This window comes from Ixodes scapularis, unplaced genomic scaffold, assembly GCF_016920785.2.
Source record: "Ixodes scapularis isolate PalLabHiFi unplaced genomic scaffold, ASM1692078v2 PGA_scaffold0__279_contigs__length_252992795, whole genome shotgun sequence".
In the NCBI taxonomy this organism is placed as follows: domain Eukaryota; kingdom Metazoa; phylum Arthropoda; class Arachnida; order Ixodida; family Ixodidae; genus Ixodes; species Ixodes scapularis.
Genome location: NW_024609835.1, coordinates 23,367,815 through 23,435,254, shown reverse-complemented (window position 1 = coordinate 23,435,254; position 67,440 = coordinate 23,367,815). Strand labels below are relative to the sequence as shown.

General features: G+C 46.8%; 1 protein-coding gene across 1 annotated transcript; it reads right to left on the bottom strand.

Moving 5' to 3' along the window:
* Positions 1-26,670: 26,670 nt before the first annotated feature.
* LOC8042295 (monocarboxylate transporter 13) lies at positions 26,671-47,945 on the bottom strand. Its single transcript, XM_029976736.3, has 6 exons — positions 47,793-47,945; positions 43,015-43,319; positions 40,894-41,037; positions 38,624-39,754; positions 38,436-38,561; positions 26,671-29,977 (listed from the first exon to the last, which is right to left on the bottom strand). The coding sequence occupies exons 2-6, from the start codon at positions 43,298-43,300 to the stop codon at positions 29,769-29,771; spliced, it is 1,896 nt and encodes a 631-aa protein (XP_029832596.2). The 5' UTR covers positions 43,301-43,319; positions 47,793-47,945; the 3' UTR covers positions 26,671-29,768.
* Between the last annotated feature and the right edge of the window lie 19,495 nt (positions 47,946-67,440).

Sequence of the window (67,440 nt, the reverse complement as noted above, 5' to 3'; positions counted from 1 at the left end):
GCCGTCGTCTTGCGTAGAGCTGTGGACAGCGGTGTCAGGATTTGTTCGTTGCATTTCCGACCAGAAGACTTTGAGCAGCACCTTCACGTCAGCCGGAGTCTAGGTAAAAGTGGGGCGGGGAGTCGCTCTGAGGCGGCGACCGAGGAGTTGGTGGTAGGTCTGGGGCGCCCTCGTAAAGCGCCAATCCAGAGTTCTGCGTCCTTAGCAGCATCTCCCGTTCAGTCGGCGTGAGGTCGGTGAACGGGAGCTCAAACTCTTTTGCGAGTGCGGCGTTGTCGTCCATTTCTTCCAGGTTTTCTTCACAGACCGCCGTGCACTAGAGCGAACCATGGGAACCACACTGAGCGTGCACTAAATCCTACCGATGCCGACAGTGCTCCCTGACGTCACTTCTCTTTCCAGAGGCGAAAAAAGGAAGAAATCTGAATGTTTGTTTCGGTTTCGCAAATTTATTTGCAGGTACAGAAATAAGAGTCACAACGTTCTAGAAAAAATTGTGTGGCATGCCAGGACTCCAATGCTTCCGAAAACACCTTCTTTAAAAAAAAAAAAATTGCCTTCATTGTCCCTTTAATGACAAAACGTCAAAGCTCCTTTTGTTTCTTTTCTTTATTTTGTCGTCAGTCCGGCATTTATTGCTCTCGCGCGGCACTGTCTGTAAGCGAACATCGATAAGTAGAGAACAGGTCAGGAAATGAACTATGAGCAGGATGACCTCTCAAAACGCTAACAAAACGTCCCCCAACGTTGAGTGCCTTGCTGAACGCAACCTACTTGAAGAAGTTGCGGCGAGCGCCGTGGCTATTATGGGGGCTCCCTTTGTTAACCATTCACTCATTTCCGTATCCCAAGTTCGTTTATAGTGAACTCCCCACTTAGGGAATATGTACTGTAGTTAAATGATGCGTCTAAGGTGCGCCGCAGTACGTGATATTCAACGATGTTACTATACGCTCCGTGCGGGAACTATAGGGGGCGCTTCGAAAAACGCGCGTAGCACCGCTAGCGGAGGAGCTGGCGTTCGACGGTGAGGCGCGCTCAGCTTGGCTCAGCAGCCTGCGACGCCTTTTCGCGTGCAAAGCTGTGGTGGCGGAAGCGCGCACTGACGAACTTTTGCTTTTTGAGCCAATAAGTTGAGGGTGACGTTGCATGAGTGCTGGGGCAAATTTAAGAAGGGCATTTAGCTGTTCTCCGCTTCTTATCTATGGAGTTTGAGTCGTTATTAAAGGTAATTTCTTTAATTGCGGTCGAAAAAGGGGTTTGAGCAATTTTCCGAAAAGCAAGACGGCCGCCACCATAATTGGTATCACGGGGAAATTTGTTTCGCTCGTCGCTGTAAACGTAGGACTGCTGGGACGATGATATTCGGAGGTGAGTGAGATGTTCACTAAGTTTGTGCACCAAGTGGGCCAAGTTTTATTAAGACAGCAGGTGTGAAAGTTATGGTTCGAACGAATAAAGCTGTCAGGAATATCTAATTATATTGGACTCAAAATGTTCTGATATAACAGGGCTGTGCAAAGTGCTGCTTTGGACACACAGGTACTTGGACATGACCGTAACTTGACAGAACAATTATAATACTAAAAATAGGTGGCATAGGGAAACCAGGTGGAAATTTCGTTAGGGCGGCGTAACTGAATGGGAAACGGTTTTGACCGTGAAAGGGCTGTCAAGAGAATACCACTCGTAGTGGGAGATGGACACTTTACAGGTAGGAAGGGACTAGTGCACTGTACTTCCAATTGAAACAACTTTACGAAAGGTGGCTTCAAAGCCGAAAAAACCAAGTTGCCGGCCAACGCACGGTTTGGCCGTCAAAGGCTTTTGCGGTCAGCTGTTGTACAGTAATCTAGTTGTGTGAGGTGCTGATTTTCGGCACACAGGTACTTTGACAACCGTGACTTGACAAAACACTTATTATACCTAAAAGAGGTGGCATAGTTTAACCAGGTGGAAATATTTTTGGGCGGCGTAACTAAATGGGAACCGGTTTTGTCCGTCAAAGGCTGTCAAGAGGTGCACCTCCCAGCCACTCATCATGGCTGGGAGGTGCAAACTTTACAGGTAGGAACAGTGCTTAAAGTCCCCGTAAATTGAGGGGGGTCCCTACAAGAAGGTAGAGGAAAGGGGGGGGGGGGGGGCGGGAATTTTGATGAGGTGTAATAGATGCACATAAAATAAACCCCACTGCTGACTCTGTCCACGCTGTACCTGCAACCCTCAACCCCAAATGTCACATTCCTGAAACCAAGCTATCTTATTGCAAGATAAGATTTTGATTTCACTAATTCTGGGGCTGTGGAGGAGGGTCTCAGACCATCCGTAAAAATCAGTGGGGGGGGGGGGGGGGGGGGTCGAGACCCCCTGAGGCCCCCCAAACTTTAAGCCCTGGGTAGGAAGGGACCAGTGGACGGTAGTTCCAGTTCGAACAACGTTGCGATAGGTGGCTCTAAAGCCGAGAAGAAAAACAATTGTTGTCTACAAGACTCGGGTACGTCAGCGTTTCCACATCCAAAAGGGGGCTGATAAAAAAAAAAGCACACCACATAAACTTTCATACTCAAACATTGATTGTCCATTGATTCCAAGTTTCATTCTTGTTTTCTTTAGATTTATATTTGTCACTTTTTTTACCGTTAGAATCTTTCTTCATGAAGTACAGATTGCGTGCTATACTTGTCCGGAAATATCATCGACACGTACAATGGGGACGAAACTTCTTTGGAGGGCATTCCTTCAACGAAATTCGCACTGCATACCCACGAGTGTTGGATGGCCTTTCGGTTCGAGCTGAGATATGTAGGCGTTACGTTACTGGTACGAAAACAAACGCAGAGCGCAAAGCGGCAGTGGAGAATATGTCAGCCGTGCCGACACAGTGGCAGACATGATCGGGAGACCAAATTTATCGCGTCGTACGGCACGGGTCCATCGTTGTCGCTGTCCCACAAAACATCGGCGAGGTGAAAAACTGTGAAACTTCGTCCTCACGAGATACGTTACATAACTATTGAAGCACTTGACGACGCAGCAGTTCATGCTGTCAACCCAGCGCAACCGCACCGCTCCGACTTCAATGTACCCGGCGTGGTTTCCTTTCACAGGGGCTCTCACTGCCTACCTTCGGTAACGGCCGCGGGGCGGCGCGCCGGTCGCGTCGCACGGAGCGTATGCGGAGGGCAAGTTCGTCTGCTTCTTGCGCAGGGGGTAGCGGTGACGTCAGAACGCCGAGCCCTGATTGGCTGATCGCGCCCCCCTATCTGAGCGTCGTCTGCTCCTTTGCAACGTCGTCTGCTCGCAACGTCGTCTGCGTCTGTCCTGCCTTCCCTGCGACTTTCGGAAGTCGCAGGAAACGATCTAACGCCAAAAATATGCGTAAGCCATAACTTAAGAACAAATTTGTATACACGAAACGAAATTTTCGCAAGTTTTGCGCAGGTTACGACGAAATCCTAGGACAGCTTTGAAGCTGTCGTACGCACTTCTTACGATCAAATCAGCATGGCCGACAGCGTCGCGGTCGCGACGACCCACGGACGTTTATTTTTCATTGTGCGCTTCTCACGCGTTTCGACTTCAAGCAGCAAGAAAAAAGTAAAAAGTACTTGAAACAGACCACGACGAAAAAGAACGCTGGATCCACAAACACCCGGGAAAAGCTCCAACGGCCATGATTCCACCGAACGCGACCAAGCGAGCACGGCAGTTAGGCCTAGCAGGCACTCCCGGACTTGGCGACCGTCTGCCCACGACCGGCTGGCGTGCTGAATGGAATATGCCCGCGCGACCCTTGTGAACCCTTCCCGTATTATACTTTGATCGCTGACCTCACTTTTGGATTAAGAGGTCAATTTCTTCCTCTTGTTATCTCCTTGTTTCCCGAGGTAACGGTGACTCTCGCCGGTGAAAAAGCGGTGAATCTCCGACAGACGCAGGAAAGGTAAAGCAGCCATCGCTTTGACTAGCAGACGTAGAGCAGACGACGTCAACTGCGCCAACCCGCCGACGCTGTTAAAGAATGGAGGGTATCGCCGCACACGAAAGGAGGGACAAAGTATTTGGGAGGGAACTTGCACGCCCACCTCCCGGTTCTTAGTAAACAAACCTCGGCGCCTCGGGACACCTCGCCAGTGAGTCCTCTGAATTCCCTCCTTGATGTGCATCTGCTAGTTGTTAGACAAAAACAACGTACCGCTCGAGTTATTTCGTCTGCCCTCTGTGAAAGGCGAAGTCGAGCTCGCATGTAAAGACCTGCACTTCTGAAAGTCGCAGGAAAGGTGAGACAGACGCAGACGATGTTGCGAGCGGACGACGTTGCAAAGGAGCAGACGACGCTCAGATAGGGGGTCGCGATCAGCCAATCAGGGCTCGGCGTTCTGACGTCACCGCTACTTCCTTTCTCATGCGCAGAAGACGAAAATGAGCCCACTTGCGAGGCGTATAACATAACTAAAACCACCGCTTCTTTTTTTAATCTCAGAAATGTTTTGTAACATGTATCAGTGATATACTGCTCCTTATAGCTGGGCTGCGTAAAATAAACCTACGATGTTTTTTTGTTGTCTTTTTTGTGCCGTTTTATGCTGTTGCGTGCTAATAAACCGTTATGGTAAACCAGATTTGTGCAAATGTATAATTGTGTTTGTCACTGACGTCGATACAAATTACGCAATGCGGAAGTATCTTAAAAAGTAATTGAATTACATTTCTAAGTATTTGTACCCTACTCAAGATACTTTACAATGAGAGTAACTTGAGTCGTATGTTAAGTACTTTATAAAGCAGATACTTAGTAACTGAACTTAAATACTTTTATCGAGTATTTTGTTCAACACAGGTTCAGATCAACGGTTCAGGTGAAATACTGTATCTGTGTGCTCAATACGGCCAGGACACAGAAACTATTGAAACATTTCTACGAGGTGTCATCATTATTATCATCATTTTTTTCTTGAAGGCCCAGGGGGCATTATGCAAGGGAGTGAACACTTCAAGAAACAAACAAACAACACAAATTTGTAACAACAAAAGCACGCTGTAATCTATAAGAAGAAGTACTACGTAGACTCTAACCAATTTGGGTTGCTACCTTTGGGCCCATATACAGTCACCCGTGAACAAGGAGCCGAGCTGGCTTCGAAACGTCGGGCACATTGAAGAAATTGGTTAGAGTCTACGTAGTACTTTTTCTTATTACTTACCTAACCAGGCGGAGTTCCGCCGAAATGTTTACATTTAAGGGAAACCTGTAGTTATAGGTTAGAAAAATAAAGGTAATGGCTGCAGCAAATTTCTTAGTGTAAGATATGGAAACAATTACGTCAGGCAGTGCGTTCCAGTCGTCAATGGCCAATGGTAAAGTAGTCATGATGAGTGACGGTTGACAATGAAATCGGACGGAGTTTACAAGAATGGTCGAGACGAGGGAAAATGCGGTAAGGAGGCGATAGCAAACTTTGTCAGAGATGATTGTTGCATAAAAGATCCGATGAAGAAGAGAAAGACGAGACACCCTGTGGCGCTGATTGGCGAAATCCTGATATGCTTGCATAAGGGGAATAGTGGGAATAAATAAAACGGAGTCCTCTGCTTTGAACTGATTCCAGGTTGTTAGCCTGCCACGGCGACCATATGGAAGAAGCGAATTCTATAGTTGGTTGCAAGCTAAGAAAAAAACGGAAATGCCTCTCAGAGGAAAATGTAATCCTACGCCGAGAAACGCCAGCCAATCGTTTTCATGACGTCACGATTCCGTGGACCAATCGCGATCCTTTTGAAAAAAAAAAAAAAAAGTTCAACATGGCTGCTGGCTTTAGCAACGCGACGCTAGTTTCTCGTGACAATTATTCTGATTTTTTGCACCGTGTTTTACGTGCCCGAGGTTACGCCACGAAATCTTAATGGTATCGGCTTGCGTTTGCAGCAGTTTTTGCGCAAAAACGTGAGAATCCAGCGACGCTATCGCCAACGAAAATTTCGAAGCGGGCGCGAGGCTTAGCACTGCTGAGAGGTATGTTAGACGGTATGTTAGACAGTATCTTGGACAGAAAATGAATTGGGAAGACGGTACATTGGACATGACTTTCTTTCTTTACTAAACAGCTATTTCGCTGACAAAAACGTATTCTAACTTATTTAAATGTCCTGAATGAATTAAATAAATATTGTAGTAGTTTAAGACACGTTTCCTGGAGGAAGAAAAAGCAACGTTGCTAGCGAACTACTTTCTCGACGGCGGAGGCACTTCACATGGGCGCAATGCGCTTGTGGGTGGAGCTAAAAGATTGTTCTTAGGTTGCATCCGACTATAGTTTAGTTCTGACCGCTTCTGAACATGAGTGCTAATATTCATCCCATATTTGTGTTACTATAAAGAGAAGTGAAAATAACTTATTGTACGTGTGTAATAAATTTGTTGCGAAAAGCATTTCTAAATTATTAAGTTTATATAAAAATTGCTGCTTTAAGTTTTCAATTCCTATCCTACTGCAATCAAACCCAAACGATGGAATCAAATTATTTTTTTCCATAGAAACATGAAGCACATTGAGAATAAATCTCGAGTCCGCTCTTTTTACGGGGAAATTTTTTCCTACCTTGCAACTGGGGCCTTTTTTTTTTCTTTCTGGGACCAGTTGTTCCGGGATCATTTGTTCCGGGACCATTTTTTTCGGGACCATTTTTCCGTGACCGTTTTTTCACATACCTGTTCTGTGGGGTGCAGGCCAAAAAATCTTGGACAAAAAAGTCCCGAACAAAATACTAGTTCCGGATAATATGGTTCCGAACGAAATGGTTCTAAGTGCATCTTCGGAAACTTAGGGTGATCTTTAATTCTTTTAGTGCATTTTTAACCTCAACAATAATCCAATTCACGTTCAATGTATCTTTCATTCTACCTAATGTGTACCCAGCCGCTTTTTTTTCTTTATGGTTGTTGATTTGTTTTAAGGTTGACTCAAAAGGCCAACAAATGTATAAGTTTATATATCTATAAACGTTGAGTAGATTTAGCTGAGCTAGTCAAAACTTTCTGGGTATCCCCTTCAGCCAACGCCCGATCAGGCATCGCCTCGACCGCCCCGAAGGGTGTCACAAAACGCAAGGTACGTAGGGCTTTACTGGGGATTTTTAGTAAACCGTGACTGTGTTCCGCGTACCGCACTAGATTTATTTTAAAATATGCGCGCAAAGTTCTTGACGTCACGGAATGGTCATACCCTCTTTCCATTTCAACGAGGTGGTCATCACTCTCCACCTCAACTTGATGGCCCAGCTACAGTGAACTAGAATATAGGGCAGTGGAGCGAGCGAGCCCCTCCGCCTGACGCGTGCCGTGTCGACAGCAGCGGCGGCGCTGCGATCGACAACACTTGAATGCAATGGTCCGAAACCGAAACAGACGCGGCGCGCGACAACCTTTGTCTTCTTTGCTGAAATGTGAACCACTGAAATTCAGGGTGCGTACGCTCGTAATTTATGCGGTCAGTGTTTCCTGTTCGCCTAGCTGCAAGAAAACATCGAATCTTCCCGTACTTCGACTTTCACATAATGCCTGGGGCACGAACTACGGTGCAATTTTCTTATTCACCTAATAACAGCGCTCTAATAAGCTGACTCCAGCGTTGTGGTATTGAACAAAAACAAGATTTGCATTATTTTAAAATCGTACACAACTCGGCATCTGAGTTTCTATGCACCACAAATGAAAAACAAAGCTATACGGAATGCTTGGCAAACTTTATTGCTTGCCTTTGCATATTGTTGAAAGTAAGTTAGCAGAAACTAACACATAATGAAAGTAGTGAATTCCACAAGACTAACACATTTTGCTCATCCTGGCGTGCATAGCTGCCCTTCTCTTAGATAGAAGATTGGACCTGTTAAGACCTTTCACAAAAAAATAAAGTCTCGATGTTACATAAAAGCTGATAACGCAAGGCGTCAGGCTCTTTGCGTGATCTGCGCATCCAATCTTCAACAGACCAGCACAGTTAATCATCTCCAAAATGTCCATCACACTCTCCCGGTGAACTTTCCGTACACTGAAGCAGCCTGTGAAGATATCCTCCAACACTGTTATGAAGCGAAAAAGTTCGACTGAAGGATACAGCAGGCCACCTTTGTCATTATAGCGCACAGTCTCTGCAGCATGCAAAAGGCGTCCCTCCTCTTCCGGCAGCAGGAGGTTGCCAACACAAGCAGAGCATCTGCTCGGAAGAACACATTTTCTTGCAACGTACCCAGCCAGGTAGTATATAAGCCTAGAGTCGCTCCTCTGCACATGGTATTTATGTTCTATACTCTCATCCGAGGTATGTGAACTTGACAACGTTGCCTTCTCATCTGTGTGGGATTTCACTGTGTTGATCAGCATTTGCTTGGCAGTTTCTTGTCCCTTGTCTCCAGCGTCAAGGAGAGAGCTGATCACATCCTCATCTGCATTGCTGCCTGCAACGCTGCGTGCTAAGTTGTAGAACGACAAACAGTGAACTGTGAGCAAAAATTGTTGCGGCGTGGGGTGCGTGTTGCAACCTGAAGAGAGTCTAACTATTCCAAAAAAGTTCTCGATCTTGTCTTGGCTCAGCCGCGAGGTGAGCACGTACGTGCATCCTACCTTCTCACGCAAATAGCGGAGCAGCTCAAGAGTACTGGTGAGAGTGATCCTTAGTTCCTCTGCAGTCGACTTGCTTAGGAAGTGCAACTTATCAGCCTGATACTCCCATGTGTTCAGAAAATTGAGCATTTCTTTGATCTGCTCTACACCTGCAGAGCCGGGTCTCAGGGCTTCTGTCGGGTGTCTGGCAGTCATGACACTAATCAGAGATTTCATTCTCATGAAGAACCGTTGTGTTCCTTCGATGTCACCGCAGTTCCTCTGCAGCCGCGTGCGATAAAAGAAGAATGCTCGCAAAGGGCCCTGTCCGAACAGCTGAAAGGCGTAACTCACTCTCATTTTTTCAAAATTGTTGGGTGCGACATGGACACTTGTTATCCCTGGCATCACTTTCAAAGTGGCTGCACTGCCTTCCAGCTTGAGGGCTTCTCTCACAAACTGCATGGACACGTGTCCTTCAGGCGTTTTGAAAGTCGTGGTGAGGAGTCTGTTCCGGACGTTCTTTACAAGGTGGGGAAAATCAGAAAAAAAATGAAGGAACCGGCTGCTGTCGACTGGATGTTGTAGTTTGCAAATCACTTCTTTCAAAGATGCCCGCACGTTGAACATTCGCCACATTTTTCTGTTCCATGACGCCGCATCGCATGTCACATAGTCCACGAAGAGACCAGCCTTTTCTGCCAGAACTGTGGCCTCCAGCACAATTTTGGCTAGAAGGTCACCCTTTACGTTCTCATTGCTTCCAAAAGCCCCAAGAACTTGCGTCCAAGCGCCTACCAGAGGGACAAACATTGCAACAAGGCCATGATTGCATGGCAACGTTTTTTGTTCATCAGGTGTGTAGGGTCCTAGGTTAACAAAGCCTTGGATTTCGGCTCCTGTAGTGACCGACAGGCGTTCAGAGAGCTTCATTTCATCAATAATTAATCCCCCGTGCCGATGAAACTGGTCAAGTTTGGCAGTCTTTTGCTTCAGTACTCTCAGCATTTTTTCATTAAAGCCATAACTACCTTTGTACTGAGCTGTGTATTTCCTAATTGTTGTCTCACTTGGAAGGGTCAGAATGCCCTGCCTACGCATGTACCGATAGAGCTTTGGGCTTCTCATTTTAAGCAGGACGCACTCCAGAATCCATTGCTTGTCATACCTCATGCCGCGTGTGTCTTTTCTCTTCGATGCTTCGAAGCATTGTCTGATAGCCAGTTGCTGTTTCGGTGGCAGTGACTTTATCTTTTCGGTAAGCACATCATCAGGAGTCGCGGCACATTCATTTTTCATTCTGTTGACATCTCCTGCAAGCTTGTCTAGCCTCAGTAAAAGGCGCTTGTTTTTGCGGGTGCATGCTCGCAGCTTTTGCATAGCGTACCCTCTGGTGCTTCTGGGCATTGTTTTACGTCTTTTGAGACATGACTGCCGAGTAAAGAGGGCCTTCCTTAAATATCTGCAAGCGGTGCAAGGTGTGCCCTTTTTTGTAGCCCTTCCTTGGCAGTTAACGCTGAAAATAGTTCCAGACTTGCGTTCTGTTTGGTCTCGCAAGCTCGTTGTGAGGTTGCACACCAGGAAAGCTTCGTTTAGTGCTGCGGCGCCGTTGCAGGGATGCATTTCACACACGCGCTGCAATACGTTTGCTGCGTCCTGCATGTTTGACATTGCCGAGCCGGCCACCAGCTTACCAAGCACAAACGCCTTTGAATAGAAAACACCGGCACTGTCTGCGGTGAAGAACACTGCCTTTTCTACCTTCACTTCACCGGTGAGCGAGTTGAGAGAGCACGATGTTAAACACACTCCCTCGGTGTCGTCAAGCTGGTGAAGAACCCAGTGCCTGTTCGGCGGTATGATTCCCTTCAACGTGGCGAGAGGTGTGACCACAGGGGGTCTGCTAGTACCATCTGGATGGTCGACAAATTCGGGTCCGTCTGCAGTCGATGGGCGTGACTTTTTTGCTGGCGTGACACCTTCGTCGCTTGTCACGTCCCTCTGATCTGTCTTGGGAGCCGCATGCATGCTTGTGCAAGGTGGGAGGCTCCGTGAATCCATGGGGACAGCGTCAGGAGCGAGTGTAGGTTTCCCTCGTGGGATGCGAACTTCCTCACCGTTGATCTGGTGCACATAGTCTCTAATAATGAAATGTGGTTGGAAATGAAGTTCGCAAATTACGCAGTCTGCGGTGAGCGGCTTGCCAGCTCTGTGCAAGCTCTGATCCCACAGCCTTCTTCGTTCAGGATCGGCGGGCGCCTTGAACATCGAGAACTTTCTTGCGTCGTGGCTTCGGGCGTACCCTGTGTTGCATCCTGGAGCGTAGCAGTGGTTCAGACGTCTTTTAAGGCTCATTGACCCGTAGTGTCAACACGCAGATCGACTGGAGGATAGGCCACTGTTCCGAGCAAAGTAGCAATAGAACACGCCGTGAGAAGAAAGAAGACGAAACGCGCTGTCCGAACGTGCCCCAGTCTGCCCCATTCAATAGTCGGCGATCATAGCGCCGCCGCGCCGCCGCATCTTTCGCCACCGGCGGTGACAGCCAACACAAGGCGCTCCGCTCTCCGCTCGCTCCACTGCCCAATATTCTAGTTCACTGTAGCCCAGCCGATCCACCTCTCCTCCACGCGCCCGGAATGCCGAGAGAAAACAAATGGAAAGGTGGTGAATAGCAACTAAATCGCGTTTCGCGCCGTCCATATTGCTTTAAAAAAATTCGAGTAAAAGTTTTATTTTGACAGGCGTGTCCCTACCCAACCGAACTGTTTAAAATTTTTTTTCTTTTTTTTAGTGGCATTTTAATAGGCTTCAAAGGCTAAAGGCCCGTTCACACTCTTCCGACTGAGTAAGACCGAGAGAGACCACACCGGTTTTTAAGCCTTTTGCGATCTTTTAGGACCAGCTCCGCTGCATCGCATCCGGTCCTAAGAAGTCGCAAAAAGCTTAAAAAACGGTCTCGTCTCTCTCGGTCGTACTCGGTTACAAGAGAGTGAACAGGCCTTAGGGCAGTGCGGTACACGGAACACGGTAACGGTTTGCTAAAAGCTGGATGTTGCTAAAAGACGGACAGTTTTACAAGCTGCACTCTAAGAAAAAAGGGAGGAGAAAGGTAGCAAAAGCGACTGTTCCTCCTTGTTGCGGACAAGTTGCCCGGAGAAGGGAGGAACGGCAGTTCAGATGAAAGGAGGAGGGAGAGTTTCTCCTTGTTCAGTTGGCGCAGGGGTAGAACATCGCGCTACTGACCAAGTGGTCAACGGTTGGATCCCCAGAAAAGTTTTTTTTTTTTTTTTTTATAAAGTTTTTTTTTTTTTTTTTACCAAAACACACATAAACAAACCCAGTCCTATGAAAGGAAAATTAAAGTCCTTATTATTCTCCGAGACGTTTTCCTCCTCCAGGCAGACCGGAGAAAGCTTTCGCCCTCCCGACCCATCTTCTTTCGGTTTCGTTTTTCGAGCACATCGCGCACGTTGTTTAATAAATTAATGTTGAGTTGATTGAGCTTCAGCGGCAGTGAAGGCCGCCTGTAATTCCGTCTTCTAGTCCAAACGTGCAGAACATTTCGGTTGCATTGACGTTTTTACCACTAATTTTATCAAACGAGCTAACGAAGCCGCTAGAAACAGCGAAGTTCCGGAGCAGTGCCAGCAGCGCTACATACACCATAGAGTAATATAGTAAACGTAAAGAGAGGACACTGAAGCCGATTCGCGGCCCAGATAGTAGGATTCATACCCTCCGCTACGTGGCGCTTTTCCGTAATTTGGTTAATATTAATTACAGCTTTCTCTCTGAAAAGTATTTATTTTCTAAATTTTTATGCTTTAGAGTTTTTTAAAGTACTTAAAACGACTAAATAGTGTTAATCAAATACGTCACAAAAACCACGTGATGAATGGCGCCTGCCATGGCCTGTCTGCTTGCACGCCGTCACCTCTGCTCGTCCGTGCGGTCCGTGCTTCGTTCGTCCGTGCCGTCCGTGCCGTTCTTCTCCGTTTTATGCTACAGCGTGTTCGGTCGACTTTGCTTGAAACAAAGTGACGAATGACCGCCGCGTGCTCTCATGCTCGGCGTGAGTTTGTAGAGCTGAGCGGCTTGATATGGCTTGAGCTTCTCGTGTTTCCGTTGGGCTGCCTGGACCTAGATTTTTAAACAAAAGGTAAGTCGTTTTGCTCATTTGTCTCTCGACTGTGCTGTAAAGCTGGCTTTTGAATTTGCTGAGTCTGGGTTGCCGTCCGACGCCCCTCGGGCAGAGCTTTGTTCATGCGTGTTCAAGTGCCATCAGACATCTGTGGATTGCTGTTGAGAGGACTTATGCCGTCATAGATTGAAGTTAATTCACTGACTAAAGCTGGGTCGACAGTCGTTCGCAGTGCGACGAATTCGGGGCAAGGTGTCCATTGAGTCATATTGATATTTTGACATGCATTCTTTCAATGGCGCGTCGCTGCTTTGATTTATCACATAAAGTACGTGCAAAAGAAGCGAACCAGCGAACGTCGCTCAAGCGAGCTACATGACTTGTGTGTACCGCCATACGAGCTGCAGTATGCTGCAGTTACGACGACAAACACATGCATAGAATTTCGGGGGAAAAAACTGCGAGACGCAGTATCAAATTTAGATGTTTAATAAAGTTCCCAAGCAGCATATATATCCTATGGACGTCCACGGGACATCCAGGATAGGACATCCATGGAACTTTCGGACACTCTGAGAATGTACGGAGGACTATTCAAACATGGTTCCCACTACATCGCTACATCACCAAATGGAGCTCGAAATTTAGGTCTATGGTTCGCTGACATTATTTTCTATGTAAGAAAGCAAAATTCAAAATATTGACGGCCAATTTACCAGAAACAGTAGAGGTAGATTAGTCTTACTTATTTTGGCCGTACCGCTGTACTATGCTTAAATTCCTGTTTTACTCTTAAGGATGACATTCGAACGTTGGGTAAAACCAGTCAGACGTCACTTGAACACTTGGTTGGAGTGCTGTGGCATGGCACTCTAGACACTGCGTTCGATTATGATGCATGAAGATTGCGTAAACTTCACAAACTTCACAATATTTCTTTCACCCGTCTGTGTTAATACGTGTCATGGGTTTATTGTAACATTGCGTCATGGAAATATCTTGTGACATTGTTTAAATCTCCATCAGTTTATTTTTTCACCAGCCGCTATTGTGCTACCTTCCGTTGAACTAAAGGAACGCGCCATTGGCTAGGCTTCAGTAGATGTTAAACTCTCCCTCCCCCGCTGTCCCAGATTATGTCCTACGGAAGTTACTGCTGCGTGGTCTGGTGTGCCAACAATGGGAAAACAAAGAAGCCACATGTCAAGTTTTTTCGAATTCCACGTGACCCAAGGTACGTATAGATTCTAAGGCAGTCCTTACAACATTTGATCGAAGCATAACATTTTGAAATGAGAACTATGGTCCGTTGCAACCTAAGAACGAAGGGCGAGGGTAAGACGGGCCGGGGGAGGAGGAAGCAGACGGAACACGAAACGCTAAGGAGAGAAGGAGGTTTCCCCTTTCTTCTCCAGCGTTCCGTCTGCTCCCTCCTCCCCGGCCCGTCTTACCCTCGCCCTTCGGTCTTAGGTTGCAACAAACTATAGCAAAAACGATTTCTTTTCACTTTGGTTTATGGACACCAATATCTTTCAGCATTTTAAGGTTATCTTGCCTCGGGCCTAAATTGATTGCATACCCTGGTGGGTATGCAATCTGTTTGTTTAGCTGTATTGCACTGTACAGTAGCATGAAGAAGAAAAACAAACTCTTCAGAACGTGAACACTTTGCTGAGAGGTGCCATACCAAACGGCAGTGAAACATTAAAAACAATTGAGGCTCATATATTTGGAGTTTATTTGACCCTTACAGTATGTGTAACCTTGGTGGTATATACAATGTTCTGCAGGTCAAAAGCATTCCCTTCTGGGATTGGCTGGGGGCATGTCGGAGGGGGGAGAGGAGGCATCCACTATAAAAACAAACGCCTTCCTCTCTCTGCCAGTTGGTTGACTCGGAGCGAGACACCTCCCGTGTTGCTCTCGGATCCAGGTTTCAGTGGGGCTCGAGACCTCAAGACTACGTGCGGCAGTTTTCCGATGCCCCCAAGAAAGAACGAGAGATCCCTCCGGTCTCAGTCAGCCCGTCCACCTACATCCCGTACAGGAGCACCCGAGGATGGAAGCCCTATGCCAGCAGTTACGCCGCCTGGCCCTACGAGTAGGGTCCCCTTTAGCTCGGTACCCGCTCCGCCATCCAACCCGGTGGCCTCCAGACCCTCCGGCACCCCGGCGCCGGCGACCCAGGAGCTCGTCCCCGCACTCACGCTCGCCCTTAGGGCTGCCTTCCCGGAGGCGCCTCCTACCCGACGTACTCGTATCACCGAGGTGGCTCAGCCCATCCCTGGAGAGACGACCGATGACGATGAGGAGGACCTCATCTTCCGAGGATACCCTTCCAGCCAGGACCCGGCCGGCCGGTACCGAGCCCGCATCCCGGACGACTCAGATCACAGCTCCAGCAGCAGCGGCGACACCCCGCCCCGGCGGGACCGCCACTACCCACGACACATCAACCCTTCCCGTGCCCCGACAGGCAGCCGTGCCCCGACAGGCAGCCGCAGCGAGTTTCAGGCTATGCCATTTCGTGTGTTTTATATTAGCCGGTAATTTGGAATTTGTACTATCCGGTGTGTGCTTCGCCTGGTAATGATAGCGATGTCTTGTTTATTTCTGCACTTACTTACCGTGCCCGAGTCGGCGTGAAGGTGAATGGATCATTCAGCATGTTCCCTGTGGAAAGCTTTTGTAAACTTGACTCCGCTAAAAATCTATTACGAAGTGTACGATATGCCGAACTCCTTCATACTCATTTATTTTTGTGATTATCTATTTCTTATAAAACATACAGAGCTTCTGAAGTAAATAATGTACATATGAATGTGGTCCAATAAAATGTTTTCAAACCACTTACTGTTGTTGACCCCAAAACCTCCCAAAATGCTCCACCAGCCAGGAGTCAATGTGGCGATTATGTACTTCAATGTGTTCAATAAGTTGAACTTTTATTCGACACATTACACATTTTGCAAAACTTATATCGTATATTGCAAAACTTATAACATAAAAACAACAACAAAAAAAAGAATCATCGGCTCCGGAGCCAAGGAGCTCCCGAGAGCCTAGCGAGGAGGGAGGCGAGAAGGAAAGAAAGAGAGAAAAAGAGAAGGAGAAGGGTACCAAAAAACCGAAACAAAAATGCCCAAACCGAAACCGAAACTAACTTGACCGGAACCGGAACCAGATTGTGTTTCATACCGTCCGCTAAGAGCGCTAGTTGTCACTGCTCTATCTGGGCCGCTGGGGCCTATGGCAGTGTCCGCTCTTTACCTTGTGTATATTACTCTATGCATACACTGGGTAAGACGGCCGTCTCCAATTTGCGGGACACACGCGGAACTACAGCTGCTACAGCAGCGAAACCACGAGGAACTGTGTCGACGTTTTCGACGTTATGGAAATCGCGAGAACTGCGTCCAAGGAAGGCAGGTTTTCCTGCCGGCTGCCTGGGTGCCTTCCGTGCTGAGTTCGGTTCCGTTGTCCCGTGCCGAGTGCCAACCGGCGTTCAACGTGGTTCTGTATTTCTGCGTGTCAGCGACATCGTGATGGCAGTGTTGTGGCTTGTGATCAGAAGACTGGAATTATCGCCGATGTGACCGTGTGTTCGCGTATCAGTGGTGTAACAACAAGATGGGATGACGTAAACTGTCGGGCATTGATGCCGCTGGTCGGGCCGTAATCGGAGGGGCTGGGGTGTCGCAGGATGACATTCCGCTTTACATTAAAGAGTTTAAAACCACTTAAGGGATTAGGTGCAGTCGATCGACGTGTGGATAGTCATGTTGGAACGCTGGTCTGAACGGTAAGCTCCTATCGTACAGTGGCCAATGTGACTGTCGGTCCCCGAGAGCGATTGCGCATTGCGCTCTGGGGAAAAGACAACACTACGAAAGTATGACGGAAAGTACGCATATTTATAATGGAAGTTTAGCATAAAAAAAAAGACAGGCAAAATCGAAAAACAAAAAACAAAAAAAAAAACGCTATCCTTTATTTTACTGTTTAAATATATTACGGTTCCTGTAGAAACTGCCCTCTAGGGGTATTCACACGAGGGAGAAATCCCGGGGATTTCTCCCCGGCACGCGCATCCCACGACGAAAACGTCAGGCTTTGCGATGTGCAAAAGCCTCGCGTTTTCATCTCGTGATGCGCGCGTGCCGGGGAGAAATCCCCGGGATTTCTCCCTCGTGTGAATACCGAGCGCTAGAAGTTTTCGGGCTCGGTCGCGGCTTTGACTGCATTCAAGTTGATCGAAAAGCGATTTCTGTGCCCGTGAAGCATCACTTCCAGCTGAGTGGATATCCGCTCTACAGAGATTAATTCAAGACGGCAATTGCAGCTTTGCGCGAACAGCACAAATAGAAAAACGAACACTACAGTATAAATACTGGCTACGAAGGGCCATGCGGGAAAACAAACTCATGGCTTGGAACCACATTGGAGCGGCTCGATTTATGGACTTTCAAATAATTATGGCATGATCGAGCGTCTTTTTTTTAATAAGAGATTCATCCCCTGAGCCATTAAAAATAGCCTCAGATGTATGACATTGCTGAAAAAAAATGAACATGTTCGGAATATTTTTTTTTTGCATAGGGAGTCACCGAAAAATTCTTTACCTTCAAAACGACCACTATAAAAGACGGAAACGCAGGGCTCGGTAGTAGTGATCGGGGTAGTGTGCTGTTGTATTGATGTTTGTATGTGCGATGCCTGTGTATGCGTTCCATATATGTTGACCTGATGTTTGTAGTGTGCGCAACGTGTCTACATGTGTTAGAGATTCTGAAGAAAAGGAAACGCAATTGTGGCGTAAGAAAATAAAAATATTTTTTTGTAAAACATGAATTGGGCGGTACCTAGCGCCACCTAGCCTAGCTACGTGCGATTACTCTGCTTGACCCTGCCATCTGGTGGCAAGCGATTTAACATCCTTTTACGCTACGCGGCTACGCCATAATTTCGTGTTACCGTGCTGAGATAAGCCAAGAGGTTGCTTCGGATTTGTTTTTTTTTTTTGAGAGCGGCTTTTGGTTTTACGGGCGAATGATTTTCACTCCTCCGTGATGTGCGGTTGACGCAACGGTTGACGAAGGAATTGTGGCTCGAGGAATAGCAAAGGTAGGACATAAAGTGCGCGAACTGAGTGCCGGTTGTCTCCGTTGAACATCGCAGTGTTGACGATGAGAAGACTGAGTGACTGCATGCTTTCGAAACGTAAGTTTCTTTACCTGCAGGGGTAAAGAAACTTCGGAAATGAATACAGTTCGCGGAAAGCTCGTGTTACGTTTTTATTTCCTGCTCCTCTCGCTTCGTGCAATAGACTTAGTGTTCTCGTTAAGCCTTACCGAGCTCGATTTGCTCGATTCGTGGCCGCCATAATGAGATGCAGTCGACGGAGGAACTTTTCCTCCCCTGCTTAAGGGACGAAAGTTTCTCCCTTTCTGAAGGAACATATGTGTCAAGAGCGTTCCTCCCTTTAGGGAGGACTATACTGACCCTTTTTTCTAAGAGTGTGGAGGTAGTGCCTTGTTCTTTTGCCGTTCCATAGCCGACCATCCTCGAGCTCGCCGCCCGAGCTCTGCCCCGTGCCATCTTCGCCGTCTTCTCCCTTGGCCCCCGTGGGCCCATGTCCTGCCCCTTGCGGCCGCGATCCCCAGAAGTCCCCCACTTTTGAAGGTGGGACTGCGGAGGCTTGAGGACGCCTCGGAGAGGAAGTCAGCAGGCCCTAACACGGGAGCGTCCTCGACGGCAAACTGGGGCAGCGATGGGCGAGGGGCAGGCGGAGGCCTTTCTTGTCGGAGCAACTGAACTGCGGCTTTCACGTTGGGAGGGGGAGAACGCGTCTTCTGCTGCTCCTGGTGAACGCCTCCCCCGGCCTCGAGGGTCTCCGGGTGTACGAAGGCATGGCCTCCGAGGACGCCGCACATCTAGCTGCTGTTCTCATGGTCCACGGGGCGGGACCAGAGGGGGTAGCGTATACCCTTGGAGGGACGGCGGGATGGTGTCGGCGGGATGGCCTGCCCCTGGTCTCGGTTGGTATTTCCACCGTCGTCGAGAGACAAAGTGTACTACCCCCAGTCCCTCGGAAGCCGTCCTCGTGACCACCGCGTGGCCGGGGGGCCTGCTCAAATTAAGCTGATTTCCCTGCCGCGGACTGACCCATTCCGCGGGAGGATGGCTACGGCAGGGACAGATGGTCCTGCTGCCGTCGGGCTCGGTAGTAGGCCCATGGATACCGACCGGCTCCACTACTGTGCCTCCTCCAGGATTATTACCTCTAGGGTTCAGTGCCCTGCGCGTTGGGCCACCAGCCGGAATCCAGGATGGCCGCATTGGCTTACCGAGGAGGTCGTGATGTCCGCTCTGTCCAGGTGGGCCGTCCGTGAACGGCGCCACGTTGAGCACCCCCGCAGCGATCGTTCCTGGCGGGTATTCTCTGGGATAGAAAACTGTCAAAGGGACACTGGCACCCCCAAACTGTTTTTTTTTTCCGCCAGGCGATCCATTATGGTGTCAGAAGACTACACAATCAATATTTCGCTACAGCGTCACATATATTTTTAATAAAGTCAAAATACGCATCTGCCCGAAACCGAAACTTGACGGGAAAACGAAGAAATTTAGAGAAGGAGAAAGTCGCCAAAACGGCGTGGCTGCATGTACAACTTCATTTTTAACAATTTTTTTGTTTACTATTAGTATATGTAGAGTGCGTTCCTTCGGTGACCCGCGTCTCTGATTATCTTTGGTGGTTGTGTCTAAACAGCCTCCACTATATAGAGGAGGCTACAGTTTAAACCATAGGAAACGGCACGTGACCTAGGAAAGGAGAGTGAGCGCGACTCCAACCTAACTCCAACTGGTCAGTTCTTGATCGGTGGTTTTCGGATGGAAAGGAAACGAATTTCGAGCCGCCAATCGTGACTGTCATATGTAATGTACAAATAAATACCTTGGCCAGCATAAATAACCTGTCAGTGTTCCTTTAAAGGCGTACAGGATCATTGCACTCTTCTGCGCCATTCTCTCTTGCGAAGGCCCGAGCCGCTGTCAACATACTCACGAACCGGCAGACCACCACACCTGTTTGGCGCTCGGAAGCACGCGCAAATAAAGCCCCTGCGTGTTTCAAAAGTAGCGCAAGGTGCGTCGATGCACGAGGCATGTGCAACGTGCAGCCTTGGGAAGATCACGGAGTCACAGCGCAGCACTGAGCTAGATTTCCGGCGCCACGTTCTTCCCAGAAGTGGCGCGCGGCACATGTCTCGAGCATTTTCACAACAATGAATGGCGCCACTTTTCACAGGATAGAGGGGCTTTACGCGCAAGAGGTCGCTGGAGCAGGACCCTCCCAATATCCTTCCCTAGTGCCTCGTTTATTGTCGTCCTGGCTGCGAAGCCCCTTCAAATCAGCAACGTGAACGTGTCCAGAGTTCCAGACTGCTCATTTGTACTGAGCCGAGTGAGTCCGTTTGCTACGACGCGGCACTTCCGTCGTTAGCCCGTAGGGCACTTCCCACCTCGGAGCTATTGCAAGCAGCGGTTGCAAGCAGCGCTGCTCTGTATAGGTGGGATTCTCCGTAAGACTATACGTTCCCAACATTGAACTCCGGTTGACGATGACTCTTTCACGCCGCCTGCTCGATCACTACTGAATCCACATCTTGAGGTCGGGGCTATGATATTGCAGACGACCACTTCCCATGGGTAGTGACTCACCATCGGCTGCATCAAACCCGGAGGCTTCCCGCCTCTCGGCTTTGCTTTCTGGCAAGCCACGTATCCACGAGTGCATTGGAATATTTCCCGCCTCATGCCCTGTTAGGTCCCAGCGCGACATAGCTTATAAAAAGTTTTTCTGGGACTGCTATGACCAGCCAGAGCGGAGTCGTGGAAGTACTCGATAAATCTTTCACGACCTATAGGGGGCGCGCTGGCGCCTATCAAAATGGCTGTCATCTAAGATGATCGTCGTGGAACAGCAGTACATACTGTGGGGTTTCTTTACGGGGGAGGTCCCTCTATACTAATATTCGCCACCCGATCGGTATGCGCTCCGCCCGTCACCCAGGGAGTTACACACTGCAACGAGAAGACAGCGAATGGGTTTACTGTACCTCTCGGTTGCCCGTCGTCGAGAGCCGGTAGTCAGAGCACACCGACCCTTGTTGTCGCCCGTCGATCAGAGCTCACAGTCGGGGTCCGTGTCCAGGCCTGCGGATCGCCTTTCCCACGCCAGCGCTGCGTAGGCTGGCTGTCCCGGGCTATCAATGCCCGAGTCTCGCTGCGGAACCACCCCGGGATCGTCGTAGCCCAGGTCATATGGCCCGGGTTCGCCGTTTCCACCGGTCTTGCTCCAGACCTCGCTGGTGGACCGCTCCGGGGTTCGATAGGCCAGGTCAGGCAGCCCCGGCTCCGTCGTTCTTGTCCAGCTTAGCTCCAGCCTCGCTCAGCCCGCAATGTCTCGCGCCAGCTCGTGACTTCACCGCCGGCCGCCTGTCACGTGCTCTCTGCCTCGTCTTTCACCCCCGGCTCCCACACTCTCCCCCCCTCAAGGCCCGGACTTCGGGGGACTTCATGAGCCTCAGGGAGCCGCTGGGCTTCATGGGCGGCCGCTGTTGCTGTTGCCGGAGTGGCAAGGTTGCAGCGTCCGAAAGCGGCGTAGGTGGTGGTGGCTAGCGAAGCCGGCAGACAATGCCGACCTGTCTGTCGCTCGCTGTCCCACTCACCGCGATGCAGCAGGGGGCTTGCTTTAAGCTGGTCCGGCCGACGCAGACGGACTTGCCCCGTTCCGCTTAGAGGTCACAGCGGGCTTAGAACTGCCCGCCTGAACCGTTCGTCAGGCCGAACAACTGTCAGCCAACCTGAGCACTTGGGAAAACGAATGGGCCCGTCTTCCCTCCCGGTGGGCTTCCTTGGTTACAGCGTCTATGGCCGTCTTTCCAAGAAGCTATTCTGCGCAGAACAAACTGTTAAAACAACACACAGCGAACAAATACTCTGCCGCAGATTGTGGCAGTGGCCATAGCCTCTTCCGCCACATAGCTTGCCGACGGGTCCGTGTACCATGCGGCAAACTCAGCAAGGCTGCATTCCAGAGCTCGCTCCTCGGTCGCCAAGAACAGGGGATTTCTTGTGTCCTACCGCAACCTCATGCTATACGTATTCCCCATCGCGACAACGGTAGTACCCTTTCAAGTCAGCGATGTGAACCGGGCAAGCCTCCTCGTTTGTATCTCGCCGAGTAAGCCTAGAAGTAAGACACGACGCTCGCGTCTTTTTACCTCGGATGCCCTTATCACCTCGGAGCAAGCGATACGGCAAAACCACTAGCTGCGTTGCTCAAAGCGTGAGTTTCCTTCAGAACAGGTAACGATGGCGTAAACCTAGTCCATCTTTTGCGCAAGCGAAGGGATCCAAAGCCTGTGGCGGGATGACCAAATACCATACCCGCAATTCCGCAACGGCTACATATACCATGTGCTACTCGATGTAAGCGTCAGCGTCCCATTCCGTCCACGTGCATACGAGCTCTAGGGACTGCTCGGTCCTCGGAGGGGGCGGTAGCTCAGCGAGCAAGCCCGCTTAAACCGTTCACGCCTCAAGACAAGCTGGACAACTGCAAGCCAACTAAATGTCTACCGCCTCATCCCCGGCCAGGTCGTGACGCGACATAACTTATCAAAAGTCTTGCTGTCACTGCCACGACCGGCCAGAGTGAAGCCGAAAAAGTATCCTATAAAACATTTCGTAGCTTTCTCGGAACGACCCCCTCAAGGGAGAGTCGTCCCTCTGCCCTTCGTCGGTTGTTGGAGTGACGCAAAACAACTAGCCGTCTTGGCCCAGCGGTTACAAATCATACTGCTCCTTAACTCGCCTGCCAGCGTTCCCGGTGTCAACTGCAATTTACGCCAGTTTACCCAACACCCGCTGACAATCTCGACCGCCAGTGTTCCCGGTGTCGACTGCAATTCCCGCAATCTTTCCGACACCCACTGACAAAACCCCATCTGCACCCCGGGCCTAGACAAGCGCTTGCTTGCCTACCGCATCACTCCAAGCCTAAATCCTAAATATGGAATAAGTCCTGGCTGTGTTTCCTCCTGCCAGTCGCTATCCTGCCTTCCAGCGAACATGCCGTGGCTCTCCTCTGCCTCCGAAGACGACTTTCTTACATCTTAATCGCGCTCCTCGTGTTCCTCCCGGTTGGGTCACCTTCTGCCAACCACTATTCTGGGGTATCCGAGAACGCGCGTCCGCAACCTCGTCCTTCGAGACCTTTAAGTACTCGATTCGAGGAGACACGTGCTGAGCTCTGCTGTGAGACAAGTCACCAAAATTCCACCATACTTTGTCTCAACGGGCACCGTTAGCGTTAGTGAACAATCCGCTTAACGAATCCATGGGACTCCCTGGGGACGACTAGAAGCAGAGGCATACCGAACGGGCCCCAGGTTGGATGCGCCATTTTAATGTGGGGTTTCTTTACGGGGGAGGTCCCTCTATACTAATATTCGCCACCCGATCGGTATGCGCTCCGCCCGTCACCCAGGGAGTTACACACTGCAACGAGAAGACAGCGAATGGGTTTACTGTACCTCTCGGTTGCCCGTCGTCGAGAGCCGGTAGTCAGAGCACACCGACCCTTGTTGTCGCCCGTCGATCAGAGCTCACAGTCGGGGTCCGTGTCCAGGCCTGCGGATCGCCTTTCCCACGCCAGCGCTGCGTAGGCTGGCTGTCCCGGGCTATCAATGCCCGAGTCTCGCTGCGGAACCACCCCGGGATCGTCGTAGCCCAGGTCATATGGCCCGGGTTCGCCGTTTCCACCGGTCTTGCTCCAGACCTCGCTGGTGGACCGCTCCGGGGTTCGATAGGCCAGGTCAGGCAGCCCCGGCTCCGTCGTTCTTGTCCAGCTTAGCTCCAGCCTCGCTCAGCCCGCAATGTCTCGCGCCAGCTCGTGACTTCACCGCCGGCCGCCTGTCACGTGCTCTCTGCCTCGTCTTTCACCCCCGGCTCCCACAATACGAAGCGGGGTCTGCGGCGTGTAAGTAATTCTAGTTTTGCTTTATACAACCAGTATTTTAGCCTTTAGTTTTTCATCCCAGGAAGGTGTAGGCAAGCACCCTTATTGTGAAACCCATCAGCCAGGAGCGAGGGAGCGTGATTTTCACACCGCGGTACCACCATTGCTGAAAGTTGCGAATAGATCCCACTTAAGGTGCAACCACACCTTGGTTAGTGTTATTCTGAACCAACACATGGCGGTGGGATCGCCTTTCAGACCTGTACATCAATGCGACAAATTGTTTGTGGTGGCACTTCAATACAGTGGGGTAGTTTTCTATATCCTGAATTTGAAATCCCTGGTCCTTCGGTTGTTTTTCTCTGAACGAGTTTTCTTTGGAACGCGCACGGCTGCGCCAGTTCTCGTGCAAGTGGGCCAGTTGCCTACGCTCCGAGCTCACGTTGCCAGCAAATGTGGTAAGAACAAAACGAGCAAATCGTTCTAAGCTAATGGCGAGAGTCGCTGATGACGATTTTCAACGGAAGAAACATCCAAGCTGCGTTTTTGCGCTGTTGACGTCACTTCCTTCTCCCTAGTCGCCGTGGGAGTCCAAAAAGCGCTACGTAGGTCTCCTGGGACTCTGGAACGTTCACAACATCGGGCACAAGCTCGGCTTTTAACAGCAACCGAAGGCCAACCCCTTCGGCTTCCGTTGCCACCTCTTGGACTTCCATCGCCTATCCCCGTCTTGGACGAACAGTGAGCTAACGAACATTTGACCTCGCTAACGAAAAGGACGAAGTATAAGAATATAATTAGCTTAAAGATAATATTTTTTGCTTTGATAATATAGAGTGAATAATTCATAACGTATCCTTGTGTGGCTTTCGCTTATTTCCCAACGTTAAGCAACAGGAACCGCGTGACACCCCCCCTCCCCCTCCCCCCTTCATCGATCGTTAGAATGCAGCGAAGTAACAAGCCGTCTTCGCCCAGCAGATATAAGTCCAAGTACTCATTAACTTGTCCGCCAGCGTTTCCGGTGTTTACTGCAAGTTCCGCAAGCTTTCCCGACACCCGCTGGCAAAACGCATCTGCTTTCTGGGCCTACAAGCTTTTCTGTTTCGGTGTTTGCGGTCTGTCCTGTCCACGCGCAGCCGGGCTCCAAGGTGTCCTTGGCTACATATACGCATCCAGGTCCTGTAGGAAATCGTGGATCCATAATAGTATCCCGAATATATTGACGTCGGGACGTTCAACCGCGGTCAGGGCACAGACGTGCCCTAATCCTCAACCCAACCCCTCCGCCCGAAATCCACCTTTGACCCCTCCACACTCCAAGTCATGGACATCACAGTCACTTCATTTGAGAGTTTTGGGCTTTTTTTTTTTTTTTTTTCGCCGGCGAACGTTTGTTTTTGGCTGTATGTTGTGGCGGAGTTGAGTGAGCGCTTTAGCGTTGTTATTTTTTGTTCTGGGTTTTGGTTTGAGCGCTTGCCAGCGTTTCATGTGTCGGTTAGTTTTTCTTGCCGTGGGCGGCTTTTTATCGCTCCATTCAATTTTCTGTCTTCATATTTTTACCTCTCCGTGTCGTCCTCTCTCCTGACATTGCAAAGGGCGTGGTCCTATCGCGTGCCCTTTCGCCCCATGAAGAAGCACTGGCGCGATGCGTGCGACTGGATCCGATTCCTCGCAGAGCGCTGACGCATTATTCGTTTTTGATACGAGTTAAGTCGAGTTCACACCGAGCTCTGACGCAGCCCTCGTGTTTAATAAAAGCATTGAGCACGTGCTCAACCAGCGGCGGACTCGAATGACACACGCAGCAGCTTCTATAGATGGCGCGCATATTTGGAAATGAGCTTCATTCGTACCACTGCATACAGCACGGCTAAATTAGGAGTGAACTGAAGCATCTGAAATAGAGTATATACAATAAAAAAAAAACACAGAAATGCCTATGTACATCTTAGAGGCATCGGGCCGATCAAAGTAAGAAACGCTGTCGAAGCTCGCCTGAAGCGTACACGAAGCACCCCGGAACGAGGGCATTTATTTTTGTTTATGCAGACATAAAGCGGTGCGGCAGCTGTTTTATGTCTTAGTGCTGACGCGCCTAACATTCAAATGCGCACTAACAAGCTGCGTACAGATATAACTGGACAAAGCCTGCCAACGTTGCAACTATAGAGAGAAATAAACGAGTACAAACATTACAACTAGAGGGAAACACCCGAATAATAATATTAATAATAATGATTATTATTATTATTATTATTATTATTATTATTATTATTATTATGTATTTTTGTATCTACAATAATTTTTAGTCTACGCTGAGGAACATATTATAACTTTAATGCTGTAATGCATAGCGATATGGGATGCTGTAATATACCACCTCATGAAGGTGAACAGGCGCCATAACATTAGCCCATGAATAAAGGTGGTAAAGGTGAGACAAATCATAATAAAATGAATATGTGAAGATTGTTATCGTTAACGTGCCCCACTCGAGTATCTAAAATGTGCCGGTGGTGTTGGCGGTGGAAATGTTGGTGGTGTATGCGGAAGAGGGCCAGTGGCGTAAATTTCACCACCCGCAAACAATGATTTGGAGTAATAGCGGCGATTGTCAAAGGAGCCAGCGCCGGTTATCCTAGGACAACACTATGAAGAAAAACAGCTTGTTTGCTTAACAACATTGATGCGGGCCCTGCGTCCGACTGTATCAAACATCAAAGTCGATGGAAGAAAATATATAGCAAGGATGCACTATAGATACCACTACTGCTTTTGATATTTGAGCAGAACCTACGTCTCCCGTACAATCTTAACAAAACTGACATTCTATTTAGTGCACATCCAGTCGGCCATTGGATACGTCACTTCAGACAACGTGAACAAAGCATGTTATTAGATTTCTATTTGAGAAGATTTATTTAAACAGATTTATCTGGCAGAAGTACAAGCGGGTCACTTGGCTCGGGGCAGGCTGTTGTGATCCTATATTTGCTGACACATACTTAAGATTGCCATACAAACACAAAACGAGGTTGATAAAGTTCTTGTGACAGTGGTTCTCATAAATCACGCATGTATTCGTGACAAATTTTTCGGCTCATGATTATGAAAATTGTAGGAGCATGTCTAAGAGTGACAAACATTCGAAAAAAAAGAATAGCAACTCGAAGTTCTACAGCATATATTATTATGCACCCCCGAAAAAGCAACCAACGAGGATCCAAAACCCGAATTGTTCCAGGTGTTTCTGAGAAAGTTGCAAGAATCCCAGACTGTGTCCCGCCAAATAATTTAAGACGCAGCTGGAGGACAATTGATCCTGAACTATGTATTTTACACACGTTTTTCTATAACATTGTTCACTTCAAGGATGGCATTTTGCGCATTGTTACCAAAGGTGTTCATCTTCGGTATTTGGAAGTAAACGAACGTTGGGGCGTCCGATTGGGTTTTATCTTTTAAATTCAATTTGGCCATTGAGTCTTATAACATAAAGATGAATAAACAATTTTGCGCAGTCACAGTTCCAAAAGGTAAATGGATTGCATGTCGTGACACCAGGCCCAAGCGCGTTGTATCAAATAGCACTTCAGGATGCTCAAGCGCACATTCGATTGGAAACGAAATTTCACCCACTCGATCTCAAGCAGCGAACTTTGAAACAAAAGTTATATTTCCTGTTCATTTCACTTCGACCCCCGCGGACAGTATGAGCTGAAACACCCATTGCGGCCTCTTCTTTTTTTCCTCAAACTTTTTTACTTTTTGATTCATCAAAGCGTTCTAAGACTTTCATTTCATCACTAGTTTGAACCAAATCACTTTTAAAAGCCGGCATAAACGCCAAGCAACCACAAGGGAGTGTTTGAGCTCACATTTTCCGCGACAGTACTCCGTTTAAACTTGTGATGGACCGCTGCAGACCCTACAATCCATCTCAGCCAATCCAGCAGAGTAACGGTATCACGTGACTATGCACCCGAGGCGTCACTAGGTCCCTTTCGAATGCCACGTGGCACTCGAAAGGTATTGGATTAGGTTAGACGGCTCGTAGTGTCCTACGTGGTCCTTAGTCTAGAGGTAAAATGTAGTAGTATAGGTAAGAAGGGATCATCAAGAAAAACAACGAGTTTATTGCGTACATCCGCAATACAAGAGCAGCTAAAAAGAACTCAGAACCGCCGGAAATGTCCCTATGGTGTCCCTATAACTATCAAAAGCCAGAAACTGATTATTCATCTCGACCTATTTTTAGGCCGGGCCTATATGATAACACCTTTTAGAGTGCTGTTGGTTTTATGTTATTTTCCACCAGATAGGAAATAGCCAATGAAAATGAGAGAATGGTGGTGAAATGAAAATGGCTTCCTGTGCGCTTGAAAACTATAGGCGTTTGATGCAAGAGGTTATCGCGGGTGCCTGCGCCAAATGAATTCTCCAGCAGACTTTTTCAATTTCCCTAACTGCCAAACGCACAAAAAGATTCAATTGTATTTTAAAAAAATGCTTTGGACATTGATTTTTTTAGAAATATTATTGTCTTTTTTTGTGAAGCTTCACATTCTTGTGAACTTCGAATATTTGCAGGAAAATAAGGATAACATAATTGATAAAACTCTGCATATCAACAAAATATGTTTTCATTCTCACTAATGAAACTGAATGGAAGAGAACCCATTTCCTCATAGGAGTTGTGGTATGTAGAAATCTTACGTGAGTTTCATATTTTAGAGACCCTTTTGGTCTTTATGGGGCACTGGTTAAGATAGTGCAAGTAAACTAATTAGAAAACATGTGTCAAGAACGTCGACACCTTTCGCATCTGTCATAATATTGAAGCCATATGACATAAGTGAGATGTGGACGAAGCCAGTGCTCAAAAATGCAAATGTTTGTGCGTGTTGCGTGTGCTGCACGCCTTGAATCCTGTAGGAAAGAGTCGTGCACAGAAAGAAAAATCACAGAAATTGAAACATGAGCGTCTACATTCTCCACATAGCAAACTATTGTTTCTCAAACGGGAAATGACAGGCATAAACTCTTCATGCAACTTATGTACACATTCACCACCAGCGGTGTTCGTACTGACTGTGACTTTACAGAGCTTTGAGTTTGAACATCCACTGGCGTAGCCAAAAACTCATGTTTGTACGTTGTGTGTAGAAAGTTAAGAGATGAGTTAACTAATCTCCCTGAAACAGAACTAAAACGGTGAAATACCACGATAAAGAAGACGTGCGTGTCATGACGTATGCCCAGAACAGCCAGGGCGTGACCTGGTCCATCTTCACGACCTCCTGTCCTGGACTAGGTTCAGTCGTGCGCGAAGTGTCCTACGAGAACTGAGGAATCTCTGTTATGTTTTTCAGCCTCTGCCGTGGTTCGCTAATTGGCCCAGAGAACGGTACATATCCACTTTTTCTGGGGGTTAAGAAGGGGGAGAGGGTGTCAATTAAAAGCCTGTGTTCGAGGTAAAGCGGTTCTAAAGACACTGGATTAGTGACTTCCAGAGTCGGCCTACACAGCCAGTCAGCCAGAAGCGAACAGAAGCGTTGCTGCCGGCGCCCATTTGTGATTCGTCGACAGTGCGCCATGGCAGCAAGGAATGTCTAGAAACGTATGCACTATGGCTGCTAAGAATATCAAAATTCGTGGCGTCCTGGTGCCCAGCTTATGATGACAGCTTCCTACAGAGTTGTTCAGTTGTCAACAGCGAACTTGTTGTTCTACGGCGACACGTTATAGTCAGAATTCACACATGCCGCGGTATCTCCTTGTCATCAAGTCGCGGCAAGTTGGCATGCCGCCAACACTGCTCAGTTCTGCTTGCCAGGTGCGCGCGGGTGCGCGCAGGCAGGATGTTTCCTCTTGGTCGACTCGAGAACGCACGCGACACTAACCATCGTCCGGTACGCTCTTTGTGTCAAGAAGATCGCCGCGCTAGATGCACGATTGCTTGAGCTTGGTCCAGCGAGCGTAGAGGGCAGCCCTTAAGTCACAGTCACCATGACCTGGCCTTCTTCGCCCTCTGCGTCGTCGGCTCCTGTCGTGATAATCTCTGGCAGAGGACCTTCCTTCCGCCGCCTCTCCCACCTGGATATCCACGGCAGTGGGAAGCACATGATCCCCGAAAGGGTGATCACGGAGCCGGCAATGTAGAAGGAAGCGTCGTATGTGCCAGTTAGGTCGAAGAAAAACCCTGCGTGTCAAAGAAATAACGAGTATCGTGAATATATTACGCCGTCTTCAAACATCCCACTCGTAAAATTGTAAACATCCTCATCGCGCTGTTCAAGCAAATGGAAGCGTTCGCCCTCCCACGCTTGTGCCTGGACTGGCCAGACAACGGTGGTGGGTGGGCTGAAGGAGGAGGTCTGCTCGTTGCCTGCTTAGATTCAATCTAGGGATCCAGGACGGAAGTATAGAGAGAGCCAGAGCCACTAAACAAGCTAAGCTTAGAGTATCGGCACTCCGTTCCCCGATCTGCTAGTGGTCGCCGCCATCTTGGTGCCTAGAGCAGAGCAGACGCAACTGTCCATCGTCACAATTAAAAAATGTGACTTCCTCAGTTTTAGACACGGCGGTAAGAAGCTCAGGTGATATCGTTTTGCTCTGTCATGAATTGCCCCAACATTTATGGGGGACAAAATAACGTTTCCTGCGATTTCAGATAAAGCTTGGATAACTGGCAACCATGATTGCATCAAGATGGCTGAAGTGTCATTACTCTGAAGCGTAGCTTATTTAGTGGCTCTGGATAGCGCAGCCATCGAATCTGGTCAACATATGTGCCAAGAACTGCGCGCCTTTTGCCGCGTCGTCACTTGTGCTGAGATCATCTGGTTTTCTAGTGTACTCAGCACTCAATTGTGTGCTGCTAATGACCGCTTTTCCACCGATCGCACTTTTATCTCATTTTCTGTAACGGTTGTTCTCTACGAGAATGAACTCGGGCCTTCAAGATAGCCATAGCTCGCGGACAATAAATTCGACAATTCTGCAGTTCGACCGCGGGACGATCTTTTACATGGTGCTGTCCTTCTCGAGAATGTATGATGCCTTTGTAGAATATTGAGATTTCTCGACTAATAATATGAATGTGCCGGCACCACTTAGCAAAACGACTCCAAGATAAAGCTCATAAAATCCGGACCTGCTGTTCCAATAGCTATCCGCGGATATTTGTTGTCGAAGTTTAGGAAGCAAATTCGTATTCTGGTGTAAAGAAAAAAAAAGTACCTGTAAAAGGTACATTTATCCTGGGGGGAGCACGTGAAGCGATCAAACTGATAGGACGTATTTTTTACTGCTCCTGCGAGATTAACATTGCTCCCACTTCACTGGCCTGCGGGCCCTCTGCGGACTGGGCCCTGTACCCGGGTCAGACCTGCTCGGGTGGTGACCTATTCCTATTACGATCGACGCTGAAGGCCCCCGGCACATGACATGTCGAGCCTCACCCAGTAACAGCCACCATCCGGAGCCGACTACTTTCCCGATAAGATACCTCTATACGGAAGGTTCTACCCACTACAAGCCTTCCACCAACTTAAGAACAGCTACAAAGACCACCACCACCAGGTCCCGAACATACATGGAGTATATTAGCGGCAATCATTCAGCATAACCCCACATTCCGCGAGGCACTGAACCATTTTATGGAGCAGTTCATACCGCCTCCGCAAACTGAGCGCTGCCCACCTCAACAAGTGCGGCAACAATAACCACGGCAGTGGCGTCTATCGAGACGGAGTAAATCAAGATTTCGCTCGCCTAGAAGCGAAACAAATATGCAAGATTACACAACGTTTTCAGAAGAGCACCGTCATATTCCAGATAGCGACCATTCTTATTCAGCACGTTCGCTGCTCCAAGATGGCAGCCAGCTTCCAACAGTCACCGCGCCTTGGTGTTATAGTGGCCTTACTGAAGAACACAAGACAGAGCTGTCCTCACCATACAGAAAGGCACCGCAAGTTGCGTCGCAGAAAATGGAATGGGATGACGACCGTGAGTGGCCGCTCCCAGGCGCAACACTACGAAAGAGGAAAAGAAACCCGCTGACTCCGGAAGATGCTGGTGCGTCAAAACCAATTCCACAACTAACACAGACGGGTGGTACTCCAGTCCACTGGAAGAAAGGAGGTTAATGCCTTCACAGGACAGAAAATCTTTGAAGCTGCCAAGCAAGCCGGCATTCAGAGTAATGAGCGGTACACCGTTCATTGTAATGAAGAGGCAAATGCAATAGCCATAACAACACGCGACCCCCTAACGTTGGAGGAACTTCTCAAAGTGATGGAAATACGAAAGGGCACAGAAGTACACCCACTGCAGCCTTATAAAGCTATGGCAGGGAACCGAATGCCGGAAAGTATACTACCTCTCGGGCGAGGAAAACAAGGCGACTCCCTAGTCGCTACCGGCAGACATTGTTTGCAAGAGTCACAAAGTCGTAGCAGCGAGATACATAGAGACCCAAAGGGAACACCATCCTCGTGACACTTCGAGGAAGAGTCCTCCCCAAGAAAGTCAGCTACATGTGCGAGGCCCTTAGTGTACGCGAGTACCACCCACGTCCACTGGTGTGTTTTCGTTGCAACACATACGGACACAAGATGGATGTGTGCCCTAGGGACGCTGCTCGGCGTGGAACATGCCGCTCCGAGCACGACAGCATGGAAGGATGCGCGCAAATTTCAAAGTGCAGAACCTGGGGTGGTGCCCACGTTGCCACCAGCACGGACTGCCCGCAACGAGCGATCCCCCTGAGGCACAACAACCAGCGACCAACAGCAGGAAAACAACAAGGACAGGGACAGCCTCCGCGTCTGCTTACAGCTCCGGCACCACCGGCACACTTAAGTGGCGGGAACCCATATGTAGCGATGACCACGGGATCGATTCAGCTTAAGACACCACAAGCGCATCATTTACAACATCCCACCATGACGACACAAACTCTGCAAGCCCAGCAGGTAGGGTTCGCGCCACTGGAAAAACATATGACGGCACTCACGGTGACAATACGTATGCTCATTAACTTGCATAGCGGCAAGCATTAATCAACCCAACACAAACGCCGACCCACAGAAATCACCCCCCGCACGTAAGCACACCACACGGCGTTCAAGCCCATCCCCATGGATACTTCAGTGGAACTGCGGAGGGTTGCAGCCAAAGCTACCGGAACTTAAAATTCGTCTGCAAGCACTAAAATACCGAGCACCAGACGTTATCCTCCTTTAGAAAGTTAATGTTGACAAAATCAAAATTCATGAATATAGCAAACACCCGAACATTTAAAGGCAAACAGTCCGCACACCATCCTGACTGGCGACTTTAACGCTCGTCACACCTCGCGGGGATACGCCGACAAGAACGCCCGGGGAAAGAACATTAAGAAAACCAGCATTGCAGCCAGGCTCAAGCTCTGCAAGAGCCCCGAAGTACCAAACCGGTTGGCTCAGATACCCGGACACAACGACAGGTCACCCTACCTAACCTGGGCCTTTCCGAAATTGAAAGTTCAATGTCAAGTACAGTCAGACCCCATGGGCAGCGATTACCTTTCCATTTTTAACGAGCTCTCCAATCGCTCCTCCCCAAGATGGAGGGCAACATTCACGAAGTGGGACAACTATCGTACCGCAATGAGTCATCACGACGACGTTCCACTCGCGAAGCGCATCTAGCTCGCGCTCTTAGAGGCCCGTACCGAGTACCAGGTGAAAGAGGACACACCCTCTCGACCTCCACCTAGTCAAGCTGTGGGAAAGACGCCTCAAGACCCTCGTTCGCTACAGGGCCACGAAATCTCTTACGAACAAGACCCGCCTGAATCAAGCCACAGCCGAGGCCAAACGATACATGATCGAGTTCTGCCGCATTACCTGGAGAGGGCTATGCGACTCTTTCAACGGCAGGACGGTCTACATGAAAGTATGGAATGCGTACAAGGGACTCACCGGCAAGACTAAAACCCGCAACACCGGGAGCAACCGAGCTTTGCGTCTCAGAATAACCGAGGAACAACTCGCGGAGTTAGCAAAGTAACAGTTCTTTCCTCAACAACCAACGCCGCCACCGGCCGAGGTCTACACCCTACTGCCCGTCATAAACGAACAATCGGGGGACGCACCGTTCACTATGGCGGAGCTCAGTGACGCCCTTAGCTTAGCGAAGGAGAACTCAGCACCTAGTTCAGAACTAATCGCCATAACGGCGCTCTGCAACCTTCCCATGGATGCGATGAACGAACTCCTCGACACGTTCAATGTGGTCTGGATGAAAGACGCAATACCGGCGGAAAACTGTTCACAGTGATTACCATACCGAAGCCTGGCAAGACTTCACACGCAATAGCAAACCTCCGACCGATATCTCTCACCTCCAATTTAAGCAAAGTATCGGGGCGCATGGTCACCGGCCGCCTGCAATGGATCCTTGAGACTACGGGTGCCCCAACCCATGGAGACAGGTTTTCGACCTCACAAGTCAACTCAAGACAGCCTGTTAATGATTCATCCCGACCTTTACAAACGAAATCTCTTCAATTTTCTGCGTCGGACACTCGTCGTCATTGACTTGCGAAAGGCCCTTGACTCTATTTAGTACTCCACCGTGGTCGCTGCTGCTCAAAGGCGACTTTTATTGGGCCGCCTCTTAAATTTTATCAAGACCTTTTTTGAAGATTGCACTTACCAAATAGCGATCGGAAATACAAATGGGCGCTGGAAGGCCAACAACATCGGCGTACCTCAAGGGGTGGTCCTCTCGCCTTTCCTCTTCAACCTCACCATGACGGACCTCGTCCTAGCTGTCAAAGCCGTTCTACAGCTCCATTATATCATTTATGCGGATGACGTCACCCTGGGGATGACAGCCAGACTTGCATCCGACCAGCAACACCTCATGCAACGTGCCCTTGACACCATCACCACTTTCGCACAAGACACAGGACTTGAGCTTTCTAGGGAAAAGACCATGCATAGGGTCATTCCCGCAAAGCGCGAGATATCGCGAACAGACATTCAGCTTCACTTGTGTGGCACCCCCACCAACCACACCGACAGGCAGTGTGAAAATTCTGGGTGTCCCCTTCGACCACAGCAGAAGGGCCATCACATGGATGACGCAAGTAAAAAAGCAGTGAAAAAACGGTCTGACCCTCCTTAAAGCAATGACCAACAAAACTTTTGGGGCTCAGAAAGACCTATAACGCCGCCTCGCGTAAACACTTCTAATGTCAAAGGTTATTTATGAACTGAACTTTCAAAAAACAACTCAGACGCAGGAGACTACACTCGTCAATGAATCGGGTCGCAATGAAAATTGTCACGGGTCACCCTCGCTTCACGCGGGTGGAAGAGCTCGAACGCATTGGCAGATGAATGCCATTCAAGAAATCGCCGAAAAACAACGAGTCAGCCAAGCCCTACACCTGCCCCGGACCCCCGATGCAGAGCTATCCTGACATTTAATGGGCGCGCACATCTCATTGAAGGCCCACTTATGCCGACACCTCCGCCCCCATGGAAAACGGAGGCGGTCGCCGTTTCCAAACCGATTCTAAAAAAACTGAGGGAATGGCGCGCGGGGCCGACGAGTCAGCCAGGTCTCCAATCACATGGCAGAAGTCGGTGGTATCGGAGGGCACGTTGAAGTGTTTTACACAGACGCATCTCGCTCCAAGTCCGGCGGCACGGACACCGCCTGGTACTCCTTTACAAGACAAGACATGCAGCAAGATATCACCGAAAACACAAAGAGCACGTGCTCCGCAAAACTGCAGGCGATCTTGATCAGGCGGCCATTCTGAAGAGAACCAACATCACAGAAACTCGCATATATAAAGATTCCCAAGAGGCGCTCCGTGAGTTGCGTCGCACGGACACATGTAACGCCACGGTTCCACAGATCCGAACATTGGTGCGCAAAGCGAAAGCTGTCCAAACGATCACAGTCGCGTGGTTGCCAGGCCACGAAGGTGTCCCGTAAAACGAGAGGGCGAATGGGGCCGCGAGGTCACAGCTACAAGCAAAACAGCCTTCACTCGGTCCTGATAAGGAGCCTGATGATGTTGCCGACTTTTACCTTTCCGAGGTGAAGCGCGAAGAGCAAATAGCACGCAAGGTGCGCCTCATTTCCCTCCTGCCACCCAACCCTCACCGCATTCCGAGCGACTTTCCGCGATGGGAGCGGGTGGACCTCAACCAACTCCAAACGAGGACAATGCTGACGCCGGTCTGGCCGTCAATAATTATCCATCTGTCGGATCCAGACAATGTCGGCCGCGATCCGAACGGCGAACGTCGCGGCGTTCCCGCCACTTGCTCCCATCTCGTGTGGGACTGCGCGGGATCCGCGCCGGAGGCTGCGATTCGCAACCTCCCCGACGACATAAGTCCTTGGTCCCAATAGAGTGGACGAAACCGACCACCGCCATTCAGAGTGAACAAAAACTCGCCTACATCTTTCTCATCGACTTGTTCTGATCTTCCAAGGTCGACAGGTTCATTTAATCATCGTCATTTTCACTTCCCTTCTTCCTTTCTTCCGCAGGGCTTGAAGCCAGAGGCGGCATCATAATAAACGTTTTTACATACATACATACAGTTTTCTCTTCTCTACACGAAAAGAGGAAGTCGGTCTCTAAACCTCAAAAACAAATATACTCGGATAGCTATTTGAACAGAAAGTGAGGATTGTGAGAGCTTTATATTTAAGTCGTTTTAATGAGGGGGCGCCGGCACATTCATGTATTGTATTAGCCGATAAACCACAATATTTTACGAATAAGTTAGGTGGCCCGGGTCTCACTCTGGTGCAGTGCAGTGGCGTTGAAAAGCATTTCTCCCTTTCAGACGTCCATCAGGAGATATACGTTGTAACTCTTATAAACACATGTACTCATTGAGCCTTTTATTAACTTTCTTCGTCGTTCCCTTTGGTATTAAATGAGGGGAAAACAAATGGGGCTTCGTGAAAGTTTTAATAGCAAGAGGGCAATCTACCTCTGAGAGTCAGCGGCATGGTTTGACGTCGTGGAGGGGTAACATCACCAGTGCGGTGTGAGGCTTGACCTAAGGTTTGTAATGCGCTCCACGCTTTTGTGATTACACAACCGCGCACCTGTGCGATGCTCTACCACGTCAAAACAAGCAGGGACGCGGTTCAGGTAGATGACTTACTGAGCAGATCTATGACGTTTGCATTGGATTCGATCCCAGCGCTCCCATGTCCTGAAGCCGTGCATAATTTGTCTCAGTGCGCTGAAATTAAAGTGGGCTAGGCGGAAGTATGCGGCCATAGCTGGACCAGGGTTCATCAGTCGATTCATGATATGCCGGAGCCTGCCCCAATACGACGAGCATAATGCGAAAGGATTTAGATGCTCCTCATGTTCATGCTACAAAGACTACACGTCTATAAAAGCTCTAACAGTACACGCGGGCGCCGGAAACTAAACGGATCTGGAGCTCACCTTAGTAAAAGCTGATATCAAAACAACTTCAACCTCCACTTCTTCTTTTATTTCTGATCTTAGACAACAAATTTTCGGTTTGGCTAGGACCACGAGCAGTGTATCACGTGTGACTTGACAGACAGCAACAGCATTGCGTGCGGATCATGTTCAAGTGGCGTTTCTGGCACAGTGCGGAGAAGCAACGAACACCTACACAATTGCTTCCTGCCTATCATGCCGAACCAGGCCGTGAGCACACCTCTCCCTCCAGCCCACCGTAACGGTAACCAAAATTCAATCCACAAGAATAAATAAATAAATAAATAAATAAATAAATAAACGACAGAAAAAAAAATTCAGACAAGTACATGGTCTGTGTACTTGTCCGTTATTTTATTTTCTCTCAGTCTCGGGTTTTTCATTGTGAAGTCAATTCACCAGCTGCTAGCCTGCGTGTTTTCACTTCCTACGATTGAACGTATTTTTCTGTGCCCAACTGCATCAATATGATCCTCCTCGCAACGTAATGGAGGTAAAGTTTCCTGTACCATCTCGCTTTCAAGCGGATCCTTCAGAACTCCCGAGTTGAGGAAGCGTATCCTCCGAACTGTTCCACAAGAGTGTACCTCCACCCCTCTGTGAGGAAGACCAGACGAAGTAGGCTGACACAAAAGACGGAAATTTAATTCTAATCGCCTGATCTCCCTCGCAATATGAATGACGTGCCAAAAGATTTTTCTAACAAAACTAAACGCGGTGTATGACTCAGTTAAGTTAGACATGTTCTTAGGTTGTATGCAGAATGCCCGTGAGGCTATGTTGTCTGAAAAAGACATGCGGGAGTGATAAAAGTGCTTTAGTTTTCTTCTAGGACCCCTCGGTTTAAGCCAGTGCTGTAGAAATTACAGATATGAGAGCGTCACTCCGCAAAATGCTTCATTTGGGTGAAGGCTCCTGCAGAAGAGGTAGTCTGAGTACGCATTGGCATTCACCCTTTCCACAATAGTGGCCAACTTGCGAGGGCCGAGCTGGTCACCTCGTGCTTTGATCTTTGTCTTTCTATTTTTCTCCGCTTCGCATGATCATAAGGAGACTCAATGTTGCGTAAACATTTTGGGAAATAGTTTTCACTGACCTACCCCATCGGAAATATAAATAATTGATTAGCAAGAGATCCTCTTTCACATACCTGCAACCGGTGAGCCTATTATCGAAGCCACCCCCTGGAAAAGCAGCAGCAGGCCAAACGCGTTTGTGAGCTTTTCGACACCGAACATCTCGACAGCGATGATGGAACGAAGAGCAGCGAAGCAGGCTGAAACCGACAAAATGACATTAGCGATCATCCTTTGTTCATTTCAAACATAAACCTCTCACCAATTGAGAATCCAAAGACAGCACTGTAGACCAGGAGCATTGTGTAGGTCTCGAAAAAGGGGCACAGTGCGGTGGCGATGCCACCCACAGTCAAGGCCACGTTGTTGATGCACAGGGCGTTGACTTGGGGTCGGTCTGAAACCCATCCGGAGAACACTCGTCCGACCGTATTCGTGATGCCGATGGCTGAGAGAATAAATGCCGCCTGGTCCGGTGAGATCCCAGAGAGTATGGCTTTATCCACGATGTACATGAACGGAATGAAGAAGCCGGCGAGCGTCAGAAACCCCGATATCGCCAGTGTCATGAACGTAGGACTCGTCAGAAGAGACACGTCCAGCATCTGGCTGAAAGTATTCGTCATCTCGGGGGACAGGCAGCCCCATTTCTTGCCCGGTCCCGGCTTAGGAAAGTTGGCGATGCTCTGATGATAGGAAGCAATGTCCCGCTGCGACCTGTACTCCGGAATGCGCAGGAGACTGGCACTGAATAAGATGTCCTGCCGGTAGAAAGGCCGCATTTCCGGTGCCGTCATCCGTCGGCGCCTGCTCCTCGGGTAAGACATTCTTCGGTAAGGCTTGTACTCCACCGAAAGCTGGTTGTTGTTGTGGCAGCAGTCGTACTGCTGGTTGGTGGTCCTCACGGCTTCGAAGTAAGGCGGTGGCGGGCTGCTGTTACTCCCGCTGGTCGAACTAGAGGCGCTTCGCTCTTCGGTGCTCATCACGTCGTGAAGAATCCTGGGGGGCGGGCAGCTTCGTTTCCGCCTCGGACTAGTTAGGAGGTTCTCGTCGATGCCGCTTTCTACGGAGTCCCACTTGGTCATGGCATCCCTGGCTTCTTTGATTCGCAGGAGGAGAGGCTTCATTGGGGTGGGGTCCGGTTCGGGCTCCGGCTCCTCTATGGGCCTAAAGAGGGCCCCAACAACGCAGCAGTTTAGCGTGAGTCCGGCAAGGATGAGGAAGGAACCTCTCCAGCCGAACGTGTTCACGAGCACTTGGCAACACGGCGCCATGAGGAAGCCACCGATGCCTGAGCCGCAGACGGCGATGCCCGTGGCGAATGCTCGCTTCCTTTCGAAGTAGAAACTGATGGTCACGGCGGCCGGCAGGAAGATCAAGCCGAAGCCAGTACCTGCAATAGTGAATTAGGCAATCAGTTTGATGCATACTTGGACCGTTTGATATAGAAACCTACGTTTTGTGCCATACAGACGCCCAAGTTCCTATGGATGTACAGATGTTGAGTTAGATGCTAATGAAGTTCGGAAAGAAGGCGTGAAAACGATTTCCTTGTCAGAGGGTACAGCCGTTATCTGATGCTGACCTTCGAGGGGTGTTCAAGAAGTTTTCTCTCCTGGGTTCTAACTTTTTATTCAGTGCTTGAATGGGAAGGGCGTATATTCAAAAGCCAGCTTGGAATTTCCTCTTTCCCAGGAACACATTGCTTTTCGATATAGTCCCCTCCAGGGGCGATGCACTTCTGCCATCGGTGCACTAGTCTCTGCATGGCGTCGCAGAAGAATGAGGGCGACTGTTGACGGCATCAACGGAGCAATGCTGCGGTAACCTCTTTGTCGGGCGAACCGCGTGCTATTCAGATGATTCAGATTCAGCCAGAAGTTTGACGGCGCGAGGTTCGGACTGTAATGTGGGCAAGGCAAAAAATCTTGGAACTGCATCTCCTCCAGCGCGGCGTTGGTATCGTCAACAGCCGCCTTTATTCATCTGTGACGGCCTGCAGATATTTCTGCACTGGTGGAAGAAGTGCACCGCGGCTGGTGGAGATCATATAAAAAAGTGGTGTGCTCCAGGGAAGAAGAGATTCCAAAGTTTCATTCGAACTTTAACTTTTTCAATTCCATGATTAAATTAACAAAACTTACAGCTTAGGAGGCAAAGCCTATTGAACACCCCTCGTGTACGTACAAACGACTTTTATCTCTAGATATGTATTGAGTCAGTCGATTGATAGATAACCCTACACTCGTATTCACTTCAAGAACCACAGTAAAAAAAGTCTAGCTCCTCGCGGACCTTTACTAAGTTCCCCCCTCGTGTGTTTTTTTAAGATGTATGTAGTTCCACGTTGGATTAGTTCCACGTTATTTTATCAAGACGTAAATGTTTCAAAAGCTAAAAAACATCGTTTCGGCATTCATCAACCAAACCTTGTTAGAAGTACTTCGCGCAGTGCGTGTTTACTGTGAAAAAAAAAACGAAAAAAAAAACTTAATCTTTTATGATATGACAGCGAGTGTAGTACAAACTTACCGCTGAAGAGTCCGATAGAGATATACAAGTGGACAATATTCTGGGCAAAGACTGCTCCGCAGAAGCCTGCTGCGGCAAGCAAGCTTCCCGCGATGGTCACCGAGCGACAACCAAAGGCGTTCGCCAAACCTGCGGCCGCGGGACCTGCGGACGAATCAGACACGTACAAAAGTGAATTTCTAGACCGATAATGCTCGCGGGGATTCCCACATATGATCAGTAATGCGAAAAATTAATACACTTCGAGAATTATCGCCTCTTGTACTGGAAGCACCCCGTTCATGTGCGTCGTGCCGTAACAATCCCGGGATGCTAGCATGTGATCCGTAATTAGCAAAATTAATATACTTCGAGCATTACCATTACCGCCTCGTGTTCTGGATGCACCCCATTCACATGTGTTGTGCCGTGACAATCACTGCATATCCTAACGCCTTTTATTTTTTTTTTATTTATTTATTTATTCACTTACCCCCAGCGCCAGTGTCATTACAGTGGGGGGAAGTGTACATCAATGTGATACATTTAAGCAAATATAAAGGAGCACAACAGAACGCGCACAACAGAACGCGCACATGGCTTGAGGTTAGTACGTTCGTTCGTTTTATCAAAGGCAAGAATACCGTGGTACGCCTGACTTCCTGACGTTTAAAATAAAGATACGAACCTAGTTACCAGTGGGCACTGCGCCTGAAGTGCGTGAAGGACTGGTGTGTTTACCCCGGCTTTGTTTCGTACTTCTGAGTTCCGCTTCGTGATGCAACAACAATGTTCGCTTTTGTCCAATCACGTTAATTCTGGCGGCTATTAGCTCGCTTTGCAGTCGGCTATACTGCGTCAATTCAAGCGGCCACAAATTCGTAAGCCGCGACGAAAGCGCCTCCCAACGGTTTTGTCCTCTTCTAAGCCGGCGCTTGTACAGCTAACCACCACGCTCGCGACAATGAAATGCCATTATTGCTCAGCGGGTAACGTGCAAATAAAAATGCTGTATTTTTTCTTCTTTTTTTTTTTCTGGGGTGGGGGGAGGGGAGAGAACCACGGTATCGAACGCTAAATTCACCAGTCCAAGATGCAATTTAGACATCCCAGCGTCGTGCTGAGATCGAACTTCCCCCGAAAACCTGTCTTTTTTTTAATATAAATTCACAGCAGTTTGGGGAACTAGGAAATATATAAATATATATCTAGATGCAAGGGCAAATACTGAAGCTTATTTTCCCTATTTGTAACAGTTAGGCTAACTCCTTTTAAGCAAAGCGGGTGAGGGCGGACATATTTTTGTTTATTTGTTCTTAGACGGTGGTTTAAACAGCTAACCTAGTCAACGGGACGCTCTTGCTTGCTGCCCCTCTGTAAGCATGCCAGGTGAACCAGAAAAGGGCCGACTACGCCGTGTTGCGACGATTTTCCTATGTGCGTGTGTGGGTCATCTCGATCTTTACGTGGCCAATATGCGGGATTACATAAACATTATTAGTCTTAGGTTTATTTAGTAGGAGTAAACCATAGTCACTGACAGAGTGAAAACAGCTGGCCGTGTCTTCCGAACGTCCAGCCTTCAGCACGCGCTCTATACGTGCCGCTGCGCCATAGCCTCCTATATACTGACAAAGCCTGGCAGATCGCCACGAAAAGCGCCCGCCGAAACGGAAAAGGTGGAGTGGCTAACAACGGATGAGAGGAGAGTCACGTGATTGGCGCCCCGCTGCGGCGAGACGCGGAAACACACTTCTCCCGTCCGAACAAATGTGATTCGGGTCCTCGCCGCTGCAAAATCTGTGAGCTGACGTCCACGTTCCTCGAGAAATGGCTCTTTCATGCTTTGTGCTACCAGATCCTCGCGCTCTAAATCTGCAACCGGGCACTCTATGGCTCCGTCGTCGAACTGCCAGGATTTGTAATTATAGAAGAGGCTAGTCCAGCCTTCAGCACGTGAGCGCTCGAGGTGCCAGAGACGCCGAGGCATTGTCAAAGGCAGGAAGCTCGGGCCGGAGATGAAAAAAGTGAAGCCCCTCCCTGGCCGTTGTGACCCTTTCAGTGACCATAACATCTCTGATAACATCGCTCCTACTGCGCCACCATTTTCTGGCCCGCGCAGTTCATGCGGACGTGCCTCACCGGCAAGCAGGTAGCATCCTGTCTGTATGGACGCCACCCATGCGGTCGAGCTCTTCGACTCGTCGAACGTGATTGCGAACTCCCGAAGGAAGATTCCGAAGGAGAAGATGATTCCGTCGACGATGACGAAACAGACGAAAGAGGCGAACACGATGACCCAGCCGTAACCGCCGTCCGGGGGACTGGGCAGCTCCACGGGGCCATCCGTGCCGCTGCTGCTGTCCTCCTCCTCTTCCTCCTGGAGGGCCGCTTTCCGGACAGACTCGGACGACTTGCCGCTCGTCATGGCCGGCCTCCAGTCGTCACTGAAACGACCGATGGAAGAAGGCAAAAGACATGAGCACGCATCGTGGCCTCTGGCCGTGGTTCACAATGTTCGGTTATCGGGTGTCAGCGACAGGCACACTCGGTTAGGCGATTGCCCCTGCCAATCTATACTCCTTGGCAAATGAAAGCGTGCTGGTAAAGTTACGGGCATGAAGGAAAACAACATGAACAGAGGTAAGGACGACACACAGAGAGAGAAAGAAAAAAATATTTATTTCATTTATTATACTCTCAGGGCCCGAAGGCATAACAGAGAGGAGTGGAATTACACATAAATATAAACTGAACAATGAAAATAAATTTAAATTGAAAAAGAAACAAATAATCCGGTGCTCGAGGAGTAAATCTACCACTCTCCCCCAAGCATGTTGTGAACGAGCCTGATCAGGAGTGGCGATAGGTCGGGTTGGTGTTCTTTTGGTAGGGCGAGCCAACTCTCACAGAAAACAGATGAGGACAGGACAAAACATCGGGAAAGATGTTCTGTCCTGTCTTCTGTGCTTTCCACCGTTCACGTTGTTTTCATTCATCCCCGTACTCGGTCTCATATTAAGGCCGACCGTAAGGTCTAATGGAGCCGATCAAGCAGCTCCAAAGCACATCGTCAAGACGCTCGTCACCCTTGTGCGTTTACGGTCGAACTTATTGCGAAACGAAATATAACAGTAACGTTTGGGTCGACAGACAGCGCAATCTTGTGCAGAATTTACAAAATTCTGAGACGGCTCGCAGCCGCATTCATTGGACACGAACTCAGGCATGAACTTTAAGCGACCTACCGAACGCGGACGCAGTTGTCCTTTCCACTCTTTAGGTTGAATGGCCTTTCCAAAGTTGCCCATCTTGGCTGCCAACCGAAGCACCTTCTATTTACTCCCCTGGTGTTATCGGGAGCCTCTTAGCGCAGCTTGAGGGATGCAATACATTTTTTCGAGCCGAAACACGTGAATCACTTTTTGTCTCTAAAAAATGCAAGCCGCGGAAGTGGATAGCGCAAAACTTCCAAGAAGTTTTAAAATGGTCGCCTCAAACTATGGACGAACTAACGTTTACTACACTAGGCTGGCTACGCCCACTTGCACTTGCACTTACATTTACAATTATCGGGCCCCGTTCGTATCGCCTTCTTATTCGCCGGGCAAGCCTGCCTTGCGTGGTCTAGTCAGTAGCGTGTCTGGCTCGCAGAAGGGTCCTGGGTTCGAATCCCGCTTAAAATTCAGAAAAATTGTCTTTAAGCCAAATATAAAGTGAAATCATTTGAGACATGCGGCGACCTTTAATTGATTCAACCTTTAAATACCTTTAAATCGGCGACATTTAAAGTGATTCGCATCACATGTCATGTAATGCGAATCACTTTTATTCCACGCGTGACGTCACGTTTACGTGAGCGTCGCAGGCTGTTTGAAATTCCCGCTCGAGGTCATGTGGCTGTGGCGTCATGACCCAATCGACCAATCAGGATTTTCGCGAGAAGCCACCGTCACCGGCTTTTCAGCAACACAAGCTCCCTAACGCGTTAAAAAAAAAAAAATATTGTACCTTCTTTCTCGACAGACAAGTAATTTTGTTAGCGTATATCTTCTCAGACGTCTAAGCAGTGACTTCTTAGAAGCAGGCGTGACCAGACGGGTTTCAAATATTGTATTATGCGTTTGAAAACCTGTGCTCGTTTATTACAGCGCAAAATCCACAGTAAGTAGTTTTTGTTGCTCGTAGTGCACCGCACACAATTGGTGACACCCCATCGTTCATGCCTAAATTTCCTATTGTGGCTAACATGCTTCAAGACGTTAGTCACCGTGAAAAAAACAAAAGAAAAAAAAAAAACGAAGCCTTTTCAGACTTAGCTATTTTTGCAAAAATGTCGGAATTGTCTCTCTAAAGAGCTGGACTTGGCAGCGGCTCAGGCCTTTAACATTCTATCAGATCCGCGTAGGGTAAGACGTGATTCCCGCAATCATAGACGCTGCAATCAAAGCCGATTTCAACGTCGAGAAAATGCCAGAGCAGCAAGCTGAAATTTCAACCTGATGGGGGTATATTGTATTCACGGAGGGGAACAAAGTACACGGGAGTTTTGGCACTGAAGTAATGCATTTTCCGATAAACCCAACATTCGCTCGGTGTTTTAAAAGATAGTGCACGATTTAAAAAACAATTCAAAATCCGCGAATCGTTTATGATTGCCTGCTCGAAGGGAAGGCGAGAGAGGTATGCCAGAGCTAGGAGGTCATCGATCTCAAGACGATCTCACCACTTATCGATTTTCGTTATCGAAACACAAATTATTCAAATGGCCCCTGAACGTATCACGGTACCGTTCATAAAACCCTAATTGCTTGCGAAATAAACAAACGGTACTTTGTTAAGCAGCAATGGCCGTTCTCCGAAAAAGTCTCATACAATGCGGTCATCTTAAAACCCAGATAGAAAGAACAGAAAGGGCAAAATAATGCAGTTAAAATTATCACGGTCCATTGCGGAGCGCTACTCGTACATCGACACGCTGTGCAGAAGCGCAGAAGAGCACTTACAAAATAAGTGCAGACATACATGCAGTCGCCTCGGACTAATGTGCTAAAATAGTGAGTCAGATTTGTAAACAACCTCCTGGACAATCTAGATGAAAGAAGCCGCTAAGAAAACACGAGAGCGTGCTTACTCCGCTTCGAAAAAAAAAAAGAAGAAAAATCTATGTGTGTCAAGATATTTCACAAAGTAAAAAGAATACTGGCAAGATTTACGAACGAAAGCAAAAAGAAAACACGTAAGATAACGCCGTACGGAGTGCACCAAAGCGACGTTTTGACATTTCGCGGGCAAAACTATGTTACCCTGGAAAGTTACTGCAGAGTGTCTATCTGCCTGCCGAAGGAGAGCCTCGAGAAGCACGTGCGATTAAGCAACCGTACATGCGGCTGCAGCGTGACCATTTGTTGCAATAACTATGAAACGTAACCGCTTATGTCACATAGGACCCCCCTTGCGCCCTCTGTTGAATGAGTACTTCCGCAGAAAGATATGAAAACAAATACGCAGAAGGGCATTCGTTGTTTGTAACTGTCCCGAATGGACGACGTGTGTCTTTCATATTTCTTCAATTAATTTCTTTATCAAAAAATATGTAACTTTTTGGCTCTAATTTTTCTTTCCAATCATATATGGTAAGAAAACTATTGTACTTATGTTGTTGAGAAAGAAAAAGGTCAGTTGTTAAAAATACCTAACCGTATACTTTGAGGCACGATCGAATATGGTCGAAATGAGGCCAGTCAATAAGATGTTTTGTCGCTTAATGTTTTCTTGGCGAAGTCGGAGACGACCGGTTCCAACCCGGCCATGATTTTACGGTTAAGATTTGGCGTCCATTCGGTACAACTGGTATATTTAAATGAACGGTTCTGCAATTAAAACAAATTAAAACGCCCAATAAGTAAAAATAAGCCTCTAAGAATGAATTTATTCCCTTGCGTCTCTTTGTTATATCCAGAGAAAGCTGACTCTGATACTGAATCAACTTGCAGTACGAGAAAACAGCACAAAAAATAAACCGAAGTTGTCTAGGTTATGTCAACATTAAAATTTTTGTAATTGCGTTTGATGTCCTTTCAGTGAAATGTGTACGAATAACTAGGTTGATGGCGAACAAAAAATAAAAGAATAAAAAACGCTGGTAATGCTAGACAGGTTTCTTTTCTCCTTGAGTATATTGACAAAACAGCATTATCTCTAAGCACTATTTGCTTTCCAATACCCACAACAAGGAACCAGATTCCATGGCATTCCAAGCTCTTTTTATAATAACTACCGAAGCAACTCCCAACTCAGGTTTGTAAACAAGAAAACAATTAAACACCAATTCACAATAACAATAATGTAATATGATCTTTAAAAAATGTATCACAAATAATGTAACTTACGACATTTTTAGACATCTTACAATTTAGTAAACACACAAGGCTCGAAGAAACCTTCGTATAGACACTATTTGAACGCACTTGTAGCGTAGCCAATAGGCTTACATAGAGGCTCGCGACTCCATAGGGTAAACAGCAGGTCACTCGACGCTGCCCACCGAGCGCAAAAACAATCCCCCGAACACAGCAACGACTGCGTGTACCAGCGCGGGCAACGTGAGCTGAAACAGCCGATCCGGCCCTTTTTCCGAGTCTGCGGTTCCTACAAAAGCTCTATATTGTCTATCAATTTGTCGAATAGACCTACGTGCGGAACTTCAACCTCGCAATTCCTTCCTAGTCCGGTCCCCATGCTCTCTCAAATGCTGGCAGAGAAATGCCAAAGAAATGAAGGACCGTTTCAGTTCATCTTGTCCGCGACCGTACAAGACTCGGCTGAAGCAAGGTTCCCCTGCCCGTTAGTCGGCGTGTACGCGGCGAGTGGTCAGTGGCGGCTATCAGAACATGTCCGCGGGCAAAGGATTCGCTCACCCGTCGGCCGCAGCAGATTAGTTGCTTCCAAGTGACGCGGAATCAGCGGCCAAAAAGACCTCCGCCGGCCCGACGCACGGGGCACATCTTCACCGCTTATCGATTCCAGAGAAGCCGATAAACGCATGCCACGAGTCCACTGATTCCCCGTGTGTCCTTTTGCTGCTGCTGTTGCTGCTGCTGCGGCTGCTGGACAGCACACGGGAATGCTCCGTTGTGTGCGTCTGCAAACACACTATTGCGCGAATTCTGTCTGTATGCGTGTGCGTTTCCGTGTCTGCGTGTATCTGTCGATAAACATATGTGTGTGTGCGCGCGTGTGTTCGTGCGTATGTAAGTGTGTGCGCGCGTGTGTTTGTGTGTGTGTACGTGTGTGTCTGTCTGTGTCACTGTTAACCTCCGTATCAAAAGGTCTTAGCCCCGATGCGGTCTCCGAAAATAGTGCGCTTCATTAACCTCTTTGGCCTAGTATTGGTTGGCCGCCGGACGTCTACCGTGGCGAGCAAACAGAAATTCCACGTTAAGGACGAGAATGGGACGACAAGGGTGTCGTTGGCGTAGACCTAATTTTCGCTGCTGCTTCAGTATAAACAGACGATTAAAGGTATTTCGAGGCCATGTGCAGGTAACATGAAGAAGAACGAAAGATAAAAAGAGATCCACCATTAAATGTGTTGGTACGCAGTGAACTACCAGGTTTCCTGATCTCGCAAGAGAGACTCTGCATGAACATTGCATTAAAAAGTTCACAATTGACTATGTTGGTAAACTTTGAGACTAGACTGGTAAACAGTAAAAACAGTAGGAGATACAAAAAGCACAAGCGTGACAGATAACGTCTGAATCTCAGCCACAGGGTTTACCTTATCCACGACTTATAGGTATATCCCGGTTTCAATATCCACCAACTCGCCTATCTCTTTGAACATGATGTCTTTCTTTTTCCATTTTTTTCTTTAATTGACGTTTTGATAACATGAAGAAGCCCGGGTATCAACGTAAAAGTACAGATATGGGAGGAGTGCTATGTTGCTGAGAATATTAAGTTTATGTGTGATTCAAACCAAATCTGTCGGTTTTCTCATTTTTGAAGGAGGGGGTCGCGATAGTCTAGAACGTTGTGGAAAAAAACGGTCATATGACACTGTACGGTATTTATGAGATTAGGCCGTAGTAAAACGCGTCGCGGTAAAAACTACCTATGTAAGTATAGGTCGTAATTCTTGCAGGTGACCACTTCAACATTTTATTTTTCTCCTACTATTTCAAATGTTTTCGCGTTGTTATTAAGAACATTTCGTGATTCTGAGATCCGCGTAAATAATGCTGAGACGTTTCGAGATGTCTGTAAAACGGAAGTTTTATCCAGAAGGTTAGGTTAAGTGAAATTAAGGGGTTCCTAATCTTCGCCACGTAACTCAAAATGCCTACAAAGTTCGACGGGCGGGTTACGTACTGTAGTTGCGGGATCGTTCACGGAATTGTAATGCAATTGATAGTTTGAATTTAAATTTTGGGCATACAATAAAGCCAACTCCACTTGGGCGTGGACATAACCGATCGAAAGCAAAATGCTCTAAACAAGCTAAGTTTTAAAGAGGCATTCGCATCATCCAACTATAAACGCAATTGACAAAAAAAAAAAAAGAAAAGAAAAACAACTACAAAATCAGTTTTTTTCTTTTTTGTTTTAAATATCACACAAATATCACCTCAAGGTTTTACAAGTTTAATATCCGTCGTGGTACCAAATTTTGCATACTCGGCAATGAATCTACACCCTTGTTGGTCGATTTATTGCTCTTCTTCGCAAAACATACGAAAATCGCTCTCTTTGCATGATTTCCGGTAACATTTCTTTAAGTATCGCAACATGCTTTACTGATAACCGTCGCCGCGGAAACATAACAAAGCCCACAGAACATAAAACACTCCCAAGGAAGCGAAGAATAACAAACTATTGCGCAAAAGTTTGTCTTCCTCTTTTCTTCAGTGTTTTGTGCGTTTTTTTATTTTACCATTGTCTAGCAACTTACCCAAACGCCTATACTATCCATCATGAATGTATGTTTTACACGTTGCCTCAAGGAAAATTGCGAAACATGTGTTAAAGTGAATTGCAAGTGTCATCTTTTAAAAAAAGTTCACCGTTTCCTGTTATGTATTTAATTTATAATCAAGCCTCCATTACGGCCCTCTATAACGTAACTTATTACAATCAGGTCTGTATCCTTTAAGTATTCTTTTAAACAAACACGACCTCTGATATCAATGCCCCATCAGCAGCAGCAGCCATTGCTCCAAACCGCGCGTACAACGGAGGCGCACTTCTGGCTAATACGAAAAATAACGAGAAAAAGAAAGACCTCTGCCAGATGCGCACTCTAAGAAATTTGAAGAGCCTGCTTTCCCGCAAACCATACGGTAGAACCAATCGGTGGAATTTATGGAGCGAGGTCGGCGAATCACGAGGCCGAAAATATGTTTGGATATTAAAACACACTGTGGTCTGTGACATTCATCTAATCACGTTATATCATGTTATGCTCAGTGTTGCAGTGCAGACCTCGGCGTTATCTGCCGGGTTCCCTCCGCAGATTGTGGTGATTGGCTCTCTGCAAGCGGCATAGCTAACACTTCACTCTCTACCCCCTTCCCTTTCCCCTTTTCCGCTGCGTAGAAACGGAAGCTGCGTAGTAGGAACTGCGTATTAGTGTTCTCGCACCTTCTTTTGATTTGACAGAATGTCTATGAGCCAGCCGAATTAGTTTTTTTTTTCCTCTCGGCGGACTCGCAGTTCAAAAATGAATTTGAGGGTAGAGTATAGTGTTCATCACCACAACTCCCAGAGGGATCCAGCGGCCACGTTACCTGGCCGATCGTAAAGGCCTATATACACTGTCCATAACATATCTCTGCGCTGGGTTTAGCAATCGGCAGGACAAACGCCGAGCCTCAGACACTTGTGGATCTCGTTAAATCTGTTACCGCAGAAATTGCACACGAGCGCAACAAAAGCAAAACACGAGCGTGACCCAAATAATTAAAGAAACGAGGGGTGTGGCAAGCCCTGAGTACCTTATTATGGCTCCGCAGCCTACGAGATTGTGGCATCCACCAATTAGAGTGCCGAAGAACAAAGCACGAAGCAAGATCCGTCACCACATTTGGAATTTGTGTACTTTCTACTACCTGATCGATTGAATTCCGTTGTTGTCCGGAGAATATGGCTCGATGGTCTTGTCGTTGGGAGGGGAATATGTCATTTATGTAACTCTTTGATTACATGGCCAATTTGGCAGCAGACGAATTCCGCGTCCGCTCCGACGGTTCGTCCCTGGTCGTCTCTCTCCTCTCGCACTCCTCTGTTCTTCGGCGGAGCCCAGCTCGGGGAAAACCCAGATGTTCATTCTGCTGCCACGCACTCAGTGTCTTCACCCCGAGGTGTCCTCATCTCGACCATGTCAACGAGCTTCAAGGGGAAAAACCGAGTTTGTCATATAGAAAAATAGAGGGATCTGTTTCGACATGTCCATCGACAGTTTCGAAGCTATAGAAAGCCGGGCTGATCCCAATCGTCCAGTTACCACTGGGCAGCTTGCAAGCGAACATCTTGGCAAGAAACAGCGGTAAAAAAACTTGGACAAGAGTAAACCAACTAGCCCAACACGTCACATTGTTGCAGCTTGCAAGGTTTCAGTATCACTCGGTAAGATCAGTCAGGAACGGATCGCGAAGTGACAGGAGCTCTCATAATTAAACTTCATCAACGATCGTAAGCTGTCGGTGATTGAGCATTAAAAAAAAAAAGGTTTCAGTGTTCAGTTTTCTTCAGAACACAAAGAGAACCTATGACGGCGAACAACAAAAGGATCTCTGAGAATGACCAGGTTTCAAATACTATTAAGTCTGAAAAATGCTATGTGCATAATAATAATGAGCAAGTTAAACGTCACGCCCCATGTTTCTTAAGGTGTCAATGACTATAATTTTCTGATGAAAAAAATATCTCGCATACTTTTTTTAGAGTGTACGCGTCTAATAAGAACAAAAATGAAGGACTAATTAGGGCAATTCTTATACTCCCCTCAAAACTACAGCTCCCGCGTCGTTGGCCACCCACGTGAACTCAACGTCTTCAGAAAGTGCGTATCTCGGTTGCCGAGAATCTCTCGCGTGGAATTATCAGTGGTTGCGTAACGACCGAGTCTCTTTCTATTTTTTTCTTCTTCTTCTTTTCGCAAATGGGGCCAACCGCGCCGAGGGCCTGGGTGGGTTCAAGGAGCCGCCTGGGACTCGAAACTGCGAACTTTCAGGAGCGCCGTGTCCGCTAACGCGGCCGCAGTCCGGAGCAAGACTCCCCATTGTGTGTGGCAAGAGGGGCGGAAAGCTGAATCGAACTAACCGAATCGCTCTGGACGGAGAGATAGTGGCCCTGCACACTCGACAAAAGTTCTTCGCTCTTCCGTTCTTATACGTCGTTCGAAATCAGTGCGTTCGCAGCGATGTTTTGTCGAGGAATGTTAGAGAGGAATGAATGCAGGTACACGGACGCTTCATTGGCGCTTTCTGCGCATATGTGCTTAGCGGCCTCTTGAACGCGTCCTTTTTAACATCGGCCTATGCATGAGACACGCGCATGCTCCGTCGAATCCCTTGTGCAAACACACTCTAAGAAATCTGGTGCGTCTACTTTTTCTCAGTGCACTTGGGAAAGCCAGTCGCCGCAATCTAAGGAGGAAGCTCGGCAAATGTCGAGGTTTATTTTTTATTTAGTATAGAGCTAAAAAAAGAAACAGAACAGTCTGCGCTGTAGCACAGATCACGGTGAAACGTCATGCTGGCGCTAAGAGCATGGTGAAATGCCATGCTGGCCCTGAGTACGGTGAAACGTCATGCTCAGTGGCTCACCGCAGGCTGTTTATTTAGATCTAAACATATGAAAAGCCTCGTCACTCGCTGAGCTCTCTTGATAGACTCAGATATAGGCTTTTCCAAGTGGATTTAGGAAAAATAAACGGTCCAAATGTTTTTAGAGTGATGCATAAGATCGCAGTGTTGGTGCTACGATAGCCGCGTGTTCAATTTCAACCTCTGAAACACGCTTTAGATAATAATAGTTTTATAAGATCTAAACAACTAATAAAAAACAAAATGAAATTGAAAAAAAAAATTTCCACTTTACATAAACGAATGGATGGACTGGGGCAAAAGGTAACTATTTTGAATGCGTCAACAGAACAAGTAAAGGAGGTGGAATCAACAATATCCATGTTTGACGCGCAAGTGAATAACTTGGGAAACAGAAGCCGCACAAATAATTTGGTAATTTTCGGTTTGGATGAGCCTAATGCCGACAGGACAGAGGAGCATGAAATAAAAGTAATAAATATATATATTTTTAAAAATGGGAATAACTGTTACTGGTATTGGAAGATGTCATAGCTTGTTCGAAAGGCTGAAAATTAATCCAGCCCCACTATTTTGAAGTTAGTTGACTGTCAAGAAAAGGCAACTATATTAAAGTCAACCCATAAGCTTAAACGCACGTAATTATCGATAACTGAAGACTTTTCTTTCAAATTTCGCGAAATTCGAAAACAATTATGGAAACTTTAGGCTAATGAGAAAGAAAAAGCGCAAAAGTTCAACTAATCTATCATAAGCTGACCGCTGACGGTGTGCTCTTCGGTTAGAATGAAGGAAAGGGTTCACGCTTTAAGAAGAACAAGACAGATAGCTGACGATGCAAAAACGGTCTACGATCATTGTGCAAATTAAATGCCAATTGTAGGAGCGTCTTTAACAAGGCCACCGAGTTAGAAGGAATGCTACTTTGTCACGATTCAGATGTTCCTGTTCTGACAGAGTCGTGATTAAACGATGCAGTATATGACAGAGAATTTGCTCCTACGGGCTACAGTGTACTCCGGAAAGACCGTGGATTTAGAGCTTTTGGAGTGTGCATTATGTTTAAGAACTTCCTAAATATAATAGGTATGCCTGAAATACCTGACAATGAGTGTATTTTTCGCAAAGCGTACCACGTCAAACGTAGTTACATTATTGGAACACTTTATAGACCCCCTGTGTCTTCTATTGTTTTGGAATATTAAAAAGATTTATTTTGACCGGAGATTTTAATCTGCCAAACGTTGATTGGCCTACTTTTTTCCTTAAAAACCGAAATGATGCACTGGGTGAAGCAATGTTTTACATAGCTTTTACGTTCGACTTATTACAAGTAGTCGAGGATTTTACAGGAGTTCAGGGAAGCTCTAAATCTATACTTAAACTTATTTTCATAAGTGGTACAATTTTTTCTGAAGCTGAACGTGAAGTATTTTAAGGCATTGCCGATCACAAGGCGGTGCTGTTAAACTAAAAATATGTTTTTTGTAACTAGGAAAGACAAGTCGAAGTGTTATCCTAATTATTCTCGTGCAGACGATGTCTCGATGATCGGTTTGCTTTCTTTTAATTTTGATGACTTTACGAATAACACTAGGGCTGTAAACTACTTTTGAAACTCGTTCAAGGTTACTCTAAATGAATGTATCAAACATTTGTACCACTAATGGGAAAGAAATAGAATAGTAAAAGACCCTGGATATATAGGAAATCATTGCAGCTGAAAAGACAATTGAAAGAATTAAAAATAAGATGAAAACATGCGCAAGCCCCTTATGTTTGAATGAAAAATTTCTTGATTTTTTCTTTACAACTTCATGCTCAACTAACCATATATAAAAGCCGTTATTTAGGTGTATCTTTGCCAAACTTCATATCCACGTCACCAAAAAAATTTTGGCGATTGATATCTTCAAATTTTAGGGTGAGTGATAATTTCGAAAACGGCGGTAATCTCTCGCATGATCAAAAATAATTTCGAATGCCTTTAATGAACACTTCAGATTGATTTTTACGCAAGACAGTGTTGTGTTACCAAGTTTCGATGTGCACTACCCACCTGCTCCTGATATTTAAATGAGTGAACATGGTATATTGAATATGCTTTTGAAACTCGATGTTAAGAAATCTCCAGGTCCTGACATAACCCCATTAAATTCTTATTAAGGAACGCTGAATGGGTCTTAAAGCACTTGTTTGTTTTGCTTTCAAAGTCATTGTACGAGGTTGAAATTCTAGGCGAGTGGAGAACTGCTACAGTCAAACCAATGAAAAAACGGTTAAAGTGCAGGCGAGCTGGTGTAAGTTATACATGGCGATTGACAACCTGAGACTGTGGTTTGAAATACGGAAAATCGTGATATAGAAAGAAAAAGGGACAGACAACGTTTTAAAACGTCAAACCATTTCATAAAAACAGAAACAAACAATGCCTTATAAACTACCGTCCAATTTCATTAAGTTCAACCGCCTGCAAACTTCTTGAACATATAGTACATAATAATTTATCAAAATTTATATACGAGCACAATATTTTGACTGAACATCAACATGGATTCAGGAAAGGTTTCTTTACGTGCACGCACTTAATTAAAAGTGTTCAGGATTTCTGCTCAGCAATAAATAACAGTAAACAAATTGACGCTCTTTTAATGAATTTTTCAAAGGCATTTGATAAGGTTTCACATAACAAGTTATTGTACAGATTGGAAAATATATGTAAGAACAAACACTTAGTCAAATAAATTTCAGCGTATGTTTCAAACCGTCGACAATTCGTAGTTTTTGATGTCCACTGTTTTGACAGAGTTTCCGTTTGGCGTTCTTCAGGGCTCTGTGATGGGGCCGCTCCGTTTCTTGTTATTTATCAATGACATTGTACAAGATGTTCCAGTGGAAATCAAGTCATACGTTAATGATTGTATAATTTACTTGGAGACAAGTTTTACCTCGGATCAATTAGCGCTAAACAGGGCTTTTGAAAATACTGCGACACGGCTGTACTAAAAGGCAATAGACCTTTGAAAAGACGGTTTTTATGAATTGCACACAAAAAATGTACATTGCAGTTTGTTTACGATACTAATATTATGTCTCTATCGGAAGTAAGACAATATAAGTACCTTGGACTGTGGATTACTCAAAATCTTACCTGGGCAAGACAGATAGATTATGTGACGTCTCATTAATGCTCTTCATAAGTTGTTCTTCTTTAGAAGGGCGCTAAAACTTACCACACCTTCTTTGCGTCTCCTCTCATGTAAAGCTACAGTCCTTCCAAGAGTAGATAACGCGGCTATCATTTATGGTCCATTCACTAAGATTAACATTACAAAGCTGGATCGTGTGCAAAAAAAAAAAAAAAAAAGCAGCTCGCTTTATTCATATTGACTTTGGACATACACTTCTAAATTCTGTCAAGAGTTAATTTACCGTATCTATCCGAAAAAAAATTGGCATTCTCGACTGAAGGTTTTGTACAAAAAATTAATGTCTGAACTAATCACTTTCTCCTCCGGATATACTACTGGGCAGAGGCATGACCTAACGCAGGTTGGTGATCGTAAACATGGATTTCGTAGTGACCATCTATGCATTTCAGTGTTGCCGTGTCCACACATACTCCTGCAATGTGCAAGTCATTGTCTGTCAATGGCAAGTCTGTTGCTGAAGCTATCCGGAGATGTCGAGGCAAACCCCGGTCCAGTCACAGATGAGATACTGGAGCAAATACTTCAGACTCAAAATTACATCTTAATAAGAATTACCGAAATCCAAGAAAATCAAAATTCCTCAAACGCCAACTGCTTAATTGATCAGAACAGGCTGTCGGAGATTGAGAAAAAAACTGGAGTGCGTGAACGAAACCAGTAACAGACTTGCCAGGTTGGAAAGTGCTTTCACCGGTCGGCATGACGAAATGTATAATCTGTCTAGACAAGTCGATGACCTAGAAAATCGGGGGCGGAAAAATAACCTTATTTTTCATTTCATTTCATTTATTATCCCTTAAAGGCCCCGCCAGGGGCATTACATAAGGGGGGGACAATACAAAGAAGCACACAAGTAGAACTTTTATACAAAAAACAAAAAACAAAACATAGAAACAAGATGAGGCTGAGCACTGGCCATAGGTAGGAGCATCGCACTGATTACATATTAAATATAGACGATACAGCATGTCTGAAGAGGTCGGGGTCACTGATGAGCAGTACACGGTCCGGTAGATTGTTCCACTCTATTATGGCAAGGGGAAGAAATGAGTTGTTAAAGGTGACAGTGGAACCATGGATGCGACGTATACTAAGGGAGTTAAAAAGTCGTCGGGATGAACGATGCGGTTCTAACAGTAGAGACTGCCTGAGTCATCAGAGGAATCAAGGAGGAACCACTGGAGAGCGAGGATACGCTAGCGAAAATTGTGGTTGATCATGTGTTCGGTGCTAAACTCAACGTGAAAATTGACTCCGTTGAAAGAATACACAGAATAGGCAGAAAGTTTCCACGCGGAAATCGACCGGTTATTGTTAAGCTTGCGGATTTTCGGGACAAAGTCACAATCCTGAAAAACCATGTCAAACTAAAAGGTACCGCATACACCATTACTGAAGATTTCTCCAAACGGATTAATGAAATTAGGAAGAACTTATGAAGTTCTGCTGGCGAGGAAAAAAGACAAGGGTCAAAGGTAAAATTGATCTATGACAAATTAAAAGTAAACGATACAATGTACGCGTGGAACGAAATTAGAAAGGCAAGGTATCTTGTGCCGCCGGAAGCATCAAGTCTCGGTGAGGCTAATAGTAACTGACTGCACCAGGGTGCACGGATGGACTTCAAGATAATAAACGTTAAAGGCTAGGAGTATTCTGCATAAAGCTACTATGGTTGAATGAGTTCTGCTAGAACACGAGCCTGACGTTGTCGTGATTACGGAGACATGGCTGCACAAAGATATTTTGGACTCTGAAGTTACGCCTCCAAATTACACTGTAGTGCGAAAAGATAGAGCTGGGCGTGGAGGGGGAATAGCACTGCTCATTAAAAATGATATAATATTCACAGTACTAGAAGTTGTCGATGAACTAGAAATGATATGGGGGAAGACTAAGCTGAACGGTCGTCCGGTAGCTATCGAAGCCTTTTACAGACCCCCTAACTCATCTATAGACACTATCTTGAAGTTGCGCAACTATATAGACTTAAAAATGCATCGTGAAAAGAATGTCATATTCTTGGGGGACTTTAATCTACCCGGTATCGATTGGCAAACACATACTCCTGGACAGGCTGACGTTTCGATTTGTGACCAATTTCTGGAACTTGCATTCTGCTACGGTCTGAAGCAGGTTGTAACAGACTATACAAGAGCAACCTTAACGACGTCGACGGTACTGGATCTAATCTTTACTTCTACCAACACGGTTTCAAACATGTCTAACTGTGCAACTTTTGAAGGTTTATCTGACCACAACATGGTAATGCTGATTTTGAACATGAGAGCCGTCGTTGATGCTAATAAGTCGCAAAAAATGTTTCTCAATTTTGAAGCCGCGGATGACGTGAGCATTTTGGATTGTTTGGAAGGTTCGTTTGATGATTTTCAGATGCTTTATCGGTCACGTGCTGGCACTCAGGCGCTGTGGAATCACTTCTCGGGTGTGACGGCACTTTGTATTCGGCAGTATATTCCCAACTATGCCAAAAACACTAAAAAGAAAAACCCTTGGATTACAAGGGAGGTCGTGCCAGAAAGGCATATTCGCGGAACGCAGATGCTAGTAAAAAGAAAAATATCCAGAACATAAGCAGGAACTTAAAACAGCTTATAGGGTCTTTAAAGGCTAAGTTTTACAACGCCACGTTGAAAAAACTTCCTTAGGGAGGCACCGGGCGAATTCTGGCGCTATGAAAATCCTCAGGCAAACGCCAAAAATGATTACAGGTGTGAAAATGATCTCAGGCGAGCTGATGACTTCAACTTAATTTTTCGTCGGTGTTCACTCTGGATAACGGTGTTGTGCCGAGGAATGGTGACATAACTAACTAACGCCCGATGAACAATATTAAAGTAAATGAACAGGGGGTCCTAAACCTACGAATTAATATAGACATAGAGAAGAGTCCCGGGCCTGACGGAATCCCCAATGCATTTTTAAGAAGGTACCGTGAATGTACTATTTAACGATATATTATTTAACCAAATATTTAACCATTATTTTCCAATCATCACTCTCAGAGGACCTGTTACCAACTGCATAGAAATGTGCTAAAATTATTCCTATATATAAAAGTGGTGCTACTTCTGATGTAAGACATTATCGCCCAATATCTCTTACCAGCACATGCTCCAAACTGCTCGAACATATCGTATTAAACATCTCAGTTATCTAGGTAGCAATGATTTAGTTTGTCAATCTTAGCACGGGTTCAGAAAGAGCCCTTCTACTACAACCCAGCTGATCAAAACTGTTCACGAACTATCCCAAACAATTAATCATCGCGGTCAGACTGACATAGTATTCTTAGACTTTGCTAAGGCTTTTGATAAAGTGTCTCATCAGAAGTTATAACTAAAACTGAACAAAATATTAAGAAACACAAGCATGACACAATGGTTTCGTTCTTATCTATCTTCTCGAGCGCAGTGTGTTGAGACCGGTGGTCGTACATCAAGTTTTGCTCCAGTACTTTCTGGGGTGCCTCAGGGAAGTGTTTTGGGTCCGCTGTTATTTCTAATCTTTATGAATGACCTCCACAATGTAATTAAAGTGCCAATACGGTTGTTCGCAGATGACTGCGTTATATTTAATGAAATTAGAGCACATGATGATCAGGTCGAATTAAATAGAAATCTACAAAATATTAACAAATGGTGTCAAGGTTGGCAAATGGTCTTAAATCCAGGAAAATCAGTGTTTATGACAGTTACGAGGAAAAAAAATTTCTGAGGTACAAATACTGTATCAACGAGCATGAGCTCGCAAGGGTAAATGAGCGCAAGTACTTAGGCTTAACATTCACGTCAGATTTATGTTGGAATGCTCATACAGACATAGTGTCTGCAAAAGCCAATAGATCGCTATAATATTTAAGAAGAAACTTGTCGTGTGCCTCACCGGACGTAAAAAGTCTCACCTACAAGACCATTGTTAGGCCAGTCACAGAGTACGCCAAAATGGCATGGGATCCACATACCATCACAAATGCATTTAAATTGGAAAAAGTTCAGCGCTTAGCTGCTAGGTTCATTTACAACAAATACCGGCGCGGTTATTCTCCTGAGCTCTGTCGAATGGCTAATCTTCCAACCCTTGGGTCTGGGACGCATTTTGAACTATTAAAATTAATTAATTATTTCCAAGTCCTTAAAGACGAAAAATTAAGGCACCGGCATAGTTCATACATAAGAAAATATTCAGTGAAAAACGACTGCTTTAAATTTAGTTTTTTCCCAAGAGCCGTCAGGGAATGGAATAAACTGCCAAATGAAACGGCGACATCAGCATCCATTGCGGCCTTCCTTCACTGCATTGAAAACGTTTTGAACGTTTTGATATGTGCGAGTAACTGATGAATATTGTGTGTATCGTCTTGTTTACGTGCCAGCACGGGAAGTTATCAATGAAGTGTCAGCATTTTTATGAAACCAAGCGCAATGCGAGCACTGTGCGTATCTACATCTTGTATCTTTTTGCTTTTTATCGTTTGTACCTTTCACTCCTGTAATTACCCTGTGATAGGACTAACCGTATCAATAAATAAAATATTTTTTTTTCTTGCACCGTTATGCAGACTTTTTGTCACTGAACATCTTCGTATGTTGGTTCTGTTCGAATGGTTTTTGTTTCTGTTTTTCAGTAAGGAATAGCTTGTATGAAAAAAAAAATATTAGCAGCGGGTCATGTTCAACGAACCTCAACTGATAATGAAAATAAACAAAAAAAAGGCGACATGGCGTGTATTGAAAATTTAAAAATTAAAAAAAAGATTAACAATTTCCGCGCGTCCACTTTCTCTCAGAGTAACATCGTTTTTCAATATCGCCGCCCTTACAAGGTATAGGCTCTCGGTCCACCTACTCGCTAAAAGGTCCATCTTTTCGTGACGTACATTTTTAGTTTGCATTTTTATGAAACAACGTAGCGGCCTCCCGTCAAAAAAGGGCTGACAAAGTTTCGTCTTGGAGAGTTGCTTCATAGCGACACGAACTAACAATACGGACGCAACCGTTCGCGGCTAATGGCGAAAAGAATATATTACGAGTTAGCGTTAGTGCCAATTTTTATCATTGACGAGAGTAAGGGAAATTATTCAAGGACTCGAAAAACTCGCCGCCACTGCTTCCTTTTTTCAAGGGTGCAAGCGTCGCCACAAGCAGACTTCATAGCATCAAGTCTGCTTGTGGCCACGGGTGAATTGACGTCATTGAAGAAACGTTGTGTCTAGTAAAGTTTGACAGCTGAAATTGCTTGGTCGCTATTAAGAGAGGTCAGTTATCGTCACTCGCCTTATACGACAGCTCATAAGAACCTTGAATTCTAGGCTTGGTTGGGCTCTCCGAGAAGGAAACTTCAAGACGAGTCTTCCTTTTTACATTTTAAAAATAAGCCTAATTGACAAGTCCTTAGTAGTTTAACGGAAAAGACAGCACGCGAACACCTTTCCAGACATGAAGAAAGCAACTTAGGAGTCTCCCTGAAAATTAGCCCCCTTTAAAAAGCTCCTTCGGTGACTAAAAACAAGAACGAAAAAAATGAAAAAGGCACAGCCCAAGGAAACTAATATTCCCCATCGGTATGTTTGAAGTGGCCGCCACCAAAAGCCATTCCGCGCTTGCTTTGGCCACTTGACGTCTCTCGTGAAGAATAAACAGTACATTATATTTGCTCCCTTTTCTCGGCTGCTATCGCCACAACCGAGTGGCAAGTTGAAACAGATCTCCCTCCAGACCGCACCAATGTTTGCGGTAGATGTCGTAGGTAGCCCAGTTTTCGGAATGACAACCGATAACAAGTAATGGATCTGCAGCCTTTACTCGTTCCAGAGCAAGAAAGCCGATATCAGCGCGCTTGAGATAGTAGAAGTGCCACCATCACACTCAACAACTCTGTCCACCGAGCGGTATACTGAGTATCCCCGGATTAGGTGCAAACGCCGTCAAGAAAATGATCATCCATATCATTACTTTTGTTCACTTAACTGAATTTGCCGAACTATTAAAATTTAAACCAACAGTTTATCAGTTAACCACACTGTTCTTCTGACGAACCCCTGTGGTACTACAAGCCTCTTTTTTTTTGCATCACCCAGCCTCTCATGTCTTGAACCCTTTTATTTCCATCTGGACATCTATGCGGTTGTTCCATCACAGGTGGAAAATCTAAGAACAGTCTATCTTTATCTTGCAAGTGAAGAAGCACAGTAGACAAAAACAGTCATTTTTATTGTAACCTAAGGAAATTGAAATGTAATGAATGTTGGGCGAGTTGGTGCTGAGTTTGAGAGCGCAACGTCGCGCTCGAAGACAATGACAAAAGGAGGAGAACTGGATATTACTGTGCGCCAGACTCAGGTTTATTTTTGCCCCTGTCTTCGGTTGTTGCCATGTGTTCTCAAATGGGACTAGGACTAATCTTACTTTCGGAAAACCTTTCCTTTCAGCGCCGGAAAAATAAACAATTTGCGTTTTTATAATTACTAAAAAAAAACAACGAAAAAGCGCTTGTCTTTTCTTAGTACCTCGCTCAGAAGGTTGTGGAGTAGATGCATGATAGACACGAAGGCATTCACACAACGTAAGTGCTCTTGGATCTTGTTATTAATGAACACAAATATTTTTGTTTAATGTTTGCACTCCTCATTACGAAATTCACTCTGCTTCGTTTTGGTAGTAACTCTATGTATAGCCTCGGGGCGTATTGTCAGAGGCTCATAGAAACCCTCTTTTTGAAAACAAAAGTCATAAAATAATTATACGCAAAACTGCTTCGAGGTGAGATTATGGTGCAGGCACACCTGCTCCGAATGATAATGAAACAAAGTGGGGCATCAAATCAAAGGACTTTGGACCACTCTATATTAATTCTCCCTTGAATGAGTTTAAGGACTGAAAACGACACCGTCAAAACTCCGTACCTATTCTACGCTGAAAAAACAAAACAATTAGTAGCAAATGGGTAACGAAATACCAAAGGAAGCAACCGCAACGCGACACACCGAGGGTCGACGGCCGAACGTGTCAACGTGCATCAGTTCGGCAGTGCACGGGGTGATACCTTTCGCCGTAGATTCAGAGATCATATGTTTCGCTACTCTCGGGCTCGATACGAATGGTGTTCCATCGGCGTCCATTTCTGGAATCACCGCAGTCTGGTGAACGTTAGGCCGGGTTAGGTTTCACACTATAGTCACCGACAGCCTCAGAAACGTAAAGCGGGGCCTATTGTTATCGCGCTCCGTGATTTGTCGTTCCCATCGGCAGATGCTGAAATTTGATTGGCCGCCGAGCCGTAATGAGATGCTCGCCACGCCCCACGTCTCCTAAGCCGTAATCAGCTAAAGGATACGGCGGAACCGCCTCAAGCAATGTTCCAGGAATGTTTGCTTTATACGGCACGTAAATTCCAACGTGGCTGGAGACGGTTTCAGTATGACCAATCTGAAAGGGTCGTCATAAGAGGAAAAAAAAGCAGGCCTTAGACAGTGTCTGCAGCCTCTCTCTTGTATGTTGTATTGCGGCGGTCCGCCAGCTTAAAGTGGCGTGACCGCCGCTTTAAGCTGGCGGACAGACCTCGCCGTGTGTGTACGCGACAATGTGGCGGCAAACTGAATTGGAAGCTTGGCGTGGAGAAACGATTGAGCGACCACGCCCAAGATGTTGGGTACCATTTCTCGCGAGTGAAGTTCCTCTCCTTCGATCCTTTCGCACCCGACGGGAAATCGCGCAACAGGAGGACGGCTGAGATGCTATTCATCTCGATAATAAATACGCGTACATATTGTATAGTTATGGAAGTTGAAGAAGTCGGCGAGGCGGCTATGGGTGGCATAGTGGGTACAGCGGGAATGTTGCGCTTCTTTGAGTCATATCCATAAATATTTTCATATAGTTATGACCTTTCTTTTTCTTTTTGATTGCCGTGAACATTTTTGTCACCTTGATGCCAGTTTTTTTTTTAATAATGGAGGAACGCTTGGAGGTAAAATTTCTACACTACTTGATCGACAAAAAGAAGAAGGGGGGGGGGGGGGGAGCCAGTGGAAATATGAAAACATCTAACGCGCGAAAGAAATCTTTTTTTTTTTTGTGGCTAAAAGAGGAAGAGGAGGGTGCGAAAACGAAGTTTCTCGTGCATAAAATCACCTACAAATAAAAATAAATATATAGGGTGTCCCAAGTCACCAGGCTCAATCTAAAATGGACCGTAAAAATCGACGCCTGCACGTAGCAATCTAAACTTTTCGTCAAAGGTGTATTTCACAGATCGGTTCTTTCTTGTAAAATTACAAGACGCTGCTCTCTTTATGTAAGAATCAGGGCCAAAAAACTTGCCAGGGTCCAGGGCGGGCGGCGACGCAGACGGCCAAGTCGAGTTGCGGGGCGCATTTGGCGCGCGTATTGATGATGGCGTCGGGAGCAGCGTCGCAAGGTGCAGCCGACCACCGAAAGAAAGCAGACGACACGCAGACAAAATCGCTGGCAGGCTAAGCGCCGTCGTTATGTTGACGCGCTTGTTTTTACTTTAAGTTTTGTTTTTATTTTCTGCATTTATTTTTTAACCAAAGATTCATTACAAAAAGATTATGTTCATTTCATTAAACCACGGTGGTCGCGAGTCGTCTCGGTGAGGAGGTAGCGCCATCTATCAATACGAGCGTCAAGCGCGCCACGCCACTCGACTTGATCGTCCGAGTCGCTGCCCGCCGTTGACCCCGGAAAGTTCCTGGGCCCTATTTTTTTACAGAAAGGGAGCTACGCTTTCTAAATTTACTAAAAACAACTTACCTGTGAAATACACCTATGACGAAACGATTAGATTGTGTACCTGCGGGCGTCAATTTTTACGGTCCAGTTTAGATCGAGCCTGGAGACTTGGGACACTCCATATAAATAAATAAATAGAGATTATAAATGTGATTCTAGCAGAAGTAGGTAGCTAAAACCCGCCAAAGTGAGCATGTAGTGTCATTTCACTTATCCCTCGCATGGTAAACACCGCCTGCCTTCTTTGCTTTTTTTTTTTTTTTTGTTTTTTAAAACACATTTGCCTTTTTTTTAGTTAATCTCAAACAAGAAAGCCGGGGTCACATCCGAGCAGCGGCCAATCTTCGGTGTGCGGCTGCGCAACATTGTTGTCGATGGGTCGTCCTCACAAAGGCAGGCTGACAAGCCCTTCGAGTTAGCAGGCGCAAACAATGCCTAAAAATAGCATTGCCGGTTGTGAGCATCATCTCGGCGATAAACCTCTTATCGAAGAACCCTCTGGGAGACTCCCCCGGCACAATCCAGTTCATCCGCGAGCCGCTTTTATACGAGCGCAAGACGACGAGTGCTCCTGGCCCGGCCAACACGACGACGCACTCCGTGTAATCCAGCGGCATTCAGGCGAATGGCTTGTAAGCCCTCTGTGGCCGGACGAGAATTATGCTGCGATGCACACTGAAACGCTAATGCCTGAACCGGCCTTTATTACATTTCCCACGATCAACTGACAAGTTGGGTGCAGTGCCAAAAAATTAAAGGTGCTGTCTCTAGAGGCTGCCAATTGTTTTGCGTCCATAAGTATACTCGCGCGAGGGAAATAGTTTCTAGAGCCGCGTTCTTTGCCACTCAAGAGCAAACTCAATACCGAGAAAGACTACACCTTCCGGCGGTCTTTACAACACACATTGATACAGTGAGCTTGAAGGAGCATAGTTTTTGCGTTTCTATGCTATTGACATTCGGGGCATGTATCATTGTTGGTTCTGGTATCATTCAACTAATGAAGCTGTTTTTCTTTAAGTTAACAAAGATCCGATATTTTAACGGTTTTTATTCTGGATAGCAAACACCGAGGGACCGACATATGCGACTGCATATTCGTGAACTTTGGAGAAGAATTGATATAATCGAAACATGTTATCAACATGTCGCGACCCATGCCGTAAAGCAAATAGTTATTGTCCTTCCACGCGGCAACTTGCGAAAGCATTCGTACCAACGGCGACCCCCCGCGCACTCCAATTTTCACGCCATCAATCTACGACAGAGAACAGGCACCGCTACGACATCAATTTTGCGTCAGCGCGTGGCCAGTGGCGTACCAACTTGTTTTTGAGTGGGGGGGCAAACCAGACCTCCCCCCCCCCCCGCCCCCCCTGGGTGGCATATTTTTACTAGTGATGGGCCTAGGCACGTAGCCAGGATTTTGTTTCGGGGGGGGGGGGGGGGGGGGGCGGGGCGCCCATGACAAAATGCTCTATGAGGGGGAGGGGAAGAGGAGGGTCCCAGCAAAATTGAAGATTTCGGGGGAGGGGGGGGGGGGTGGGGCGGGCCCTATGGCTCCCCCCCCCCCTGAAATCATGCGATGCCAGGAACGTAGCCAGGGGGGGGGGGGGCATGGGCCCCACCCCCCTGGCTACGTTCTTGGCATGGGCCTAACTTTTCCGATTTGAAAATTCGGCGCAACTTTTGCCGAACGTTTCTAAACATTTGGCAATGATTCGGCAAAAATACACTGTTACCAGACTTAACACTGATATTTATTTTTTCTCACGAAAAAAGTATTTTAACCATAAATACAACATGTAGTGGCTATTGACACAGTTATGACTAGATAAGGTGATATTCTACAAGATAATTGTATCCATGTCGCTTTTGTGTGTTTACTGGCAATTTTAGTGTTTGCTAGCAGAAAGTGGCGTGACAACGAGGTTGGGTAGTAGCCGGCGCAGCAACGAATCCCGCTACGAGATTTTTAATTTTGAGGCTTCATCAGCGTACGCCTGCAAGTGTGTTTACTTTGTTAAAATAAAGGCCATTACTGCGTTCCTAATTTCTGTGGGAGTCACCGTTTTGTGCGCGAAAGCGAACGCAACGGTTACTGAGCCTTCACCGCAAGAGATAACAATATTGTAAATATGCATGTTTTTCGATTTGAGTCACTTGACGTCAGCCCTGCATGAAAGTGTGCGTTCCATATTCGCAACTTGCCGTGTTTAACCTTTCAAATTCCAGTTTCTGGTGTTAGGATACACACGGACGTTTAGGAAGATGGGGAGAGTTAGGAATGGTCGGATGTGCAACGTCGAGCATGATAGTTCTGTGTTTAGTTTTATGCAGATACATGAAAATCGCGAAATAACGCGAACTAAAAAGCAAATATTATTCGGTTTTGGCACAAACTACTTGTGAACCGAAAACATGGTTGTAATAATAATAATAATAATAATAATAATAATAATTTTATTTGCACTTACTGGAAGGGGCCCATGTGGTGGTGTGCGGGGTTAGGCAGATAGGTGAAAACCCTTACGCAGAGCGCCTGCCAGCCAGACTTGTACGTAGATCAACTACTTTACTCAAATTAACGCAAGTTTAACTACGTTTCTGGGTAGTTTAGTAACTTTCAATTACATTTCTATTTTGCTAATCAGTAGTTTACTTTGACTACTTTTCTGAGTGACTTCTACTCAAATTACAAATTACTTTCGAATTTTAGTGGTTGCTTTGCCTATCAACAGAGATAAGATG

What these genes read in the sequence shown, in the direction of transcription:
- LOC8042295 (XM_029976736.3), bottom strand. Translation starts at nt 43,300, where the DNA reads ATGACGAGCGGCAAGTCGTCCGAGTCTGTCCGGAAAGCGGCCCTCCAG. An exon ending in AGGATGCTACCTGCTTGCCG is followed by an intron (nt 41,038 to 43,014) that starts GTGAGGCACGTC and finishes ATTCGTCCGCAG; the next exon opens with GTCCCGCGGCCGCAGGTTTG. An exon ending in CTCTATCGGACTCTTCAGCG is followed by an intron (nt 39,755 to 40,893) that starts GTAAGTTTGTAC and finishes TCACTATTGCAG; the next exon opens with GTACTGGCTTCGGCTTGATC.